This window comes from Camelina sativa, chromosome 20 (genome assembly GCF_000633955.1).
Source record: "Camelina sativa cultivar DH55 chromosome 20, Cs, whole genome shotgun sequence".
NCBI classification, from domain to species: domain Eukaryota; kingdom Viridiplantae; phylum Streptophyta; class Magnoliopsida; order Brassicales; family Brassicaceae; genus Camelina; species Camelina sativa.
Window position 1 is genome coordinate 6,745,075 of NC_025704.1, and position 52,950 is coordinate 6,798,024.

The following is a 52,950-nucleotide window of genomic DNA, read 5'->3' on the forward strand; positions in this document are numbered from 1 at the left end:
TCAATCATGGTTGAGTCCCTCTCCTTCTCCCCCACAGCCTAGTCTGAAGGGATACCTGCCTCAACAGCATCCTCAGCCTGCGGAGCAACATTCTTCTTCGCCTGATACAAAGGTTTCGGCCAAGCAGGACCACTACTCTTTCTAGGCGGATTTGCACGTGACTGATGGACCATGTAAAAACCCTGACCCTCTCGAGCCTCTGTATGTTTCCCGAAACTCCTGTTCTGACCTGTTTCTCCTTGATTTTTAGCTTGGAATCTAAAACCATTTTTTGAGCTCTCACCAGTACGTAACTGTTGTTGGTTCCTGTCTCAAACTGTCTCTGAGTTAAAGTCCAGAGCTCGCTTGGCATATTTCCTCGGCTTTTCCCAGCCACCTTCAAAGTGTTGAGCCATCGGATGAGGTAAAGGCTGATTCCACGACCCACCTCTCTTATCCACAGCATCTCCCTGACCACGACCCCCCTCACCCTTACTTAACTCAGGGCATACCTTCAGATCATGAGTGAGCCTAGAACAATGGCTACAGTAACCGAGTAGCTTCTCATATTCTTGAGAGACCACCACCTCATCTCCAGTATTAAACGGAACCACCAAATGAAAGATTAGTGGATTAAAACCATTAATAGTCACAAGAAAACTACTTGTTTCCTCATCTACATCACGAAGGATCCCTATCTTCTTACCAATGGCTTGAAGGGTTGCAATCTCCCAAAGATGCATAGGGATCCCAGTAGCCTTCACCCAGAAGTTGATGGCAGAGGGATACGTATTTGAAATGATGGGCTCCCAACGAACCAGTGCTAACATCCAATTATCAAAATGATAAGGACCGTTCCTCAACACACCTTGAATATCCTCCTCAGTTTCAAAATTAAACTGAAAAGTATCCTGACCCAAATCCGCACCTTCAACCCTATCTTCGAGCTTCCAAATCTTTGGCAGATTAGCCACCAAAGACTCCATTCGTTGAACCAACAGATTCATCAATCTCCCAATGAGGGTTAGAGAAAACTGCTGGATACGATGTACCATCACTGAGTCAGAAATTTTCACCGTTTCAGTTCGAACCAATGCAGCTTTTCCTTTGTTAAGATGCAACTGAGCCATGGTAACCCTACCAGAAACCGAAACACACTGAGAATCCTTTGATAAAACCAAACCACTATTAAGTGACAACTCGAGTAAAACGAAAGCTCTGAAAGTAAAGCTCAGAGAGACGAAGACAAACGAGATACAACAACCAAGCACCCCACCAAACCAAATAAATAACCAGCAATGAACAACGAATCCTATGTCAATTAAACATCGAATCCTTGACCCCCTCATCAAATCGCGAAGCCAGAGAAGACAAAATATCCTCTTACCCGAGACATCGTGAAACCAAATCCCAAACTTTCCTTTTTCGAACCCAAATCGCCCAAACCCATCACAATCGAATCCCAACGAAACCAGAGCATTTACCCACCACATCGGATCTTTCATAATCAGTGGTCTCCGCGACCTAGCCGATCTTGATCCCTGAAAAGCGAGATCCCTCACTCTCCAAATCTCATATTCCCGATTCACCCGATCCTGATCAATACCCACTAAAGGCAATATAGAACGAAAATCCCCAGCCCATATAACCAAAATCCAAAGAGAAGTCCACCGAATCCGCAAAAACTCCGAAAGAAACCGAGAGACCATATCTCGATCCTCTTCCAATCCCGTTGAAAAAATCAATCTCAGAAGGAAACCCTAGAAACTGAAATCGTCATCGCCATCGCCGTTATGCAATGATAATTAAGGACAACATGATTATAAGAAAGCAAAAGCAAAAGTTAAAAGGAAAAATGATTTATATGTCACTGTGAAAGTGACAAAAAGCAAAAGTTAAGGTGATTGATGTGTTCTTGCAAGAGTAGTATGATGAAATCTAAACAAAACATAGAATATACAACTAATGTGTAAGGATCAAAAGAGAATGAGAGGAAATTAATGAATTTAAGAGAACATATAACACTCTTTACATAATCTATAAAATAACCTACCGCAGAAAATCGTACAAACTCATATGAGTTTACATCAATCTCAACAATTTTTTTAACATCATTCGTGAATGACTAAATAAAAATCATTGTGAGAATCTGATGTATATATATCTTCACCCGTACGAGTAATACCTCCAAGGTCTAAAGGACGATACCGTTTAGTTGTAGAAAGACTAACAGATAAATTTACCTGGAGCCATTGCTGTTTCTTGAAATCCTCCAAGACCCACAGATCAAATGAATAGTTCGACGTTGGAGTGACAGTGGTTGCGTTCCCTTTGTAGCTGATCAAGTTTGAAGATTTAAGACAGTTTCGAACCTCCACAGGTAGTTGAGTGAGAAAATCAAAACTTTCAGATCTCACGTCAAATCTCACTTAGCTAGGTTCCATAAAATTTTGCCCATGTGAGCATAATAATACAAAACCCCATTGGTACAAAGACCTTCAGAATGAGGTCGGTGAGGAATGCTACACTCCATTTTTCTCCACGAGTTTTGATGAGATGATTCCAGTGTAAGCATTTGATATTGATAACTAGCTACAACTCGAGTACCGGTATCAAACATTGGTTCGGTCACGCACAGTACTTTATGTTGGCCATCAACAGGATCGTATCCAAAGAACCTTTTGAGAACCCTTCTTCTGGATTTGATTACTTATTGACTTGTTCTTCACCGTAAACAAAACTTAAGAAACCCTGGACGCTACAAGGTCGAGTAACGAAGTTCAGGTGCGTGGGGGAAAGCCGTACGAGATAGAATAACTGGTGAGTGATGATGATCCCTCTGATGATGAGGAGCTGAAGACCGAATTCTCATGTCCTTTCTCTTTATCTACTCCACTGTAAGCTAATAGAAGACGTTGTTGTTTCTGCTTCGAAGATCGTAACGAGAACGATCTTATGAAATCTTGACTACAGATGATAGTTGCAATTTGCAAATAGCATTGATACGCTAACGAATCTTGTCACGGACTTTACAGGCGAACTCAAGAGGATCTCGAACAGCAAGTGAGGAGAAACTGTGTCAGAGGTCATGATCACTTTAGTTTCTCGTCGATTGTTCTCCGTCTTTGTCCTTCTTCTGGTGGCTCTTTGTTTATGAAACCCTAATTTGTTTTTTTTTTTTAAATTTATAATTGTCGTCTTAAACCCTAAGTTTTACACTTTACTTGTTGGAAGCAAGGCATAGATGGGTCAAAATTGTATCAGGCCAGCCTATTAATTAAATAGCCTTTTTATACGTTTGGGTTTAGTAGTTGAATAAAACAATTGTCTTTTCAAAGCAAAACAGAGTATTAAAACAGAGCAAACAACACTATTGTACACCTAAACACTGATTTTTCTTTTATTTTGTTATGGTGTAATTTATTTGATCGTAAACTAGTTTTGAAAAAGAGCTGTTTCTTTAGTTTATTATTAACAGTGCTCATCACATTGATCATCATCACTTCTACTCTTAAAATGCTTGCAAATAATAATATACATCAAGAAGCTAATAGCACTAGTGAAAGCCAAAAGCCAATAATAGTTATCAAGTCGAGCTTCCGACATATCATCTGCAAACCAGTTGTGTTTTCCGCCACTTGAGCTCGTGTAACTCTCGATAACCGAAATCAACGCAGCACTCACAAAACTCCCCACGCCGAAAACGCTCGTGTACAAAGCAAATCCCATTGTCCTCATGCTAACGGGAACCTCGCTGTAGAAGAACTCTTGCATTCCAACAACTGTGAAAATGTCCGAGATCCCCAATAGAATGTATTGAGGTAGTAGCCACAATATGCTCATGGGATCCGGATCCGGCGAAGTCTTCATCATTTTGCTTATCCTAAGTCTTTTTCTTTCGACTAACGCGGCGATAACAATGGCAATGATGGATAGGAACATACCAATCCCCATTCTTTCCATAACAGAAATGCCCTTTTCGTTCTTCGTTAGTTTCTTGGCGATCGGTATCAAGACTTTGTCGTATAAGGGCATAAGAAGGATTATGGATAAAGTGATTGTGCTTTGTAGTGTTGCGGGTGGGATTTTGAAGTTTGGTCCTATGTTTCTCTTCATAGTCATACCTTGCTTTGTGAAAAAGGTGGCGGGTTGTTGGAATATGACCGCAAACATTAGAAGCATCGTCCATATAGGTAAAAGCCGAAGCAATAGCTTGGCGGTTCCAAGCCCTGAGAAACCGCTTTTGCAGCTTTTCTCATCATGTGAGCTCTTGGTAGTAGTAGTGTTAGCTTCAGTGTTGCTACAGTTACATAAAGGCTTCTGATCTTGCAGCCTATATATAGAACAAAGAGCAATCATCTAACAAAAGTCGTATTGTGCACATCATTGAATGTAAAAAAAAAATATATATGAGATGACTTACTCGAGCTCCATGGCATTCAAATCGTGGTTGTTTACAAGAGTGATTTTATTTTTGCCCCACACTTTTTCTCTGACAATGTGTACTATCCTTTGAAACGGTTTAGCTTTGAGGTCTTGACCTGCTGGATCAGCATAGACATAAATCCCGCAGCCACACAAGAACAAGAAGATCAACAACAACATGGAACCGGTTGGGATTGCAAAACCGAGAACCCAACCAAACGTGTCTTGGATGTAAGCCATGACGGTGACTCCTAGAAGACTACCGGCGCAGACACCAAAGTACCACCATTGGAAAAATTGAGTCTTGCGGTTCGATTTGACTTCTTTGTCCTCTGAGGATGGCTCGTGGTCAAGGTCATGGTCGAGCTGGTCAGCACCAAAGGCTTGAAGAGATGGATTTAAGACGCCAAGGCCAAGAGCGACGAGGCTAAGTGAAGTGTAGAGGAAGTAGAGAGAAATGGTTTTACTTGTGGAACGTGACCTAGCATATGCCGTAAATGTCAGTCCTACTAGGCCCTGTTTTTAATACCCAACAAAAAGGCAATAATTAGTAACTTGCGTAAGTAACAAAAACATGATAATACTAAATACAATCAAAATAACAAAAATCGGTTACAGATTACAGTAATGAGTTTCTCCCCCTTTATTTAATAAATATGCAAATAGTGTAAGATTTACTAATGGGGAATCAATGATTAAATTATTAGTGAGGAATGATTCGAGTTCCATTATTGTAGTTGCTTATACACTAGGCTTAGCTATTTCTGATAAGATCCCCAATATCATATTATGGAACCAAACTTTACCAACCATATATGTGCTCAATTCCATTAACGTCTCATACTCTAAAAGGGAAGTTTAGAAAACAGTCGGCGAGAAAGCTGGTTTTAATTTTTTATTAAGTAAATCCATCGAAATGTTCACATGCTTAGTACCGAACCACCATAATAAACGTTTTGATTAATGTCCTAAAGGTTCCATTTTTCAAGCAAATAAACCTCATAAAAGTGCACAAAGAAGAGGCCGTCACATGATCAATGAGCACATTATAAACAAACAAATTCGAGAAAAATAACTTTCAACTCTAATTCTAGGACATGAGAGTCAGAACGACTCGTTGAAAACTTGGGTTGATTTGCTTCGAATTGCTCTAAGTTTTTTTTTTTTATCAAAAAGGAAATTCTTAAAAACAAGGGTAAACTATTTTTTTTAACCGCGAAATATAAGGGAATGGAGTAAATAAGAGGAGAAGGTGTTAGAGACAAGGAAATGGATAATTTGATTAGGAGATCATATATGAACATGTTTAATGTTGGTTTCTAGTAAAACGTTGGCATACAGAGATTATTAATTACCACAAAGTAGAGAGAAGAAGAAGCGAGGATGGTGAAGAATCTGTCCCAACAAGAATCTGCGAAAGGGGCAGAGAAGAGAGGCAACATGAAAGTGAAGCCACTCCAAGTGTTGACAGTCGTGGCTGCTCTTGAATTGCTCATCTTCACCACATCAGTTAGATATGTCACTAAGTTTGATGCAACTCCTTTGAATGCATACCTCTCTATCCCAGCAATCACTATGAGAAGGGCACAAGATTTGCTAAGTCCTTTCCTTTTCTCTCCTCCAGCCATCAAAGAGAGTATATAATAAGCTTGTGTTTGTGTGTTGTGTGTGTGCGTGTCAAGGGAGAGAAAGAGAGAGAAAGGAGGAGAAGTAAGGTTATGCTTTGTGTGAGGAACTATATTTATAAAGCTTTTAATGTACACATATTTGGGTGGGTAGTGGGTACTGCACACGCCTCTCTACGTATACAAATGTATACATTTTTAGTATTTGATCTAAAATAGAATTATATTACTTGAAGACAAAAAAATGTTACTTATTATACTTAAGTTCCTAGATAACAAACTACATTTTCTTTTTTCTTTTTTTCCACAACAACAAATCAAACGACCTTTTTAAGAGTATATATATTTTTTCTTAGAATTCGTTCTATTTACGTTTCTTCTATATAAATCTTGTTTGTTAAATCTATACTATTAATTGGGAAGCACACTTAGGCTTAAAAAAAACAATAAAATCATGTATGACATGAAATACCCCTACGAAATAAAAAAGGAAAGAACAAAGAAAAAACAATTGAGGACAAAGAGGTAATCTAATAGAAACAAAAGACGCGGATCCTTCATCGTGCAGTATTATCTTATTCGGATCCTATTTAAGCTGCAATTGTTGCCAAACAAACTCTTCTAGAGAGATACCTGTGAGCAATTTCGATCATAAATAATTAGGGAGATAAATAAGGTAATTTATCATAATAAATACACTATCACGGAGAATTAGGACCTAACCATATCAACACATTCCTTATCGAATCAAAGAAAAATCTTAAACAGTTCTTGCGTTCAATCCATTGGGATATTAGAAGCATATTCCTTATAATCATCCTACTTGCTCTTCAGACATTCCGCAAATCTTAGATCTTCAAGATATTATTAGCTTGATCAACGAGATTATCTCTACTCTCACATTAAACCCTATCAACTCCCTAAACTCTATAAATACGGCTCATCACCACAGCTGATAACACCAACACCAAGAAACACAATATTAAAAGCTTAATTACCAAAAAACAGGACACGAATAGCTCAAGTTCCACTCCTCAGAGATATTACCAACTTTACTGTTAGGAATGATGGAAATTACCTAACACCAGCAAACATACACTTATCTTCTGCAAAACAGACACCATATGAAAAGGGTAAGTATCACTGGCATTACATGGTAATCTCTATTGTATAACTAAATATAATATGTTAAAAACATTATAGGATGCAAGGATGTTAATAGAAGCAGCCTCTCAAGAAGGGATTTTGGTTTTATTACACCTCCAGGAACTGAGCGATTCTTTGATGTTTTGTTCATGAGCTTATTCAAATACTTTTTCATAACTTATGTCTACAAGAGATTATTAAAATAAAACCTCACTTAACTTACTTTTTTTGGGTCTTTTTAGGTTCAAAAACCAAATCTGAGATTACTTCAATGTTCCATAACAACACTCTCTACTTCCGCTAAAGCCACCTCCTTCTGCAAATCAAGCCTCTAAACGTTAGCTTTAACTTTGAGATGATAAAATATGTTTTCATTTATATGTTAAAAACATATGTATCACCAATTAATTTATCTACTCTTTTTTCAAAGGGAAACAATGTTAGAATTCAGCTTCATGTATTAGCAAACATAAACATCGAGCTATGTTTTATAAGACAAAAAGAACTTGCATTTTGCTCACGAATTTTACAAGGTACGCTTTTAACATTTGGGAGACTCCACTTTAATGTGACAAACTTTGGAACACAACTACAATGATAGTTTAACTGACAATGAAGCAATGTAACAAACGTACTACTTTAGTTGCACTGGCGATGAAAATTCAAATTATGAACAAAAAAGTTTAGATGACGAAAGAGTTAAAACGGTGAAAAAAAAATTCATTTCCTCTCTATACTTGAGTCTTGAGGCAATTTTGAAATAGAGTTTTGGAAATTCAGCTGCAAAATCAAAATTACCTCACCCCAAGTAATCAAGACAAAGCAAAAACTTCATTTAAACTTCGTTGCACCTTCTTCAAATTGGATCTGGCTAAAAAAATAAGCAAAGTGATAAGAATCATATATCTCTTACATCTTAATCAAAACATTCACACAATGACAAATCATAGATTGAGAAATTCGATCTCACCAAAGTTATAGAAGGTAGCGACAAAGCAAGCCCAAGTGTCTCTGGAAGTCAAACTATCCCTCACGTTCTCAGATGTAAACACGCTCCCATGGCGGTAATCGTACTCGGAAAGATTCCATGGTAAGCATGAACCCGGTTTCTTCACGGGTCACAGGAGAATAGGAAGAAGATGAAGGGGGAGAGAATCAGGAAGAGATATGCATGTCGTGAATCAAGTCAATGAGATTCAGAAGAAATACAAAAGAAGGAAGGAGAAAAGAGCCTAAAGAAGAGATAAATGTCTCTGTATTTTTAATAATAAGAAAAATTGTTTATAATAATCTTCATCCTATAATTTATAATTTGGAAATTTATAATAAATGATGTGATAATAATTGACAAATTTGCCAAACAGTTTTCTGAAAAGGATCAATGTTTTATTTTTAAACTTATCTATGATCTTTTAACAAAATCAATAAAATTAATCATAGATAAACAATATATTTTTCTTGGTTCCAAATTGTTTTTATGGATCAGCTTATAAATTAATAAATTAATAACTATAAGTTAACATATTATAATTAAAACAAATTAATACTTACAATCTTATATGTAACATGTTTTTTGGATCAAATTTTATAGCCTAACAATGTTCAAAAAATAGTTAAAGGCATTAAAATTAAAATGTGTTCCAATATAGATGAATCATACATAAAATAACAAGAATAAAGAATTCAATTAATTTTGAAATATTTTTATATCATATGATATATGAATATACTATAATTTATCTTTGTGTTTTGCAAAAACACGGGACTTTGGTAATTTTTGCTTCCATCTCATCATGTTTCCAACCGGGAATAAAAGTTTGTCCTATATCGAAAATTTCTATATCAAGAATCTCTCATATTGGGATTGTGTTTTTTTTTTAACTATATTTGATTCTCAAAACCTAACTAATTTGATTAAGCGTCAACTTGGAAAATGGTGAATATCTACTTTATGATGATATCCAAACGGAAATACGAGCTTTCCGTCTGAATCTCTTATCTATTTTTTTTTTTTTTGATAAACCCTATCGTCTGAATCTCTTATCTATTCCCTTAAAATATTTTAATATGATTAGGAAAAAATAAATGGGATGACTTAAATTATCAAGTTGGGTGAAACGGGTTTTATATGGGTCAGAAAAATATTAAATCTGTTGTGAGACACACCTTGATAGATGTGTTTGTGCAGCTTGATAATTTAGGTCATTCCATTCGAGAAGTTTAATTTTTCGATGATTTTTAATGATTTTTATCTGATTTAATAGTATACCGATTTAATAAAAATCTAACAATTACTAATTTGGTTCAAATTTGATCTGTAGCATCATGTGGATTAAAATTTCAAAGTGAAATCATAAGTATTTCAAATATTCTCAAACTTACTAAAACCAAACCAATTTAAATTTGAATTATATTGATAAATATAACCCCGCATGTATGTGCGGGTCCGAACCTAGTGGATATTAATCCCTCAACTACTTTATATCTAGACTTTATTTTTGATGAGATATATTCAATATTAAAAACGACATTTTAAAAGATACCATGCATGTAGAAACTAATAACAGATACTTTGTTTCTCTCTTTTTAGGAATTTGTCTTGTACTCCTTTACTTGAAAAGAGATTGGGACAAGCATATTGCAAAAAAAGGAGTTTGTATAGTTACGTGAAAATAATAGAATACTATTGGCAAAATATATAGGCATTTTGATTTTCCATCTAATGTATTCCTCGATCTTCTTTTAGAAAATACTATACTTAGAATTGTTTAAATATTGGAAAATAAAATCACATTATTTGTTATATATGTGTTACGTTAAGAATCCAATATCTATGCATGGGAGATTAAAAAGTTCACGTTAGGAATTTGTTTTTTCAACATTATGAAATTATCTTTCCTCCAAGAGTGTTCATGTCATCCAAAAAAAATCACAATAAAATCATTAAACAAAAAATGTAAAACAAATAACTAACAAGCTGTGTGTTTCTTCAGGAAGTAATAACAGATTGTTTTTGAAAGGCTATTTTTTCTTATATAAACACAATTTTAGAGTGGATAGTTTTCAAAGTGACAAAAAAATGGCATTTAAATCTAAATATTTTGAGGAAAGTGGCATATTCAAATAATTGAAGTGAGAAATGGCAAAATCTGTAATCATCCTGTTTCTTTGAGGATTTTAGAAATTCATATTTCTATGAGTCTTTTTCATTCAAAACAGAATGGAAGTTATCTTACACTAAGTGTAATACAAGTAAGAAAGAAAAAAAAAAACTAAAACTAAAACAAAAGGGAAGATATATAGGTACATATATATTAAAGTTCACTTTAGATTTTGGCTTTGGAGAAAGGTGCAGTGAGTGCCTGAGTGGCAATATATCGACTTGCACCAACTTAAAATTGTCAGCTTACGTGCGTAACACTTCCTTCTTTTTTTTTTTTTTCCTTTTTTTCCTTTGTCTTTGTTAATTGTTTTAAATAATTTTTTCATATAAAAAGTTTACATTATTAATAGTTAGCAGAATTGTCACTCTAGAAAACGTTCTTTGATCTGTAACATCAAATCTTGATGATCGCTCATGATTATTTATAAAAATTATATATTTCTTGAAAGCTTAAGGAAAAAGAAGTTTGGTGATCACTCGTGTTCTATAGACTTAATGAGTTTGTGTGTGTGGTGCAGGTGTGTTGTGTCTTGGTTACTTTGATGATACTACGTAATTTTGTAGCACCAAAGTTATAGAGAAGTTAAAACCAAACAAAACTTATATCGAGTTGTCGTTTAACTATGGTTTTTTTTGTGGTTATGAATTAATCTTCTTTTCATAACAAAAAAAAAAAAACACTAGAATGAAACCATTACGTGGTCTCGCATTGGTCAACTATCTCACTGATTAGATATTTCTTTGTTTAACAAAAGCAATCATCTTTTAAACAACAATAACACTGATTTACTTTAAAATATGGTACTTGTGTCTAGTCCAAACGCAATGTATAAAAATATGCCTTAATTCTCATATAATTTAACCTTAAGTGTTTTTTTTTGTCCTACTAATGATGATACTAAATATTATCCTATTGCAAGAAGAAGTTAGGAATTAGTCAAATTAACTATTGTAACGATTCCATTTGATCCATTAATATTCTTTCTTATTGCTATTTTTTGCTTTTTTAAAATCTGTGGCCATGAACATTTCACGCCTAAGTTTTGCAAATAATAATATCTTATCAACGATTTTACAGACTAATCAAGATTAGTAACAGGTGACGGCACGCCGATGACACAAGCTTCGGTCCGTATATACGTAAAAAGAAAGATGTGAAATGGATGTTGGAAATACAAAGGGAAAAACAAACAATCATAATCGTTTTTTCTAACTATTAGAAACGACAAAAGTATTTAGAGATGACTCTTTTTATTTATTTTTGAGTTAAAAATATAAATTATATAACAAAATGAATATATATAGTTTTCTATTCCCTTTAAGTTAAAATGGAAAGTTTTAAAATAATATAATATTTTATTATTTTTACATAAAATATATTATTTGATGCAATCTAACTGATGAAAAAAAACTACATAGTACAAATAGTCATCGAACACAAAATTAACATAAATTAGTATATATAAACTTGTAAAATAATAAAACAAATGACAAAATCTAAAACATCTAATAAAAAAAAGGAACAAAGGAGATCTAATAAATAGTTTTTTTTTTGTTCGTTGTCTGCTACATTATCATAATAGATAGATACTTTAAAGAAATAGTTTTAAATTGAAAATGGAAGATTTATTATTGGTTTTAAAAATTGAGTGGTAGAGCACATGATTTTCTTCTTTGCTATAATTCACATACGACCATGAGTTTCGTCACCATAACGATTAGTTATAACCTTTTTCTTCTTTTTGTTTCCTTTTATATAAAGAAAGATATTTTTTGTGTGAATATAATAAACTCGTAGCTTACGTAAATCAAGTGTATATGCGATAAGCTTTTTCATGCCCAAAATCCAATCCAATTATATTAAAAAAATTAGTTCAAAAAGTTCTTAAGCTTTTTTCTTTCGTCTTTGTTGTTAAGAACGTAGTTAAGCTTCAAAAGTAAATTTGAAGTCAAGAGATAAATAAGGAATACAAGAAGAGACAGCTGAGAGTTTTCAATGAGCAAAAAATGGAACAATCCAACTGTGTATAATACTATGGTTTATACATATACACACATAACATATTAATCCCAGTCAAAATCGTAAAAACTAATTAATAATATCGCTTGTCTCAAAACAAAAACAAAAAAAAGAGCTAAGTAGTTCTACATGAACACACAGAAGCTCCTGCGTCTACACTCTTTTGACAGTTAACGTTCCCGGCAAAGCTTTTTTGAACAAGAAGCCGATTTCTGAGCTTTCAGCCTCTTAGTCAAACGATCTTGTGAGGCCATACCAGCCAATAGTCCACGATCAGCTGTAAGGTGTGTGTGTTTTTCACTTGTGAGGTCGTAGCTCAAGCTTGTAAGCTCGTATTTCCATGGGAGAGATCGAGACACGTCCTTCCCTTGGCGATGAACCATCTCGGGATGGCTCTTGATCGTCGTACCCTAGTATCTCCATGTCTTCTTGCAAGAGATTCAATGAAGTTGGTTTTACCTTTGTAGCCGCAAGATCTTTGAACATGTCGGAGAAGTTAACCGGTTCATTAGCCACGCTTGTGCAGTTTGCTCTTCTTCCTTTATGGCAATAAGCTGAGTCCCAAGCTCGTCTGTTGAGGATAAGAGCGAACCTTGGCTTGTCTTCTTCAGATTGCTGAGAGTATTTGGATGGACGCGGAACTTTGAAATTCACTATGTGGAGGTCACACGGTAATGGTTTGGCTAAAGGAGCAAAGGAACCGTATTGCGGACCACGCACAGATATGTCTTGCGGTTTCTTGGCAATGAATGTGTTTATGGGATAGTTCAAGTGAGCACCAACGAGGTGAGAGAGCAGAGAAGGGTTCCTAGGGTTAGGGTTGGAAGTATGGTCTGACTGAGAAATGTTGGATTCAGCAAGAAGGTGAAAAACCACGGTCATTGCGCGGTTATCCATCACGCCTTGTCCGAGACCACGTCCGTCATCACGAACCAACCGTCTGTCCAGCATAATCTCCAACCAACCCTCTTTGAGGCTTGCAACACCGAGAGATTGGCGAGAGTGCACAGAGAATCTCTGACCGTTTGATCCTTGGATAAATGCAAGAGATGGCATCGGATAATAGTTTCCTTGAAGAGGGATCTTATCATAAGTTTCTCTCCTGCTCATTTGGAAACCATTGAGATCTGAATAGAAGACCTTCTTGTTGTCTACATCAGTCTTGTACCGGACAATCAATTCCTGGTCATTAAAATCCTTACCTAGAAGCTCAACATGATATTCTATCTCAACCACTAGATCCTGAAGCGTATTACCTCCAGTGTAAAGACGAGTCTTGTGCGAGAGGGGTGATTTCTCATATCTGGTTTTAGGGTAAGAGAAGACTTCTTGAACCAGCAGACCCTCAGAGGTGACTATATGTCCACCAGGTTGAACAATTGGTTCAGCTTCACCATTTGGTTTGAACAAGTAAGCTCCACTTTCTGGACTCGAGTACATACCTATCTCTTCTCCCACAACAGTCTCTGATCCGTTTCTATGGACTATCTTCCGCAGTAATCCATTCTTCACATCGAACACAAGAGTCTGATGTTCATTTCGGATCTCAGTAACGTCGCTGTCCAGTTTGGAACAGGAATATGGAGCAGGACAAGGAAATGGGTCAAACTCATAAGCGTATTTAAGTTTAGACTGTGTAGCTTTCTCACATTCAACATTCCCATTAGCAATGTAATATGTTCTCAGACCAAGAGCTGGGATGGAAGCTTTCCAGTAAAGGCGATGTCTGCCTGTGAATAGTTTGGTATTGTCATGTTGCACTTCAGGAGCAATTTGGCTAGGGACACAAGTCCAGTTTGAGTCCAGAACAGAGATTTCAGCACGGTTAACAACGACAGTCACTACCTCCTCTCTCGTCTGTTCCGATGGATTGAAGAGTATAACAGTGTGTGAGTTTCCTTCCCGCGCAGCAATTGGCTTGTGAACCGGCCGAGCATCATACTTCGATCTCACTTGCTCTGCCTCGAAGAATGATGGAGACTGATCAGATTTGTCTTTCTCGTGACGGATCCCAAGAAGAACTTCTATTGCCTTAGACATAAAGATCTGAAGGTCTTGCAATGAAGTATGCATCCGTGTGCCATAATCTTGTACCACGTAATCCTTAGCAGTTCCAGTTACCCCATCATGGTGCTGGAAAAGAGCTAGATTTCGTCTTGCAGCAGTTAGCTTATACGAAAAGCTAGTTGGGAATTTCTCACACNAATGTACCTAAAATCATCTCCAAGAGGTATAAGAAGTGTATTTGTTCGATAGAGAGAGGATTTTTTCCTGTATTGATCCAGAAGCTTTAATGCCCTCTCCTGCACATTTTCTTGTGTGGTCTCCACTGGGTGCTTTCCCCATGGACAAAGTTCATACTTAAATCCCCGCATCCGAGCAAAATCAAACTGACAGCAAACTGCAGGCTCTGGTCCACAAGTGTGTGGGATATCGTATGAATAAAAAGGCATCATGTGAACAAAAATATCAGTTGTTTCCATAGCATCCCAACTTTGACGCCAAATATATTCCAGATTCTTATGCAGTGCAAGGTCTTTCTTAAGCTCGTAATGAGTTCTCTGAATCAGCATGTTCTCAAAACCCATACGGCGGAGGAGATAAGCCATGGTTGATGAATAGCCAAAGGGATCTATGGCCCAAGAATTCTTAGGAATAACCCCAATTGTGTCATTCANATCAGCTTCTTCTCGGACTGTTCTGAAATAATCCTCTAAAGTACCAAACTTTGCCTCTGCATTTAGACTAGGATTAGAGTTGATGTGATCAAACAACAGCTGGTAGTTACGAAACTGAGCTTCGGCTTCATCAATACTAATGTACCTAAAATCATCTCCAAGAGGTATAAGAAGTGTATTTGTTCGATAGAGAGAGGATTTTTTCCTGTATTGATCCAGAAGCTTTAATGCCCTCTCCTGCACATTTTCTTGTGTGGTCTCCACTGGGTGCTTTCCCCATGGACAAAGTTCATACTTAAATCCCCGCATCCGAGCAAAATCAAACTGACAGCAAACTGCAGGCTCTGGTCCACAAGTGTGTGGGATATCGTATGAATAAAAAGGCATCATGTGAACAAAAATATCAGTTGTTTCCATAGCATCCCAACTTTGACGCCAAATATATTCCAGATTCTTATGCAGTGCAAGGTCTTTCTTAAGCTCGTAATGAGTTCTCTGAATCAGCATGTTCTCAAAACCCATACGGCGGAGGAGATAAGCCATGGTTGATGAATAGCCAAAAGGATCTATGGCCCAAGAATTCTTAGGAATAACCCCAATTGTGTCATTCAGCCACATATTACCCTCTGCGATCTGCAGAAGAAGTGGTAAAAACAAAATCAGATACAAGAGCACAGGCAGTATAAGAAGAAAACATGGTTTACACTTAGAAAACCTGGATAACTACTGCAATATGTTTTACCCAAAAAAGGAACACAATGCAACAAGCATTATCTCTAGCCAATTGATATTCTAATATCACCCGTTCTTATATAGGCATAGCCAAAAAAAGAGGGTCTTCAGCTCAAAGGAGGTATCAGGTAAAGAATTATAACCTTAACCATAACTGACATAATAAATACACACTAAATGGCTAGCGGAAGCAGAAACATCAAATGAAAAATGAGGTAATCATCTATATTTCAGTTATCATCATTGTTTCAGTAAGCGTTATATATCAGTAAGCGTTATATATCAGTAAGCGTTATATATCTAAAAACAAACATGAGCAGACAAATTAACTGCATAAAACTGGAAAGTCACAAGTTGCTGTACATACCTGTTCAATTATGGCAAAATAATGAGAATTAGCCTGCAGGAAACATCAAGAAGAAACTTATTACATACGTCTCAATCAAAACAATCAGGCATAGGAATGGCATAGAACTAAACAATCCTTTCTTCTTTTTTTTAAAAAAAACCAAACAAGTCAGAAACATACCTCATCATTCATTACCCAGCCACCTCCAACGATCTCTAACTGCCCATTCTTGACCAAGTTAGTCAAAGCTTCCTGTTTATTTGGTGAAGCATCTCTCCACCATCTCTCCAGATATGACATCTCTTCCCATATAAACTTTCTTCTCGAATCCTATTACAACAGATTCAAAACAAACCCCCCACACACAAATCAGATTCTAGCTAAATGGGAAACACTTCACACCCTACTATTACATAAACTATGAACATCTGGCTGTAATACTTAAACTTATCCTTTCAATTACAAAACCCACAACTAAAAAAACTAGCTTTAGCTCGTTTTCAAAGCGAACGAGCTTAAAAATTCAACCTTTAACTCCAAAACTACAAACTTTCCAAAAAAACTCTGTTTTAACACGAAAAAAAAAAAAAAAAAACAGAATCCAGCAGAGAAGTTGGTTAAGAGTTAAATGACGTCATGAGAAATTTTAGGCACTAAAAGATCGTTCACGGGATAATCATGGGAGAGAAGAATGAATAAAATTAAAAACTTTGGTGACATTATTTACCTTAGATAAAGTCTCAACAATGGTGTCAAGGATATGCCTAGACTGTCTCTGATAATACTCTTCCACAGTTAATTTCCAACCAGGATCGTTATGAGAGTGAGGCACAACAAAGATTTTAAGCTTCTCTTTATCCCACTCATCGCCTTTATACGTAACTCTCCAACCTTGTTTCCACGGACCACCATCTACATCAAGAAACTCAATCCTATCGTACAGATCTTTAGTAGTGATATCAACTACGGCGCCTCCTCCTGAATTGGAATCGTTTAAAGGCCGTCGATATATATTCTTCCGTGGCTTCACGATCCGATTGGATCTGGAGGTTAAGAAACGTGAGGAGAACGGTCCAGGTACGCCGAAGTGGAAAAGAGTTAGGAAGAAGAAGAGGAGTGAGATGACGAGTGCGATGACGAAGAAGTTTGCGAATAAGAAATTCATTACGACTGTTCGTTTTCGTGGCTTTCGATTGATCGCTAGTTTTGACTTTGATAAGGCTGTTGGGAGGAGTGAGTGACCCCATCCGCTGTTGCTTCCGCCGCCGACTCCGGTGGTGGAGCTACGGCGGGTGTTGCCGATGTAGGAGGAGAACGGCATGATCCTTCTTCTCCTCTCCTCGTCGGGATTTCCAAAGGCTTTTCCTTTTCTGTTTTTTTTTTTCCTATCTAAACGAATGAAACTACGTCGTTTTCAAGTCGTCGGTCTTTTTTTTTCCCTGTTTGGTTGGGTCTGAGATCAATGTATATAAAGTGAGATGGTCGGTCTGTTTAGATTCGATGGACTTCTTCTGGAATCTGGATTGTGTTTGGTCTTTTGTAAATTCGAGTTATTAATCGTGGTTTTATTGTCTTTTCAACATGAGGTAAATTTCCTTTTCATATCGTTTGGTAAAAATTTGATCAGAAAATTATAACATTGTTACGTTTTTGATTTTGACGTATGTAATACAACAATTTATTTATACCATGTTATTGGATAAAATAAAGATTTGGTGATTCCACTCGCTCTAAACATCATTGGATCAAATTATCGGCCCAAAAACATCAACTGTGAAACAAACAAAAAGGTTTAGGAGGATGAATGGGTCCAAATTCTAGATTTTCTTCTCAGTTAACCTTATATTGAAACAATTTAGTCTCACCATATAACATGAAAATTTGTGTCACCATGTAAGGTCATGCAAGAAAGCCCTTGTTGCTCATGCCGAAACTTTGCAATTAGGATGTCGAAGGAAGACAGAAAATATACAAAGTTTGCATGACTAGAAAATTAATATAGAAGCAATGTATCCAATTTTATTTTTCAAACAGAAAATATACAAAATTTGCTCAATATAATCTTTACCCATTTTATCGAAGGATGGGACTGAGAGCCAAAAATCCAACATGGATTTTAGGAATACCATGGTATTCTTAGTCTAGATCTAAAATTTGAGCATTCCTCTATTATTTAATAGATAAACAGTAAAATATGTACTCTCATAAATGAAGTAACATTTAATATTTAGCTATAAATGTATTACTATTTCTAATAACACATTTTTTTTTAAACATTTTTATATCTATTAATTAGTAATAGTAATTCATCAAAATTTTAAATTCTCATTAAATGAATCTTTAAGTATACAATTTTCTATCATTAATTGATAAAAATTTACAGAAAATCAATATTTGTGATAAAAATGCTAAAAGTTTTTTTTATGATATAGATAGAGTATATTTTTACTCAACCACATGTTATTTCTTTTGTAAACAATTCTCCTCTCAATTGGTTCATCTGAACTAATCTAGTTTATTTGTAAAAAATGAAAAAAAGAGGGAGTATATTTTATAGAAACATCCTACTTACACATTAATATCAAATTTAAGTATTTACTTGATGTAGATGACCATTGAATTTTAATATGTTTACCGATGAAATTGAGAATGATATAGAAATATGAAATTCTTTTTTGCTATTTATGTATATATATATTTCGTATTTATATGAGATAGATATGCAACTAATATTGTACAATCTTAAATGGAACTAACGATAAGTATGTTTTTAAAAAAACATGAAAAGAAATACTAAAAACGAATGAATGAAAGAATTATCAACCACAAAGAAGAAACTTCGACATACCTACAATATATATGACAAAAAGCCACACAAAACGAAACTTTTTGCCATTATTAAAAATTATGATCGCATGATTTTAATCATTTAAAAAAAAATCTAATTAGGTATATACATACACGAAATTTACAAATGAAAAATATAAATGTAACATTTGTTGTATATATCGCATGCGAAATTACCTAATTTTAAAAAGGTCAAAAAGAAATTAAAAAAAAGCTTTAAAATTAGTCAATGACATTGAATACTTGTATTTGCAAAGAAGAAAAAAAAAAAGAAGAAAACATTGAACCGGTAAAAGTATTTCCTAATTTGAAAAGAACCCGCCTATAACAAAAGAAAAATAAGGGTTTTTCTAAGGTCACAACAAAGCTCAGATCCAAACACCAACTCTCTTTATCTCTCTCTCTCTCTCTCGCTTTCGCTTATTTATACTTTTGTGAGTGTCTTCTCATCCAGAAAATATATATGTTTGTTGTCTTTGTCTTGTCTCCCTCAGGAATATGGAAGCTCTCGGTTTCGGTCACCAGCCTTACAGCCGCAAGGAGAAGTCTCTCGGACTTCTTGTCTCCAAGTAATAATCTCATCTCATCTCTCTCGCTCGCTATATCTCTTGCGATTCTGATCAGATTGTTATATGTTTGTTTTTTCCCGTTTATTATTTTTCAGTTTTTTGAAACTGTACAACCGCGACGGTGTTGATTTGATTGGGCTCGATGAAGCCGCCGGGAGATTAGGTGATTTTTTTTATTTATTTATTTATTTCGTCTTCGATTGGGTTTTTGATGATACTATTATGCGTTATTCAATTGAAGAAAAGTTTAAAAATAAAATAAAATAAAAATCCCAGGGTTTGATTTCAATAGATTGATGTGTAATTGTTTTTGTTGTTGTTGTTGTTGATATATCTGGGAATTGTAGGAGTTGAACGTCGCCGTATCTATGATGTGGTCAACATATTGGAGAGTATTGGGGTAACAAACATTTGATGTTTTTTTTTATTCATTTGTTGTCTGATTGAGATTTTGATTTGAGCTGATTAGGGTTTTTGTGGTGCTACGCAGCTTGTTGCGAGAAGAGGAAAGAATCAGTACTCGTGGAGAGGTTTTGGAGAAGTTCCTCGTGCTCTCGCTGAACTCAAAGTACTTAAACGAATCAATCTCTTTGTAGGTTCATGATTGTTTTGTTTTGTTGACAAGGGTTTTTTGAGTTTTTGTCTCTACAGGAAGAAGGAATGAAAGAGAAGTTTGGGATTGTCCCTTTTGTGACCAAGTCGGAGATGGTAACTCCACATTTCTTTTTTTGTTACTTTGTTGTGCTTATGATTCTGCCAAACATCATCAATGACTTATGGATTATTATTATTATTATTATATGTGAATAGGTTTTGTATGAGGAAGAAAGACAAGAGTCTTTCAAGTTAACTCCTGAGGATCAAGATAACTCACCATTACTCAAACTTGGTATTCTTCTTATGTTTGAGCTTCATTGATTAGTCCATTCACTTAAGCATTACCCTATGCATTTTTCTATTTAGTCCATTCATTTACTTTCGATCTTGATTTCGATATGATTGAAGACATATATGTCCTTGCTAGTTATTGAAACTTTTCCAGGGTTAGGATTCGTGTTTTGAAGCTAAACTAGCCTAACCTTGTTTTTGTTTGCTATTTTTTGTAGACAGCAAGAAGGAGAGATCTCTCTGGCAACTTTCTCAGAGCTTTGTGAAGCTGTTTCTATGCTCTGATGTAAGTGAATTAAGTTTTATTGATATCTCTCTCTAAACAAATGGTTAATTACCAATTAGTTGACACCTCTCTTGTTGCTGCTTGATGTCAGGATGATCTGATCACACTCGATGGGGCTACCAAAGCATTGCTGAATGATCCACAGGATCCAACGACTATGAGAAGTAATCCTAAATTCCTTCCCTTGACCTTGTTTGATCTTTGATTATTATTACATACAGAAGCGATAACCAAACCCCATTTTTTTGTAAACTATATGCAGCTAAAGTTAGGCGCCTTTACGACATTGCAAATGTGTTTTCCTCAATGAACCTAATCGAAAAGGTACCAAATACTACAAGAGCTTGTTTCCATGCAGATTTAATATGCTCAATCTTGAATATTCTTGTTTTAAATTTATTTTCGTATGTTCATACTGTACATGCAGACTCATATTCCAGAGACTAAGAAGGCGGCATATAGGTGGTTGGGATCCATAGACATATCTGAAAACAAATCCCTTACTGCTTCTGCAAGCTCATGTGATCGTATTGAGCCTAAGAAGGTGGCATATAGGTGGTTGGGATCCATAGACATATCTAAAAACAAACTCCTTACTGCTTCTACAAGCTCATGTGATCGTATTGAGCCTAAAAAGCGGGCATTTGGGACCGAGATCACCAACTTTAGCGCAAAGAGAAACAAAGCAAATTGTTCCAAAGACCGCAAGCATAACGGGAAACAAAACACAAGCAGAGCAATCAAGCAAGAACCAGTTGATGAGAAACCTGACGTGAAGAACTTTGCCTTTGGATCATCCACTCCCGCTGGCGCTTCTGGTATGAACAATATGGGAAACAACCTTAGGCCAAGACTTGGAGTTATCGAGGCCCTTTCTTCTATGTACCAGCCGCAATACTGCAATCCTGGTAAAATAACTACTACTCTATTCTCTACTTATGTCACACAATTTTGCTTTCTATGGAAATTCCTGAGTTATATATGTTTTCCTTAATAACATAATCTTGTGGGGACTTCTTACAAATGAAAGTGTTTTGTTTCATGAACAGCGATATTTGGTCTTCTTGCGCATTACAAAACGACATTTGAGTCATGCAAAGAAGAGTTTGGTCGGAAATGACTTAATCAGGTAGATTAACTTGATTCCCTGATCAAAAGCCAAAATTTTAGTGCTCTTTTGCGTTATAAACTACAGATTAAAACTCGTACAGTGGTGATCATTTACTTGCAAATCAGAGCGTTATCTTTTGGTTTTTGTCGAATATTTATAAAATAACTTAAAAGGTAGCTGACCGTTTAGGTTTTCTATTCATTGCTAATATTAATTGTGTAATCCATTTGATACAATTTTGGTGCTTAAAAGCCTCAAAACAGTCAGTTTTCGTCTTTTCGATGCTATTCCAGTTCTATTATACTATCTATCTATGTTGGAAAGAAATTTTGAAAGTGCAAAAATACCAAACTATAAAAAAAAAAATTAAAGTTTGCACTTCTTTTTTCTTTTAGAGTTGAATGTAAAATTGTAATCAACCTAAAACCATTTTTACGACTATTGCCATCTGTGTTTTATTTAGAAAAAAAAACACAGATGGCATTAGTGTAAACCTGGTTTTAAGTTGAATACAACATTGAATTCAGAAAAAAAAACAAATGCAAACTTTATTCGCTTTTGTAGTTTTGGTATGGTTCGATTTTTATCATAAGACTACGAAACCATCATAATGGTTACTGCTGAATTGGCTTGTACAAAAGTTTTTCAAAAGGCTAACTCTTCTAAAAACTTGTAAAAAGCTAGCCAAACTGTCTCTAAATATAATTCCATTAGACAATTCTTCATTACCATGTATAAAAATATAATTAAACTTAAAAATAAAATCTTACTACTTTTGGATATTTTGTACTACTTGGTTTCAATGGGGATTCTAGAAACGTCTATTGCAGTAGTCCGTTTACAAGATGAGTGTGTCGGATCAAATATATTATTTTACTCTGACCAAAAAAACCACGAGAAAATACCAAAATCAAGGCTTAGTGGGCCTTCAGATCACTAAAACGAACGAAGCAAGATTTTTCTTAACAAAATAAATCATTTTTTATATAAAATTAAAATACTAATTACCAAAAAAAATATAAAAAGAAACAATTGAAAAAAAAAAAACAAAAAGATTCTTCCAATACCCAACGCATATCACGCAGCCACACAGCTCTCTGAGAAAAGAGAGAGAGAGACAAAAACAGAGAGCTCGAGAGACGCTCAACATTTTAATGGCGGCCGCATCAGCGCGTGCCTTCTTCATGCTCTCTCGTGTCACTGACTTATCAAAGAAGAAGCTAATCCTTCACCAACCACCACCGTCTTCCTCTTCCTCATCTCCTCGCCGGTGTTTACCTTATGCTCCGAATCGTGCGGTGTCGTCTTCCTCCTCCTCCGCTGTAATTAGCTGTCTTAGCGGTGGTGGAGTTTCATCAGACGATTCGTATGTATCTACTCGCCGGTCTAAGTTAGATCGAGGTTTCGCTGTGATCGCGAATTTGGTGAACCGGATCCAGCCGCTTGATACGTCTGTGATCTCCAAAGGCTTATCCGATTCAGCTAAGGATTCGATGAAACAGACGATTTCCTCTATGCTTGGACTCCTTCCTTCCGATCAATTTGCCGTTTCCGTTACCATCTCCGAGCAGCCTCTTTATCGTCTCCTTATCTCTTCCATCATCACCGGGTATATATATATTTTTGAATCTCTCTCTCTCTGTCTCTGGAACACTGTGGATTTAGGGATTTGTGGTTTTATTATTAGGTATACGTTGTGGAATGCGGAGTATCGTGTATCACTGAGGAGGAACTTTGATATACCGGTTGATCCTAGAAAGGAGGAGGATCAGTCTTTGGAAGACGATGTTAGATTTGGTTCGGAGAAGGGAGTTGGTGAGGATTTAGGGAGTTGTGTTGAGGAATTAGAGAGATTGAGTCCTCAGGTGGTTGGAGACTTGTCACCTGAAGCGTTGAGTTATATTCAGCATTTGCAGTCTGAGTTATCTACCGTGAAAGGGGTAATTGATTGTCAAAGCTGAGTGTGTATATGTAGACTCTAGTTCAGTTGCTGAGAATTTGATTGAGTTTTGGTTGTGTGTGTGTGTGTATTTGAATCGTCTTGTGCATTCTCAGTATCCTTGTCTACATTGGCCAAGTCTGGTTCTGTTTCTATGATCTTGGTTGTGATACTTTTAAGCACTGATAATAATTTGATTCCTAATGTATGTTTCAGGAGCTAAATTCACAAAAGAAGAAAGCTTTGCGGATAGAATGTGAGAAAGGAAACAAGAATGATTTGTTGGATTATTTGCGTTCCTTAGATCCTGAGATGGTAGTAAACGTTGAGATTTCTTTGATTCTTATTCTTTGTTTCAAGATACTCAGTTTGATGACAAGAATTAATCATATTTTACAGGTGACCGAGTTATCTCAACTGTCTTCACCAGAAGTGGAAGAGATCGTGAACCAACTTGTCCAAAATGTATTAGAGAAGATCTTTGAAGGTCAGACGACTTCAAATTTCATGGAAAATCCTGGCGTAAGGACGACAGAAGGTGATGATGGAACTGGTAGAAAAGTAGACACTTCCAGGGATTACCTTGCGAAGCTCCTTTTCTGGTAGGCCAAACTCCTCTTCTTAGGACGCAAATTGCAAATAATTAATACAGAGCTTGTTAGTCTCATCCACGGTCTGTTTCATTTTAGGTGCATGCTATTGGGACATCATTTAAGAGGTTTGGAGAATAGATTACATCTGAGCTGTGTTGTTGGGTTGCTGTAAAATCAGAGAATCAGAAAAAAAGGAGACAAAAAAAAGAAAAAAGAAACATCAATGTATATTCTTCTCCCCCCATTTTGATTTCTTTAATCTAAGCGTTAAGTTATTACCTATCAATGTCCCCTGCAATTTTCCACGTCTTTTTGAGTTCTTCTAATTAGGTTTAAATGTCCACATAGTTTTCGACCTCCTTGAGTTCTTTAAATTAGGTTTAGGTTCCACATAGTGTTAGCTAATCAAAGGAAATAAGGATCACTAGAAAAGTAGATAGATTCCATCATTCTTATTGGCTAGATAGAAGTCTTTAAATTGCTATTTGTGTATCATTGTTATTCTATTCATTAATCTATTTTTAATAGACCTATTTGACTGTTTTCATATGTTCTTCAAGTAGGTAGTTGAGTAATTTAGTTGAATTTCTCACGTGTACCAACCTCACCAAACCCATCATGATAGTGATTGACGAAAGTAAATGAATTTAATGCAGATAAGTTTGATATGAGTTCCGTTTAAATTTGATTTGATTTTTCGATCAAATATTGTTTTAAATATGAAAAGTCCAAAATATTAACTCGTTTTGTTGTGTATATGTGATATATCAACCCCGATTGTGCCATGCAGCCAAACAAACATGTTACCGGTTCTAGGTCGGTTTCTTGATTTCGTTTGGTTCATTTGGATAGAACATAAGTATGATAAAGACATGGTAGGTGAGTTTTGTTTGATTTATTAAAAAATTAGGTATAAAAATAACTCTTAGAACATAAAACAAAAAGAAGGAAATTCATATGAAGACGAAACCATCCGAAAAAGCAGCAGTAAGTTAGTAACTTAGTTTATCACACAAGAAGCATTGGACTCTTTTTATTTTGCTTCAAATATACAAATGTAACCTCTTAACGGTACTACTAGAAAAAGATGGGACTCCACCCAGTCTCAGAGGCTAATACCTCAAGCCCCTTTGGCTCTCTATCCGCTGCAGAATTCTACTCCCGCCATTCCGTCGCCCACTCCTCCGCCTACGTCACCAACCCTACCGGCCTTAAACTCTTCACCCAATGGTGGACTCCACTCAACCGTCCACCACTCGGCCTCATTGCTGTCGTCCACGGCTTCACTGGCGAATCCAGCTGGTTCCTTCAACTAACCTCCGTCCTATTTGCCAAATCCGGTTACCTCACTTGTGCCATCGACCACCAAGGCCACGGCTTCTCAGATGGTTTAACCGCTCACATCCCAAATATCAACCTAATCGTTGACGACTGCATTTCCCTCTTCGATGACTTCCGTAACCGTCACTCAACCTCCTCCTCTCTCCCTTCCTTCCTCTACTCCGAGTCTCTAGGCGGCGCTATCGCTCTCTACATTACCCTCCGTCAAAAACACCAATGGAACGGTCTTATACTCAGCGGTGGAATGTGTTCCATTAGCCACAAATTCAAACCTCCGTGGCCGTTACAACACCTCTTAACCCTAGCTGCTACACTCATCCCCACCTGGCGTGTCGTCCCCACTCGCGGCTCCATCGCTGGCGTCTCTTTCAAGGAGCCCTGGAAGCGGAAACTCGCCTTCGCTAACCCTAACAGAACCGTAGGTCGACCACGAGCCGCCACGGCCTACGAGCTCGTACGAGTCTGCGAGGAACTTCAAAGCAGGTTTGAAGAAGTTGAAGTCCCGTTAATGATCGTACACGGGGGAGACGACGTAGTCTGCGATCCGGCATCTGTGGAGGAGCTTTACCGGAGATGCAGTAGCAAAGACAAGACGATTAAGGTTTATCCAGGGATGTGGCATCAGCTGATTGGAGAGTCGGAAGAGAACGTCGACTTGGTTTTCAGAGATGTTTTGGATTGGATTAAGGAACGATCTGAAGTCTCCACCATTGAAACTGGTAGCAAAGCTTAAAATCTCCGGCTAAAATGTAGACGATCTTAGTTTTCATATATGTATACTTATAAAATAAAATAAATAATCAAAATTTTTATATTAGTAAACAAATCCGAGAGTTTTGTATTATAAGATCCTCAAGAATAGGTCAACTGAAATCTCCAATTCTTAGTTAACAAAAGATGTGAGAGTATGAATTTTGATAAGTTCAATCTCCATTGAAGAAAGATGAAAGATATAATGAAGGAAGTAGAAGGGAAAGTGAAGTTTTCAATGGCGGATTCGACAATGATGTTACTTGTCCAACAAGCTATGGACAAAGCTCATGAAAAGATCAAAACCAAACACGGTCTTCTCCTCCGTCTCAACGCCATTTCTATCTTCTACGAACTCGCTGTGTTACAGCTCGAGAGCTGTCTTAGTTTCGTCAGACAAGAGACGGATAAACTCGAGAGTAACCACGAGGAAGTGGTTCGCGATCTAAGAGAGATCAAAGACAGGCTTCACCACCGTCTCTTAGAGACAGAATTAGCTATTCTTGAGAAAGACAGACAGTTGTTGGAGAGTTCTGAGAACCAAGAGAGTCTAAGGAACGTGTTGGAGAGTAAAGAAACAGAGTTGGTTCATTTGCAAGATCTTGAGAGGAAGAGATTTCATAACAAGATTGGAGATTCTATTAAAGAAGATGAGTTTTCTGAGCTGAAGAGCTCTGTTGATCAGCAAGTGATGAATCTTAGACAAAAGCTTGAGACAGAGTACGATGCATTGGGAGGAGAAACAGTGGATCCTTCAGGGGTTGATATCGATGTTTTGAAAGGGACAATGGATCTTGCTTTCAACAAGATGCATCACGCTATATTCTTGTCCGAATTAGGTCCGATTGAGCAGAGTTGGAGATGGTCTATAGAGAGAGATTCAATGGCGTTACTGATAAAAGGTTTCATGAATGGTTTAGAGGAGAAGATGGAGAAGGTAATGATGGTTGTGAGAGATTATGAATCAGGTTTTACAGAACGAGTTAGTTCGATTCGTAGAGAGGTAGAGTGTTTAGAATCTCAGATTGAACAGATCATCATCACTAGATCTTCATCTCCTAGATCATGTGTAGCAACAGTATCATCATTATCTTCAATAGATTGTGAAATTGGTGTTGAGAAAGAACCTAAAGAGGATGAAGAAGAACAAGAACAAGATTCTAGCAATTTTCCTGTTTCTAAGTTGATAAAGAGTCATGAATCAATCATTAGGAGGAAAAGTGAAGAGCTTGCTCCTCCCAAAATCGAGTCTGTTAAACGACAGAAGAGCTCTAGCTCGAAGCGAGCTATTGATGATATTGTGGCAGGTCTTGATAGCTTGATGAGTCTTAACACTAAACTGTTGGAAAATATGTTTGATGATGATGGTGGTGGTAGGTATGATCATGAGCATGAAGTGGTAGTGGATGACAATTTGGATGATGTTTGGATGAAAATGCAGAAGAATAGATCAGTGTTTTCAGAGAATGCTATAGAGGAGAAAGAAGATGCAGAGATGAGATTGTTAATATTGGAATATACGTACTTGACTTTGCTCAAAGGTTTAATAACAGATGAGGACAGAAACAGTAGAAAAGCGAAAGAAGAAGAAGAAGAAGTAGTGATCAAGAATTGGGAGAAAGATTATGAGATTCTTTGTGAAGATGAAGGATTCAAACAAGAACTCAATTGGATTGTTGTAACAGAGTTGCTAAGAGAGGTTTCAGAGACTGTGGAGAATCATGAAAAGATTGAAGCAAACAATAAAAGAATGATTGAGGTAGAAGGAAACAGAGCCTACTTGAAGATCTCTTTATTGTATGATGATTTTGATTTGAAGATTCAAGAGAAGTTAAAGATGGTAACTTTCAGGTGAGTAGAAAAAAGGTTTCTTGGAAAAACAGTTTATGATGAAGCTTAAGTAGTGATCTTATTTTTTTGTTTGATTTTCGAGGTTGCAAAACTTGGAGACAAAGATTGATTCAACGATAGATTGTATAGCAGTGTTGAGACGAAAAGAATCAGTTTATAGAACAGCTTTTGTTCTTAGGTCTGAAAATCTAAAAAAAGCAGAAACTGAGGTAAAACAGATTGTGAATTTCATTCTTAATTGTGAGTATTTATATGAATCATATGATGAAAATGCAAAAAATTGCAGGTTGATCTTCTTGGAGATCAAGTTGATTCGCTTGTGAAGCTTCTACAGAAAACACTTTGGACATTTCATCAACATCCATTGCTTCTCTGCAACAACTCTGATGTAAGCTAACCTCTCTATTTTTTAAAAGTAGATTGTTTCACAAGTAATCTCTATATAGAAAAATCTATTAATTTTGCCTTTTTGAGTTTTCTTATTTTTAGATATTGGAGATCTCGAAGATGATCAAGAAAGAGTTATCATCTGAGGATTCATGAAACCAATTCTACTACATACAGACTGTATGATACAGTCATACACCATTCTTTTTCTTTCTCTTTTTTCTTTTCATAAATTTTTTCAATATAAAATTTATGAAAGTCAACCTCAATTAATGTGATTTCCAATAAATCTCTGAAGAAATTTTAAATTTATTACTAAAATATTTCTGTATTGAGACTTATGGTAATATATCTATTTAGCTAGTCAAACTTTAGTAAAAACAAAATATATATGACTCTCCAAAATTCTCTTATCTTTCTATAAGAACGTCCCTAAAACACAATTCCCATCTCTCAAATTCTGAGTCAAACATCACAACAAGATCTAAAAAAATATCCTGTCCAATTTCAGAAAAACTCTGAAATGGAAACGAAACAGATCAGAGTAAAGATCATGTTCTTCTTATCTGTGATCATAGCATTGCTTTGTTGTCATCAATCTGAAGCTCAGGCGCCAATACCAAGTCCAAATGGATGCTACTCATCGATAATGGAAGTTCAAGGTTGTCTCGATGCCGTGAAAGCTGCCAGTAAAGGAGACTTTAAAGGTTTGGGTAAGGACTGTTGCCACGCCCTCAATGGTCTCTCTGACGAATGTTTTTTGGATCTTTTCCCTGGAATGTTTTACATTGTTGTAGTCGTTAAGGCTATATGTAATATTTATTAATGTATTATATCCAAAAAAATTAAATAAGATTGACTGGTGAAATAATAAATTAAAATTTTTATTAAAAAATACATTTTTATATATATGATTTGTTACACTTCCAAAAACAAAACAAAAACAAAAAAAAAATCTGAATATGGAGAGGTTACAAAAAAAGAGTATAAATGGACCAGATAAAGTAAACAGGTTTAACGATTAATGGGTCAACAAAAGCAGATTTACCATTCAATTTGATATCTTATTCACAGATTTTTATTTATTTTGTATTACGTATTTAAAAATAAATTTTACTTTCACGGGTTTCATATGATGAGTTTTTGCGGATTAAAAATCTTTGAACATGTTGCTAGGCGGGTTTAGAATATAGAACCAACACTAAAACTATTAGTTTATCTCATATATACTATAGATTTGTAATCATAGTTTTGAAAATTAACTCATAAATTATTTAGTATATGTACTACAAAATATTACACATACTATAACACATTCTTAATATTCCAAAAACAAAAAATTAAATACATATAAAAATATACACTAATATAGGCATATACCTCTATTTAGTTCTAGAGAACAAAACAAATCTAAAATTTTATATTTTATCTAATAACAAATTTAATGTAATTAGGTTATAAACTTTATAAAACGTAAGAAGAAAAAAAAATTCTAAACAAAATTCTAAATTAATTAGAGAAAAAGTTAATTAATTGAAAATTTGAAAACTAAATAAATTAAAAATTATTATTTTAAAATATAATAATTTATAATTTAGTCCCGCGGTGTACCGCGGATGATATCCTAGTTAAGAAAGTCAAACCCTAAATAAATACTCACTCGATTGAAGAGCACTGTTTTGCCACTTCCGCCTAGACCAAACAACAACACAACCGTACTAGGTTTCTTATTATCTATATAGAGTATAGCATAGGGAAACAAGGATCTGACAGAAAAGGGAAGTAAAGAAAAGAGAGGAGAAAGATCCATGAACTGGACGGAGCTTCTCAGCGTCGCCATGAAGAAAGAAAATATGAGCAACAGGTAGCTGCTTCTTGGGGAGCGTCTTGTATAGCGGATCAGTAGTGCCATAAGAAAAGTTCTCATCAATATGCCACACGCTACATCAGCAGTTGCTCCAAACTTCCATTTGTAATATGCTAGTCGCATATCAAAATCCGGTACATTGGTAACATTTTCCAGAGTAATTAGCCTCAAATAGTTGATGATGAAGTAGCAAAGAGCTACTTTAACCCGATACCTAAGCTGTGGATACACTATGACGTAAAATTGGAAAACAAAATATTGTCAAAAGAGTTTCATCGTTTTAGCAAATAACCCACATAGATGATACAGCTTACCTTCATCACGTACATCATCACGTAGAAAGATCACGAATATGCATGCGTAATCCACACTTATACCCACCATTACGAGGTAAAAGAGTATTTTATTTGGACTCAACGTCATGAGAATGGAGCACTGCTGAGTATTATTAGGCAGACCAACTCCACATAAATGTTTGTTGTCAGAAAAACTGGCAAAAAAATTGGAACACGTTTTGAGCTTTTTGGTTGCAAGCATCTTTCAAAATAATTATATTAATATATTAATAACTGACAAACCAATTTTAAATACTCTTTTAAACAAGTATCTTTTAAAAATTGTACAAAACTTAGAAAAATTACCTTATTATGGTTTTATAGCTTTAGTAGTTTATTCAGTAGTTTTTCCACTAACAATAAATGTAAGAAAACTTACATATTATTTATTATATTTTTTAGATTCATCATGAAAATAAATATTATTTATTATTTATTTAGATGATTAATCGAAAACTAAAGATGTTTTCCGAAAAGATTGATAAAGTCATATATAAAAATCATATAGAAAATGATTCAATTATACCAATATAAGTGAGACCAAAACCTAACTTATATATATTTACAATTCACAATAATTTGATTTTAATATATTAATATAAACATATTATATATATATATATATACTGATAAATGATATATGATTAGAATAGTATAAATAAGGGAATAGAAATTAAAAAATAGTTACTTAGTAATTTCATGTAAATTATTTATCTTCAAATGAATAAAAAAATTAAAGCAAAATAGATGTTAACTCTTTAGGTGACAGGTGTGTCAAGTTCTAGAAGAAATTTTTTAAATAAACTATATATTAAAATATAATTTAGTTTATTATAGTTAGAATGAAATTACAAAATAAATAAATAATTATATTATGTAAATTATTTCTATTAAAGTGAAGAAATAAAACAGAAAATTATTATTAAAAAGTATGATTAAAAAGTAGAAGAAACATTGAATATCTTATAATATATTACTTTGATTCAAGTTTTTTTTTTTTTTTTTGTATGATAGCTGCGGAATATCGGTTTACGTAAACCCGATCGGTTCCGTGTACAGAAATCCGGAATTTCGAATCAATTCGACGATCGGTTCGAACCACTGCTAAATGTCGGCAAATTTCGGTTCTTTCGGTTCAACCGTAAGCCCAGGTTAAAAAAAACTATGAACAAACCTCAGCTTTATTCCACGCCACGCGCCTATCTTCGTCGCACTCTCATTCCTGATTCTTCTTCTTTTACAGTCTCTCTCTCTCTCTCTCTCTCTCTCTCTCTCTCTCTCTCTTCCCGAGCTTCAAAGCGGTGATGTTCCTATGTTTACATCATAAACCATCAATTGGGTATTGCAAAACTTAGGCTAAAGTGAAGAACTTTAGTCTGCTGCTGTTACTGTTCTTTTGTCGGCATGAGAGGAACCTTTCTGATTAGATCAAGGCTATTGATTTTTAGGGCTCCTGCTGGTAATTGTTTAAGATCTAGTCATGTCTTGCTTAATCCTAGCGATACATGTATCGCTCGACCGCATTTGTATCCTCCACCCATAGCTTGTATGCTTTCTTTGAGTCTCTGTTCTATGTTCTCTACTTCCAAAGTTGATTCAGAGCAAGTAGGATTTAATCAGAATGATGAAAGTGAAGAAGAGACCGACCTCGATCTTGGTTGTATAATAAGTGATGATGTTAAAGTGATTGTGAAGCTGTTGAAAGATTGTGGGAGTGACAGGAAGGAACTGAGGAACAAGCTTGAGGAATGTGATGTGAAGCCTTCGAATGAATCAGTGGTGGAGGTTCTTTCTCAAGTTCGTAATGATTGGGAAACTGCTTTTACTTTCTTTGTTTGGGCAGGGAAGCAACAAGGTTATGTTCGTTCTGTTCGTGAGTATCACTCTATGATCTCTATTCTTGGTAAAATGAGGAAGTTTGATACAGCTTGGACATTGATTGATGAGATGAGAAAGCTTACTCCTTCTCTTGTTAACTCACAGACGCTTTTGATCATGATTAGGAAGTATTGTGCTGTACATGATGTTGGTAAAGCCATTAACACTTTCCACGCCTACAAAAGGTTTAAACTTTATATGGGGATTGATGATTTTCAGAGTTTGCTTTCTGCTCTTTGTAGATACAAGAACGTTTCAGATGCTGAGCATTTGATCTTCTGTAATAAGAATACGTATCCGTTTGACGTTAAAAGCTTCAACATTGTTCTGAATGGATGGTGTAACGTGATTGGTAGCCCACGGGAGTCTGAACGAGTCTGGTTGGAGATGGGAAATGTTGGAGTTAAACACGATGTCGTGTCTTATTCGTGCATGATATCTTGCTACTCGAAAGGTGGAAGCTTGAATAAGGTTCTCAGACTGTTCGATCGGATGAAGAAAGAGGGTATTGAGCGAGACAGAAAAGTTTACAACGCTGTGGTTCACTCTCTTGCCAAAGCTAGGTTTGTCTCCGAGGCTAGGAGTTTGATGAAGAAAATGGAAGAGGAGAATGGGATGGAGCCAAATGTTGTTACTTACAACTCTCTCATCAAACCTCTTTGCAAGGCTAGAAAAACCGAAGAGGCTAAACAGGTTTTTGATGAGATGTTGGAGAAAGGACTCTTGCCAACAATCCGCACGTACCATGCTTTTATGCGGATTCTAAGAACAGGAGAAGAGGTTTTTGAGCTGTTAGCTAAGATGAGAAAGATGGGTTGTGAACCAACTGTGGATACGTACATAATGTTGATCCGTAAGTTATGTCGGTGGCGAGATTTCGATAGTGTGTTATTGTTGTGGGATGAGATGAAGGAGAAAGGGGTTGGTCCGGACCTTAGCTCATACATTGTGATGATACATGGACTGTTCTTGAATGGTAAAATAGAAGAAGCGTATGGGTTCTATAAAGAGATGAAGGAAAAGGGTATGAGACCAAATGAACATGTTGAAGATATGATTCAAAGCTGGTTTTCAGGAAAACAGTATGCGGAGCAGCGGGTAACAGATTCGAAAGGGAATGTATCGGTTCTTGATAAAGAAGATATTGTGAAAAAATCTGAAAGAGAAGAGAACTTTCTAAAGCAGCCTGAGGTGAGAAGGGTTGTGAGAGGACATGGATATTCGTATTGGGATGAATAGAAAGCTATAGAGAGAGAAATCTTGAAGCAGCAGTTAAGAGTCAAGAAGAATCATAGGTAGGAACCATCTTGAAGAGCTTTGACCAGATTAGCTAGTTCTGGTATGTTTTATCATAACAGGTTGATTTTGCTTTAAGGAGAACCATCTTGCTTTTGACAAAGTTAGCTAGTTCTGGTTAGGTTTGATCATAACAGGTTAATTTTGCTTTGCGAAGAGACATAGTTAGTGTTCCATGAGGAATTAATTCTGAAGAGAGGAGATTAAAGTGTTTAAAATTGTATTTATATTTTTGAAGAAGAAGAATCTCTCCTTTGAATCTGTTTATGTAGATACAAACCAAGACCGTAACAATGTATGTGGCTAGAATATTTACAACCATACATTTTTTTTCACCTAAAATCAAGATAAAAATTAGAAAATACACACTACTACTGTGCAAGGAGGATCTTCTCCATAGAACGAGAAAATATTGACACATTTTTTTCTCTGGGAAAGTTGCAGAGAGAACTTGGTCCGACTTTAACCTTCCTTGTTGTGTTGAAGTAATAGAGAAGATGAAAGTTATGCTGTTCTTGCTGTTGTTATATTGAAGCTGAGAGAAACCTGTGGAATCTTTCTATTCTATTTTGTGATGATTTATCCAGTGACAAGTTCGTGCTCTTCTTCTGTTTCTTCTTCCTGTGGAAGAAATCCTCTGTGTCCAAAACATACGAAATCTACAACACGAGATGTTGCGAATCACATAAGAGCTAGATTCTGAAAACAAGAAAACTCAGTAGTTTGGTTGAAGATCAGTATCTATTGTTACCTTATAGGAAGAGCAAGACATCTTGCACTCAAGGCCATTGATTACTTGTACACCTTCCATGGCCTTGCAAGCTACTGCAAGATCATCCAGACCGCTGTATCCACGGATGTTCCTGCACACACACAATAAAAGACTTGCATTTATTATATGTGGGTAGTGAAAGGTGTGAAAGCTACTGAAACTCAACATACCTTTGTAATACAATGTCTTGTAGCTCTTTCTTCCCTGATGAGTTGGAGAGAAACTCATTTTTCAAATAACTTGCAAAAGTGGGATCCATGGTAACTGCAGAAGCCTCGGGCTTTTCGGTTATGTTATCCATAAGCTGGATTGACAAACAAGGTGGAGAGGAAGACTGCATATATGAATACACAGGAAAAAAAACAAGTTCAGGCTCAATGAGTCAGCATTCTTCCTCAATAATGAAGGAGAAAGCTGAGAATTGGTTTAGGGTTCTTACACATTCCAACCGATATATGTTTTCCTCGTGAAGGAGGATCCTAGCGTTTTCATAATATACAGAGTCAATTACCCTACCATGTTTCCGGGAATTCTCATACTCATACAACTGAAGAAGCTTATTGTCCATATCGTCAGCTACAACAGCTTGAAGCTGCAACAGATGAAATGAAGTTAGAATTTTAGAAAGAATGTATTGTTGAAAAGTAAAAATGATCATTACCTGTTTAACCAATTTGTATATCAGTTTCTCCAGGGTGAATAAAACATATGACTGGTTTCCAATAATAGCTCGGCATTCATCCTCAAACTTGGAATTATCAGTTGAGCCATTAAGCAGACTAAACAGAGCATTCATAAACCTGCAGAACATACAAATACGAGTTTATGAGTTCTTTTTTATTGAACTGAATAAAGAACTTGCATAGTAACATAAGCAGTGGACCAATTCTATATCTAAATCCATAGGTTAAGATATCTACCTTGCATAATGATCTGGTGAATTTTTATCTTTCGTGTTTCTCAGTTTCGTTTCACCTCCTGTGCAATATCTTTTTGCAGACAAAATTCTCTCGTACAGGAACTGTGGAAATCCAAACCCAGTTAAAAATAATTACTAAACCTTTTCAAGGTAAAACATGTTTTCAGACTTCAATCTGAGAAATCATATCATAAGAAACGATTGCACTTACTCGATGAAGCCTGAAAAGAACATAAAAGTCTTCATTCGCGTAGAAAACTCTGCATTCTTTGTTTCTCTCATCAAGCAACGCCGCTGCAGCAACATGCTTTGAAAGAGGCTTAACGGATAATAGAACTCGTTCTGATGATGGAAACAACCCTTTGTCTTCTTCTATAAGATGTGACTCCATTCCCTCTGCCTCTCCTTCACTTTCAGCTTTACCATCAATCTCATCATGCTCACCCTCTTCCTCCACGCCATTATCTTCCTGTGAACATTCATCACCAATAGATTCAGTTCCCGACGCATCCTCACCAGCTTCTGAAGCATCATCACCATCCTCACCGTCAGCATCCTCATCATTTTCTTCTTCAGCTTCAACTATATGTTCTGGTTTGGCAGTAGCATTCACANACGGATAATAGAACTCGTTCTGATGATGGAAACAACCCTTTGTCTTCTTCTATAAGATGTGACTCCATTCCCTCTGCCTCTCCTTCACTTTCAGCTTTACCATCAATCTCATCATGCTCACCCTCTTCCTCCACGCCATTATCTTCCTGTGAACATTCATCACCAATAGATTCAGTTCCCGACGCATCCTCACCAGCTTCTGAAGCATCATCACCATCCTCACCGTCAGCATCCTCATCATTTTCTCCTTCAGCTTCAACTATATGTTCTGGTTTGGCAGTAGCATTCACATCATGATCTTCATAAACAACAAAGTTGTCTTCAGAATCACCAATAGGTGATAATTCACCTTCCTCCTTCTCAATTTTGGCTGGACCACCAGATTCATCATAATTACTGTTGGCTTTAGAAGCATCTGACTGCACTCCATTTGCTGAAACTATAGTTCTGCCAATAGCGTCTCCCTAGAGAAATGGCCAGGAACAAAGAGAATGGTCAGAAGAGTCCAAAACAAGCAGAATAGACAATTACGAACATATAGTACAAGTGTGAAACTGCATACAGTACCTGCGTACGTTGAATGGTATCAACTTTATCTATAGCTTCACTTGGTTTGGATAAAATGCCCTCTGAACATTGAAAATAAAAGTAAAGCGCAAGACACGTTAAGGTAGGTATGTAAAGCGCAAGACACGTTAAGGTAGGTATTGCACACAAACTGAAGAAAAAGGTTTGAAGTTCAATCCTGAAGATACCTGACGAGTCTCCGCTTCTGACTTTGCCATTATTGTTTTCTACCGCACTTGGGACAGCTGCACATGACGTCGCTACTCTTTCATCAACATCTCCAGATCCTTTATCAGCTCCATTTCCAATTTCTTGATCTTTTTGGGGGTTTTCAGCACAGGTGGCAACATCTTTATTAGCAGGATCAACATCCTTACGAATTTCTTTCCCTGAAGAATCCTTATTCAACAAACCAGTCCTGCCATTTTTGGAGACCCCAGATGAAGCATGCTCATCTCCATTAGCAGCCAAGTTTAGTTTCCTGGAAACCAAACCTATCGCGTCAGAACTCACATTAGCCGCCTTGCTTGTAAATGCACTGTGATGCTTGGTTTCTACAACTACTTCAACAGAATCTGACCCCTTGGCCCTGGATGGAACACCAAGCATCAGCTCCACGAAATTAGCCCAGAGCCTCAGAACTTTACCGATCTGCTCTTTTGAAGAACATATCTCCTCACACGAAAATTGGACTAACTTGAACAGATCTTCATGAATAGTTCTGTCGATATATTCGTACTCGAGTTGAGTAATTATTGGTTGTCTGTAACCAGCAGATATAGACAGAAGAACATCATCTTCTTTTTGAGACTTCTCTTTCAGGTCCTTGATTTCAGACACCAGCGCTGAAATTCAACCAAGGATTAAATAAAAAGTTTATGAGAACACATAAATAAATGCAGGAATAGACATGACAGATGAATGTATGCGATAAGAAGAATCGTATTGGTTACTTATATACACTGAACACGTTCCAAGAGTTTACTTGCCTTTTGCACTCAAGTTCTTGGAATCTTGCTGCTTAAAATAGAAGCTCCGGTGATCAAGTGATTTGTAATGGTTTTTCGCATACACATCCGCCCAGACAACATTAAAACCTTCCCGGCATTTTGTCCATTCATCTTGTTTCTGCTTCAATCGAGTTAGAATTACAGGAAGAGCAGAGGCTGGATTCTTACGTATCATGTCTGTCACGTCAAGACCATGGTCACCATAAAGCCTCTCTATGCACCTTAAATTAAGGGCTGTAGTAAGTCAATAAGAAAATGGCAAGTGTAAGACAAAGATATGAGGGCTCAAAGATAAGGGAAGAGAGATGGAAAGGCGAGAACTATAATTACTAAAAGTCCCAGAGAAATAAACGCCTACAGACCTGATAAGTGGTCTTCAATCCGGAAGGAGCCCTCTAAACTTATTTTCTTCTCAATGATGATATTCAACAATTCTTCTGTACTTTTGGCAGCAGATCCCACAGATTCCAACAACATATCTAACTCAAATCTGTATCAGAAAACAAGTAAACAACAATTATAACATACAAATTACTTAAGACTACAAAGCTATCATAAGAGTACTACTTCTTGTAAACATACCTATCATCTTCACATCTAAACAAGCTTTCTTCATACTGGTTTCTGCGCATGTGTTTGAAAGAGTAGTCTTCACTTCCTGAAGTGACAGAAACCCAGTGATCATTTAACACAGCAGCTCCTGATTTTTGTCTGTGGCGCACCGACGGTGTCGGATACTGCAAATGAGGTATAATAGTAAGTACATTTCAAATGCCACAGATGCAATATAGAACTCTGAAAATCTTATTACATCTGGAGGGAGAAGCCGGTAGCTAGGAGTGCAACGCTCACAATCAGATAGATCAAGCTCTTGAATAGATTTCCCCATGTACTTGTCCTTGGATCGCTCCTTTTCCTTAGCAGCCTCAAGGTCGCGTTTGTGTTCTCTTTCTTTTTCCTCCCCCTTAACTGACCTAGATACTTGTTCTTCACTGCTAAGTGATTCTGCAGCAAGTGTAACAAGCAGAGTTAGTAATCCCCTATAACGTAGAAGAGATATGCATACGTGTAGACAAGAAGACAAGACACAGTTGCATACTTTTGCTCATAACACCAGCGAGGTGCTGGAAACCATCTGCAAAAAGGATGATGATCAGAAACAGCTAGATAACCTAGTTAGTAAAAAGACAGTAGGCAATCATAAATACCAATACTCTCACAACGTTCGAAGAACTGATTGAACTCATCCATGAGATCAGGGAATTTTCCAAGTAGATCTGAAACCTAAAAAATGAAAGAGAGTGGCGTTAAGAGAAAATCAACGTCAACACCAAAGCTATTTGTAGACCTACCAAATTCTGCAGATCTTTCTTTTGGATAATTCCCTTGCTAAATATATTGAGACACCTCAAGAATGACTGGTAATCCTCTTGACTGCATAATCTCTCCTTGACTTTCTCACAAAACACAAATGCTTGGTTGCACATGCCTAACACAATGAAAGTACGTACAAAACAAATCATATTGTAAGTATCAGAAGAAAAAGAAAAGACCAGATGCACCAGAACATATCTGTTGACTAGAAAATCAACATTTTATACTATCCACATAATTTAACTCAATCCATCAACTTATATATTGGACATGATGATAGACTGATAGTTTAGAGATGTTTTAGCATGTGCATGTCATTACTTTCCTCTATAGAGCACTGAAATTTTGGAGCCTTAATAACAGAAAAGTTGTTGGTTCTACATATAACTAACAGTCGCTTACTTTTTAGATTGTTTTTCTCAGAATTCGAAGCAGGACCAGAATAAGCTTCAAAACCCTCAGCTTTTCGAGATGACTTCCTTTTCTCTGAAAAATGTTGCAAGTTATCTTGCTCTGCTTCTCCATCTTCGAAATCACGGCTTCTCCTTTCTCTATTATCCTTATCAATACGTTTCCTCTGATCTCTGTGCATTTTAACCGTTGCTTTATCATCATTAAGGTCAGAACGGTCAACACTATGATCACGGTCACCCCAAGAAGCAACAACCCTTTCTCGTCGACGATCCTGATGATGGAAAACGTATCAGCACAGAAAAGAGAGACATGAAAACAATAACAGAACCAGGAAAAAATGTAACCAATACCATACCTTGTCCATAAACATTCTACGCACAAGAGGAGGGCCAGATCTTCGGTCATCATACCGTTGGGCCTGACTCCGGAGTAACTGGGCTGCTGTATGAGGGGCCAATGAGTCTGGCAAAAACCTAGTAAACTCTTCAAGCAAATCCGAGTGGTCCTCAAAAAGAGTAGAAACCTAACAAACAGATATTAGAGCTAAAAAAATATAGAGAAAATTTAATGTGACAGTATAGGAGAGATATAGTCACTTCAGTGCGGCATTACCTCATTGTACACCTCAGTGATGTCCTTATTATCCTTCCGATACATATTTAAGATGTCCAGGAAAGACCTATAGACAAGTTCATCGTGCTGGAACCGTTTCTGCAGTGATGAGAAAGAGACAGATACAATGAGACACTAGGTGTAAGGGCACCTAAAATGATAAACAACATACGAAAAAAATTCCTCCTTTGACCTTAATTTTATTTACAAAACTGATGGCTTCTTCAAATTCAACAGTTTTCCTAGGTGGAGGCTCTTCTTCTTCTTCATCAAGTGTTATTTCAAACCCCTTGGGCAAAAACGTATTAAACCCAAAAATCAAATTGTTATGCCCCTTAAACAACTCCTTGACTCGTGCAATCACACCAGATGTATCGGTCCTGTAAAATGCAAGATGAAGAATGATTCTAGATGCATCAGACAAAAAAAAAAATTCAATCTTAATAGGAAAGAAAGATCAAACCTTTGTGCCTTAAAGTCTTTCATAACCTCAAGGAACATATCATATTTGTCCCTTTGATCTTGAAACATCTCCTTAACTTCCTTTAAGTAGGTCAAAGCATCATCGGTTGTCAATTTCTGATTGCTAACTTCGCCGTCAGCAATGCTCCCTCCTCCAGTTCCACCGTTTCCAGGTACTGGAGATTGCCCATATCTGCGCCAAAACAAGCTCTAAATCACTTGGTACATTTCATTCAAAGAACCCAGAAATCAATAAAAAGTGTTTAAGATAGTCTTGAACCAAAAACTAGACTCCCCTGATCTAAATGTCAGAAAATTGCATGGGATGAAAAATTAAGTTTCTTCTTACAGCAAGTAATAAGAAAGTTCACAAACCTCACAAATCAAGATTAGTAAACTTGATCACTTTCACCTAGAAAATTCAAAGACTTTTTTTTTTTTTTTGAAAGGGAATCAAAAAACATAATGTGTCGACTTGAATTTCAAAGTCGGTGAAAAAAAAGGGAACTCACGATTCGCCACGAGAAGAGCCCGAAGGACGTTTGAATTGAGACCCGGTTGCGTAAAGATCATCCCTAATCCGCTTCATTGCTACCTGAAAGTGAAAAAAGAAAACAAAAAAAAAATCACGAAAGATCATCAATTAGGTACAAAAAAAAACTTCGAAAATCTCAAGTGAATAAAAACAGAGAAGGTAAACCCATAAATCCCAAATTAGAAACTCCATTACTGAGAAACACAAAAAGAAAGGAGAATTCAGATGAAGTTAATGAAACCTACTTAGTCGCGCTCCAGATTTCCCCAGAGATACGACTCTATGAATCACTCAGATCTCTCAGAGCAGAATCGAGAAGAAACAGTTCCGATCAAATTCCGGCGAAACTTAAAAATTCCACAAACCCCGAAGAGGAATTCCGATGAAAATAGAGTTGAAATCAGAATTAATGAAAGAGAGAAATTTTTTTTTTTTTTTTTTTGCTGCTACGACTGAGAAAGTCGAATAAGGAGGAAGAAGGAAGAAGGAAGAAGAAGAAGAAACAACGACGGAATGAATTAGCCCTCCCCCGGCACCTTTCTTCTTTGTTTTTCTGTAAAAATCAATCAGCCGCACCAAACAAAATAATAATGTGTTATTGAGTTATTCCTTTTTTCTGGGCCTTAAATATTATAATGGGTTTAGTAAAAAGGCCCATTAACAATATTCGTTTAGGTAAATTAGGGTTTTCTTTCAGCGAACCCCAAAGAAATATATATATAAAAAGAGGAGATAAACATTACAGCTACAGACATCATCGTCGTCGATCTAAGTTCTTGTTCATACATCTTTTTTTTCTCCCTTCTGTGTTTTTATTAGTTTTTAGATTCGTGTTTTTGTTCTTTTGGTTTCGTAGTAGTGGGTGAGATCAGGTGATGAGCAAATACTGCAACAATATGAAGGAGATAATCTATATGATTCTTAGTATTTAAGTCTCTGATGATCGATCTTAACTTTTTTTTTGTTTCTCTTTATCTTTAGATTTCGTTTTTGATCTATTACAATTAGGATTAGAGATATATAGATATATAAGAGAGAAGTGATGAATAACATATTGGTCCGTGTTTCAGATTAACCGTGACCGAGACTTTTTAACCACCTCTGATCTCTCTTTTATAGTTTTGTTTTTTTTCAATCTTCAATTTTTTTGGTTTTTTTGTTTTATGGGCTCTGTGATTACTTTGCCTAATTGGCAGTATACGCTATTCTGATTAAAACTTAAGTATGAAAGATAAAATTATACTTTAATGAGAGCCAAATTGTATATAGTTTTTTTTTTAATCTATAAGCTGATTGATTGATTTACTTTGTTTTGGAAAAAAACTTACTTCTGCTATGATGATCTTTTGAATAAAATTCACATGTCAGACTTCAGAGATTATTTTTTTTTAATCTATGAGAATAAACATTCATATTCCTGAGCAGAAGTAAAAATTATTTAAACCACTGATTGATAATGTAATTCCTTCTTTACCAAAGGAGAATGAATTCATGGATAAAGAGGCATTACAGTTTAAGTTTAAACTTGAATCGACATTGAACTGAGACTAAATTTGACGTTATTGGTTATAGAGAATATTAATAATTCTGAGCCAAAAAGATTTAAGAGAGATTGGGAGCCCAACGGAGGCTGTATCACAAAGCGACTCACTTTCAGAGAGAATAGAGAGAAAGATATACGAAACTAATAACTCGGATCTTTGAAGTGAGAGCTGAATCAAGAAGAAAGAACAGTGAGAGCTGAATTAAGACAAATATTTAATATTTCAGTAAAGTTAAATATGTAATTTAAACATTAGACTAATAAAAAATTTGAAATAATTATTAGTTTAAAATTTTTTTGTAAAAGCAATCAGAATTTAAAAACTAAGATTTTATATCCAAATATACAATATGATTATTTTTAATAACTATATTTGAAAGATTTTGTCAAAATTTTAAATAATGAATATCCTATTATCTTTCTTTTATTTCATTTACATGTTGTTTTAATTTGAATTTTCATTTTATATCTAATCATACAATATGATCATTTTTAATAACTATATTTGAAAGATTTTGTTAAGATTTTATATAATGATTATCCTATAATCTTTACTTTTATTTCATTTACAAATTGTTTTGAATTATCATTTTTTATATCTAAGTATATAATATAACTATTTTTAATAACTATATTTAGAAGATTTGTTAAGATTTTAAATTATAATTCTCCTACTATCTTTCTTTTATTTTATTTACAATTTTTTTTAATTATCATATAATACATCTGATTAATAAATATGTATATTTTTTTCTGCATATGTTGTCATTTGAATTTTGAAAATGAAGATATATTACTCAATCTATGAAGAAAAAAATGTGTGTTTAATGTTCCAAATATATAAACTAATAATTATTTAAATATGTAACTAAAATATTAGACTAATAAAATCTTTGAAATAATTATTAGTTTTTAAAAAGTTACATTCTCTCACTAAATAGTTATAGACGAAAATTACTAACTAACTTTAAAAAAATGTAAACCAATCAGAATTTAAAAAAAAAAACTAAGATTTTATATCTAAGTATACAATATGATTATTTTTAATAATTATATTTGGATTTTGTTAAGAATTTGAATTATGATTCTCTTATTGTTTTTGTTTTATTTCATTTACAAATTAATTTGAATTATCATTTTATATTGAAGTATATAATATGATTATTTTTAATAACTATATTTGAAATATTTGGTTAAGGTTTTAAATTATGATTCTCCTATTATCTATCTTTTTCATTTACAAATTGTTTTAAATTATCATATAATATATATATGATTAATAAATATGTAGAATTGTATATGCATAATTTGTTTTTTTTAATGAATATATATTACTAAATCTATGAAGAAAAAATGTGTATTTAATATTCCACAACGGCAGGTTGGTAAACTAAATTTATGTGGTTGATAAATTAATAAATTTTATTTGCTCACAACTACAATATTATAATCACTACTTCAAAATATTTCACAAAATAATGATGCAAATATAATTAACAATAATTAAAACTGTAATAAGCAGCAGACAAATTAAAATATTGTAACATTCTAAAATAATTAGTATCTAAAAAAATATGTAAATTTACCAAACAATTACAATATTAAAAGTAAATACTCTCTCAAACAATAACGTTTTCAAAAATATATAACAATACTTTTATTATTATACTATAGTTTTATGAAAAAAGTTACATGGGATGTCTCTTAGTAATACTGTAATTAATGAGTTTTTTTTCAACACTGTAATTACTAATTAACTAGGATCGGACCCGCGTTACAGCGCGGGGGATTGTTTTAGTGTAGTTAGAGTAGATAAAAATATATAAGATGTTATGCTATCTGTTTAATATACAATTCTAAGAAACTGGTTAGTGAAATATGTAATGAGACGAAATATAAATAGAATGAAATAATAATATACTTACGACGTGGTTGCCGAATATTATTTTAAAAGTTTTTGTTTATAAAAATTAATATGTACATAATACTACTATGTATTTATTTTTCTAGGCATCACTATATATGCTGAATGTATACCCTGAATGTGCTGACCATATTATATATAAATGTGTTGATCATATTATATATAAGTAATTTTAAGTACAAAAGTGGTTTTTAATAGTGTATGTATATGACTTTTAATAGTGGTTTTCCAAAATATGTTATAATTTTTGAGTAACATAAATTGGGCAATATGTTTTTATTGATACACCTAAAAAATTGGGTCTCCGTTTAGTTTTCCAGAAATTTTTGATGTGGGCTACGTTGGCTTTTTAGGATAACCTTTTTCTAAAAAAAAACCTCTATCTTGATAACAGGAAAATGAATCGATTTTACAACATTTCTTCGATCAAAGAAAACATCTTTCATCGTTTCCTCTTCATTTTTCCATTCGATCAACCAAAGATCCCAAATCTAACAATCTTCCAAATCTTTTTCGTAGAGCTGTTAAATCCGACATGTTTACACAACCAATTACTCTAAAGCAATTCGGTGGGTTTATGGGGTTGATAAAAGTGTCAATCGGATTGATTCAGTTTCGCCCACATACTTTCCCGGATCAATTAATCAACTCAATTGGATTGGTAAGTTGTTTTATATTCTCAGTTGATTTTCTTTATATTTTTCGATTACATAGGACCTCTTACCCTATATGAATCCAAAAAAATCGATCTTATATTTGAAAAACATAATTGTGTAGCCAAAAAAAATACTTGTATAGTTGTATATATTTACAGTATTTTGTATATGATTACTTGACATATTTTACATTTTATGCAGTATATGTTGATGAATAGACAATCAAACCGAAGGATATATATGAAGACATCATAGTATCCATAAGATAAGTAGTGGTTTTCCTAAAACATGTTTCATTGTTTTATTTGGAAGAATCTAAACGTGTTGCTTAATTTGATTTACACAAAACTGCAGGAAATCAAATGAGATGTACTTTCATGCAGTCCAGTATATTACAATAGAGTCTATGTTTGGAAAGGAGAAACAGGAAGGTTAGTTTATAATCTACAGAGTTACAATATCTAATGGGTCACCATGGTCAAAGTATTCTGCAAAATTGAACAGTTTGAATTGATCTGGTTATATTAACTTCCCAAATTAGCATAATCAATAATGTCTTATAGTACCTGTTTTGCCATTGTGTTTTTGATTAATTCTTCCTTTAGTCGTAGCTGGTGTCTTCTCTGTTATTGAGACCTCCATTTCACATAAGTCAAATGCTTCATCATCATGAGAGATGTACGCATTCGGGATATCTTCATCGCTGCTAGTCAAATAATAAGACTGCTCCTCATCATAGATAGATTCATCTGCATTTTACAGTTTACATGATCATCAAATATGTTTACATTTTATTACTATTTTATTGTTAGGATAGTAAAACCTATACCATCAGATGAGTTACTCCAAATAGTCTCATTAAATTCCTCTTCTAAATTTCTTAGTTGCATATCGGCATTATCATCTGATGACTGAGATAATATGCTAGAAGACCGATCAAACACATATGCTGAATGATCATCATGATCTGCATAAATCCCAATATTAGTAAAAGAACACTAATCAAATAAGTATAGTTAACCAAGTAATTGGTTTTGGTGAGTTATACTCACAATTTGCTTTCTTCTTGACAGTCGTTTGTTCTTTACTGGAAACATTATCTCTTCTAAAAGCATTTAGTCTGTTTTTGGCTCTTGCGAACATGGCACCAGAAGATTGAGTATAGGGTCCGGTACAAACATTACTATTCAAATTAGATCCATTATAGACATTCTCTGAACCTGTGAAAATTCATATACAACAGTTTCAGATTTACGTTATTGAAATTCAAGCTGTTTTATTTATTTGAAAATGTTAACTCAAACACGGCTAATCATATCTTACCAGATTGTAGCACAAAAGTTTTGGAGGAAGATTGATGTTGAGTTGGCGGTGTATCAATCTGCGGACGGCTTTGTATTGGTAAGGTATGGTGTATTGGACCTTTTGATACTACAATTATATTTATAGGGAGGAATTACTTATGAACAATTAGGTAAAATATTGTTCGTATATTTTAGGGGATATTCATCAAATATCCAATTACCGTGAGTCAAGCTATTGTTTATAGGTGTAATTAATTATACTTTTTCTCTATTATTCGAATTAGGGAATATAAAAAGCAGTTATGGATAGCTTGCAAATTTGCAACCCGGATTAGTATCTTTTTAGTATATTGAAGAGATTGTTTAGCGTAATGAGTGGCTTTGTTTTTGTGATATTTTTTATATGAGATTTCTTTTTGCAAAATTTCAGGGTTATTATTCGTGATATAGAGGTAAATTATTATATGGAAACCCAACTAATGTCGTTTTTACATGTTTTTTATATTCTTTATAGATGTTTGGAGCCCATAAAAGTCTATGAAACCCAGATAAAGCCCACCTTTTGTCAAGTATATCCGATTTTGAAATTTCGGGTTTGTTTTTTAATAAAACCCGATTGAACTAACACTAAAGTCACTTTTAACCTTCTCACTGATGTTTTTAGTTGTTGGCGTCAGGGGTATTTTTGTCCGTTGTGTAAGTTGTACTTCTCTTTTACTATAATAGGGATGAGCTTTTAAAGTTAGAGTTTAGGCTATATTCCATCTGGTTAATTTCTTTTTTCTTTTTTCTTTTTTGTAAGTATCAGTTGATGAGCAAATATACTGCAACAGTGTGCCTGAAATCGTATATTGGTATATATATTTTGTGACATTTTTATTTGATAAGTTGTTGCTTCTGCTATATGATGACTTTTGTCCTTTGAATATTTTTCACATATGTTCTTCATATTTTTTTTTAAATATACAATCTTTAACAATATATATATATTTAGAGCGGAAAAGTAATATTTAATCTTGATCAACATATTTTATCACCTAAATAATATCACCTGAGCCGAAGTAGTGATATGTACTGTATCAACTCAGTTATATATGTAAGGATCAGTTAGATAATTAATTAATGATCTATTCCTATTTGTAAGGATGTTGATTAAAATCATATCTATGAGAAAAATTAAGTTAACGTTAAGACGATAGAAAAAAAAAAAATCAAACTTTAGTACAGTCAAAAGTTTCCTCATGGATTACAAAGCAACATACTCGATAAAACCATCAAGAACTGAATAGAGAGAGACTAATTTGAAGATTTTGAATGTCGCCATTTGTGCAAAAGCATGTATGCATGTGCCCTTCATGACCAGAAATTTCAATAGTGTCTTGCGGTGGACATAACTGAGCCTTCTTCTTCATTGTCATCCTCATCATCAAGAGGTATTTTATCCGCAGGTAGCAAAAATCCGTTAAGTCCGATGATTAAGTTTTTGTGTCCATTGAACACCTCCTTCACTCGAGCAACCATAGCAGGAAAATCAACCCTGTTCTCTCTCTTTCTGTAAGAAAGCTCACCATGTTTAATTAGTTTGAAATCTTTGATCCTTAACAAAATGCATTCAAATTAATTACACAGAAAGAAACAAAAAAAAAAAGATAATAATAAAAATCAAGATCTTACTCTTCTTGCCAGTCCTTCACTATCTTGAGGAAGGTTTTATATTTGTTACTTTGATCACGAAACGTCTCTTGCACTTCCAGAACGAATGACAAAGCTTCACTTAATGTTCTTGTTCTTACAGGCCTGTAGCAAACAAGCTCTAGTTAATACAACTTACTTAAACCCATATATAACCCAAAGACCAACATGTTCCGACACATGCACATCAAGAAAACCACAAGAGCCAAAAGAAGAACTCAGAGAGTGTCACTCGCATGTTCTGAGAACGTTATAAATACTCTTTAAACAAAGTAGACATCAAATTATTATTCATCATTTCGCGTCAATTACAATACACAATCCACCATCAACAACACAATTCAAGACTATAGGAAACCTAACCTAACCCCGTTGTTTTGTCAAGAACCAACTAGTTGAAGGGAAACCCATATAAACTTAAAAGACTTGAAAGAGAAATAGAACAACAAAGTTACGATGAAAATTGAAAAGCGAACTCACTGTAAGTTTGAAGCCACACTTGAATCACCAGTCCGATTCATTATGGCTGCCGGGATCAACAAAAGATTAATAATTAGAGAGAGATTACAGGGATAGGGAATGAAACAAATCAAGTCAGATCTTTAAAATGATAACAGAATCGAGACGAGAAGAAACACTTACATACGCAAGAAAAATGTAGGCAGATCCGATGAAGCGTTGTGACCTATGTGAGTGTAGAGCAGAATCTCAACGTGTATGTCGAACAAGATATAAATAAAGGCGGCTAAAGATAGTGCCATCTCTTCGTAGCGTATTTGGGCCTATAATAATATTATAAATAGGCCCAAGGTTAGGCCTTATTTAAGTATTCATCTGTCTCTTTTTATTTGTTTTAAAATTTTAAGTTTTGAGTTTTGTTCTTTTTTACAATATCAGATGGGTGGGCAAATAATAATGTACTGCAACAATATGCCGCCGCCATTCACCATTAGTCGTCGGACCACGATAAGTAACGAAATTAGCCTTAACAATCATCCGAACATTTTGAAATCTCTGAAAAAGAGTTTGATTCGCCACAAAACCAGTTAGATCCAACCGTTCCTCCGTCGAAATGAGAGCAGATCGAGAGAAACACCTCCATATCAGAGTCAGTACTATACGTACATACTCAAGATAAAAATAGGCAGAGTCCATAGCGTTGCGACTTTGGGATGAGAATAGAGCATAATCACAGAAACATAACGCATGCATGACGAACAATATATTTAAAAAAAAAAACAAGAGATCCCTAGAAAGAATCACTAGGGAAACGCTTTGGTGTTCTTTTTAGGCTTTACTTAGGTATTCATCTGGTTTTGTTGCTTTGTTTTTAATTTTTTAATTCTGGACTTCTTCTTTTTTTAACGGTATCAGTTTATGAGCAAATATACTTCAACAATATGCCATTGGAATTACACATTCGTATATATATTTTGTGACACTTTTACTGTATACTTATTTGATAAGGTTGTTGCTTCTGCTATGATGACTTTTTGAATATTTTTTCACATGTTCTTCAGATTTCAATCTTTAACAATAAAATTATTCAGAGCAGAAGTAATATTTAATCTTGATCAACATGATATTTTATCACCTACATAATTAATATCACCTGAACCGAAGTAGTTATATGTAGTACTGAATTAACTCAGTTATATACAGATCAGTTAGATAAGTAATGGTGCATTCCTATTTGTAAGGATGTTGATTAAAATCATATCTATGAGAAAATTTAAGTGAAATTTAAGAAGATGGAGAAAAAAAAATCAAACTTAAATATAGTCAAAAGAGAGAGAGAGAGAGAGAGAGAGAGAGAGAGAGAGAGAGAGAGAGAGAGAGAGAGAGAGAGAGAGAGAGAGAGAGAGAGAGAGAGAGAGAGAGAGAGAGAGAGAGAGAGAGAGAGAGAGAGAGAGAGAGAGAGAGAGAGAGAGAGAGAGAGAGAGAGAGAGAGAGAGAGAGAGAGAGAGAGAGAGAGAGAGAGAGAGAGAGAGAGAGAGAGAGAGAGAGAGAGAGAGAGAGAGAGAGAGAGAGAGAGAGAGAGAGAGAGAGAGAGAGAGAGAGAGAGAGAGAGAGAGAGAGAGAGAGAGAGAGAGAGAGAGAGAGAGAGAGAGAGAGAGAGAGAGAGAGAGAGAGAGAGAGAGAGAGAGAGAGAGAGAGAGAGAGAGAGAGAGAGAGAGAGAGAGAGAGAGAGAGAGAGAGAGAGAGAGAGAGAGAGAGAGAGAGAGAGAGAGAGAGAGAGAGAGAGAGAGAGAGAGAGAGAGAGAGAGAGAGAGTAATTTAGAGATTTTTGGTGTCACCATTTGTGAAAACACATGTATGCATATGTGCCCTTGCATGACCAGAAATTTCAATAGTCTGTTGCGGTTGACATAACTGAGCATTCTTCCTCACTGTCATTCTCATCCTCAAGAGATATTCGATGCTCACGTAGCAAAAAGGTGTTAAATCTGATGATTAAGTTATTGTGTCCATTAAACAACTGCTTCGCTCGAGCAACGAAAGTAGCATAATTAGGCATGTCTCTCCTTCTATAAGAAAGATCACCAGGTTTAATTAGTTTGAAATATTTGATTCTAAACAAAATACATTCACATCAATCACAGACAGAAAAGAAAAGAAAAAAATCATAAAAATCAAGATCTTACCCTTGTTTCCACTCTTTCACTATGTTAAGGAAGGTTTCAAATTTGTCCTTTTCATCATGAAACGTCTCTTCCACTTCCAGAACGAATAACCTAGCTTGACTATATGTGCTTGTTCTTACATGCCTGTACTGTAGCAAACAAGCTCTAGTTACCAAAACAATTTACTTAAATCCATATAATTAACCCAAATACCAACAAACATGTTCTGATAGATGCACATCAAGAAAACCACAAGAGCCAAAAGAAGGACTCATAGAGTGTCACTCGCATGTTCTGAGAACGTTATAAATACCATTTAAACAAAGTAGATATCAATTTATTATTCATCATTACGCCTCAAAACAACCCACGTACGATGAACAACAAAATATTCAAGACTAGGAAACCTAATTAACCCCGTTGTTTTGTCAAGAACCAACTAGTTGAAGGGAAACCCATATACATTTAAAAGACTTTGAAAGAGAAATAGAACAACAAAGTTACGATGAAAATTGAAAAGCGAACTCACTGCACGTTTGAAGTTACACTTAAATCACCAGTCCGATTCATGATTGCTACCGGGATAAACAAAAGATAAGTAATTAGAGAGAGATTACAGGGAAAGGGAAACAAATCAAGTCAGATCTTTGAAATGAGAGTAGAATCGAGAAGCAACACTTACATACACAAGAAAATTCTAGGCAGATCCGATGAAGCGTTGTGACCTATGTGAGGCTACGAATGTGTAGAGCAAAATCTCAACGTGTATGGCGAAGAAGATATAAATAAAGGCGGCCAAAAATGGAATGTCTATCTCTTCGTAGCTTATTTGGGCCTATAAAAATACTATAATGGGCTTCTAAAGGCCGAAGTTAGGCCTTATTTAAGTATTCCTCTGTTTTTTTTCTTTTTTTAAAATTTTTTTTGGGTTTTTGTTTTTTTTGGTTACCCTATCAGTTGATTAGCAAATATGGAATGGGAAAAATGTCAATTAAATCATGAACTTACGCAAAAATACCAATTAAACCCTGAACTTTCCCTTAGGCCATTTAAATCATTTTATTTCGTTGTCAACTCTAATTAAACATCAAATTTTACTAAAAACGCCAAAATACACATCACACAAAATTGGGTAACAGAGCAACTAACCTCCGTTTAATACCCGTTTCATCTGTTAGATTAACCGTTAGAACTCGAAATCCCCAAATTACTTCGATCTCTAATCCCTAATTTCACAAACCCAAAAAATCCCCAAATCACTTCACTCTCTAATCCATAATTCTCTAAATAAACACGAAATCCTGTTTTCCTGGGTTCTGGTTCATACTCGATGTGTAGATGGCAAAATCTAAGCTGCAATGACACTTTGACGAAAAACCACGACAATCCCATCCTCTGTTCTCACAATTTGATTGTCCAGAATTGCAACTCATATCTCAAAATCGTGAAGAAGAAGAAGAAGAATTTGAGTACAATAAAGTCGAATTTGAGAAATCGATTTCGGATTTTAGGGTTTTGTAATTTGAATTTGGGGATTAGGTTTTGCATTTGAATAAGATTCAGGAACAAAATGACGTCGTTTTATTCTAACGAGTTAATCTAACAGATGTTAACGGGTGTTAAACGAAGGTTAGTTGCTCGGTTATCCACTTTTGCGCGATGTGTATTTTGGTGTTTTTAGTAAAATTTGATGTTTAATTAGAATTGGCAACGAAATTAGATAATTTAAATGGCCTTAGGAAAAGTTCAGAGTTTAATTGGTGTTTTTGTGTAAGTTCATAATTTAATTGATATTTTTCCCGATATGAAATATGTACTGCAACAATATGCCATAGTAGTAGTTTATATATTCTGTGACATTTTTCTTATATA

General features: G+C 35.1%; 11 protein-coding genes and 1 long non-coding RNA gene across 12 annotated transcripts; 7 read left to right on the top strand and 5 right to left on the bottom strand.

Moving 5' to 3' along the window:
• Positions 3,416-6,129, bottom strand: LOC104769732 (protein NRT1/ PTR FAMILY 5.8). Its single transcript, XM_010494013.2, has 3 exons — positions 5,760-6,129; positions 4,403-4,920; positions 3,416-4,312 (listed from the first exon to the last, which is right to left on the bottom strand). The coding sequence occupies exons 1-3, from the start codon at positions 6,030-6,032 to the stop codon at positions 3,451-3,453; spliced, it is 1,653 nt and encodes a 550-aa protein (XP_010492315.1). The 5' UTR covers positions 6,033-6,129; the 3' UTR covers positions 3,416-3,450.
• LOC104769734 (alpha-mannosidase 2-like) lies at positions 12,323-17,573 on the bottom strand. The gene is given in 5 exon segments (XM_010494014.2): positions 12,323-14,661; positions 14,949-15,669; positions 16,136-16,168; positions 16,298-16,447; positions 16,845-17,573. Coding segments are annotated over 5 exon segments (3,504 nt in total). The 5' UTR covers positions 17,439-17,573; the 3' UTR covers positions 12,323-12,655.
• On the top strand, positions 19,316-22,096 carry LOC104769736 (E2F transcription factor-like E2FD). The gene is made up of 11 exons (XM_010494015.2): positions 19,316-19,533; positions 19,629-19,696; positions 19,881-19,933; positions 20,024-20,101; positions 20,185-20,241; positions 20,344-20,422; positions 20,640-20,707; positions 20,799-20,871; positions 20,970-21,031; positions 21,135-21,615; positions 21,757-22,096. The coding sequence occupies exons 1-11, from the start codon at positions 19,463-19,465 to the stop codon at positions 21,825-21,827; spliced, it is 1,161 nt and encodes a 386-aa protein (XP_010492317.1). The 5' UTR covers positions 19,316-19,462; the 3' UTR covers positions 21,828-22,096.
• Positions 22,867-24,630, top strand: LOC104769737. The gene is made up of 5 exons (XM_010494016.2): positions 22,867-23,427; positions 23,506-23,758; positions 23,974-24,072; positions 24,157-24,359; positions 24,447-24,630. Exons 1-5 carry the CDS (start codon positions 22,973-22,975, stop codon positions 24,520-24,522), a joined length of 1,086 nt encoding a protein of 361 aa, XP_010492318.1. The 5' UTR covers positions 22,867-22,972; the 3' UTR covers positions 24,523-24,630.
• On the top strand, positions 24,740-26,517 carry LOC104769738 (caffeoylshikimate esterase-like). Its single transcript, XM_010494017.2, has one exon. It carries the CDS (start codon positions 25,438-25,440, stop codon positions 26,422-26,424), a length of 987 nt encoding a protein of 328 aa, XP_010492319.1. The 5' UTR covers positions 24,740-25,437; the 3' UTR covers positions 26,425-26,517.
• On the top strand, positions 26,635-28,843 carry LOC104769739. Its single transcript, XM_010494019.1, has 4 exons — positions 26,635-28,292; positions 28,375-28,501; positions 28,579-28,680; positions 28,782-28,843. Exons 1-4 carry the CDS (start codon positions 26,635-26,637, stop codon positions 28,833-28,835), a joined length of 1,941 nt encoding a protein of 646 aa, XP_010492321.1. The 3' UTR covers positions 28,836-28,843.
• LOC104769740 lies at positions 29,113-29,538 on the top strand. Its single transcript, XM_010494020.1, has one exon. It carries the CDS (start codon positions 29,203-29,205, stop codon positions 29,503-29,505), a length of 303 nt encoding a protein of 100 aa, XP_010492322.1. The 5' UTR covers positions 29,113-29,202; the 3' UTR covers positions 29,506-29,538.
• LOC104769742 (pentatricopeptide repeat-containing protein At5g15010, mitochondrial-like) lies at positions 32,084-34,376 on the top strand. Its single transcript, XM_010494023.2, has one exon. It carries the CDS (start codon positions 32,286-32,288, stop codon positions 33,996-33,998), a length of 1,713 nt encoding a protein of 570 aa, XP_010492325.1. The 5' UTR covers positions 32,084-32,285; the 3' UTR covers positions 33,999-34,376.
• Positions 34,379-41,897, bottom strand: LOC104769741 (paired amphipathic helix protein Sin3-like 2). Its single transcript, XM_010494021.2, has 24 exons — positions 41,581-41,897; positions 41,313-41,395; positions 40,802-40,993; positions 40,532-40,718; positions 40,339-40,437; positions 40,082-40,249; positions 39,715-39,997; positions 39,291-39,427; positions 39,147-39,222; positions 39,038-39,073; positions 38,750-38,943; positions 38,521-38,675; positions 38,301-38,428; positions 37,918-38,172; positions 37,117-37,773; positions 36,929-36,990; positions 36,585-36,825; positions 35,958-36,322; positions 35,748-35,848; positions 35,489-35,627; positions 35,267-35,419; positions 34,998-35,161; positions 34,807-34,918; positions 34,379-34,714 (listed from the first exon to the last, which is right to left on the bottom strand). The coding sequence occupies exons 2-24, from the start codon at positions 41,387-41,389 to the stop codon at positions 34,580-34,582; spliced, it is 4,116 nt and encodes a 1,371-aa protein (XP_010492323.1). The 5' UTR covers positions 41,390-41,395; positions 41,581-41,897; the 3' UTR covers positions 34,379-34,579.
• Positions 45,666-47,606, top strand: LOC104769743. The gene is made up of 3 exons (XR_764427.2): positions 45,666-45,889; positions 46,785-46,864; positions 47,277-47,606. It is a non-coding gene; the product is annotated as an uncharacterized LOC104769743 (long non-coding RNA).
• Positions 47,974-49,160, bottom strand: LOC104772262 (paired amphipathic helix protein Sin3-like 1). The gene is made up of 4 exons (XM_019242181.1): positions 49,097-49,160; positions 48,935-48,980; positions 48,437-48,559; positions 47,974-48,314 (listed from the first exon to the last, which is right to left on the bottom strand). The coding sequence occupies exons 2-4, from the start codon at positions 48,973-48,975 to the stop codon at positions 48,131-48,133; spliced, it is 348 nt and encodes a 115-aa protein (XP_019097726.1). The 5' UTR covers positions 48,976-48,980; positions 49,097-49,160; the 3' UTR covers positions 47,974-48,130.
• LOC104769744 (paired amphipathic helix protein Sin3-like 1) lies at positions 50,708-51,818 on the bottom strand. Its single transcript, XM_019242198.1, has 4 exons — positions 51,761-51,818; positions 51,608-51,653; positions 51,100-51,222; positions 50,708-50,982 (listed from the first exon to the last, which is right to left on the bottom strand). The coding sequence occupies exons 2-4, from the start codon at positions 51,646-51,648 to the stop codon at positions 50,802-50,804; spliced, it is 345 nt and encodes a 114-aa protein (XP_019097743.1). The 5' UTR covers positions 51,649-51,653; positions 51,761-51,818; the 3' UTR covers positions 50,708-50,801.

Coding starts and splice junctions, on each gene's coding strand:
- LOC104769741 (XM_010494021.2), bottom strand. CDS start 41,389: ATGAAGCGGATTAGGGATGATCTTTACGCAACCGGGTCTCAATTCAAA. Junction 37,774..37,917: donor CAAGAACTTGAGTGCAAAAG/GCAAGTAAACTC, acceptor GTTGAATTTCAG/CGCTGGTGTCTGAAATCAAG. Junction 36,991..37,116: donor CAGAAGCGGAGACTCGTCAG/GTATCTTCAGGA, acceptor TTCAATGTTCAG/AGGGCATTTTATCCAAACCA.
- LOC104769737 (XM_010494016.2), top strand. CDS start 22,973: ATGGCGGCCGCATCAGCGCGTGCCTTCTTCATGCTCTCTCGTGTCACT. Junction 23,428..23,505: donor ATCTCTTCCATCATCACCGG/GTATATATATAT, acceptor TTTTATTATTAG/GTATACGTTGTGGAATGCGG. Junction 24,360..24,446: donor CTTGCGAAGCTCCTTTTCTG/GTAGGCCAAACT, acceptor GTTTCATTTTAG/GTGCATGCTATTGGGACATC.
- LOC104769740 (XM_010494020.1), top strand. CDS start 29,203: ATGGAAACGAAACAGATCAGAGTAAAGATCATGTTCTTCTTATCTGTG.
- LOC104769732 (XM_010494013.2), bottom strand. CDS start 6,032: ATGGCTGGAGGAGAGAAAAGGAAAGGACTTAGCAAATCTTGTGCCCTT. Junction 4,921..5,759: donor CTTCTTCTCTCTACTTTGTG/GTAATTAATAAT, acceptor TATTAAAAACAG/GGCCTAGTAGGACTGACATT. Junction 4,313..4,402: donor TTGAATGCCATGGAGCTCGA/GTAAGTCATCTC, acceptor TTCTATATATAG/GCTGCAAGATCAGAAGCCTT.
- LOC104769736 (XM_010494015.2), top strand. CDS start 19,463: ATGGAAGCTCTCGGTTTCGGTCACCAGCCTTACAGCCGCAAGGAGAAG. Junction 19,697..19,880: donor TGAAGCCGCCGGGAGATTAG/GTGATTTTTTTT, acceptor TGGGAATTGTAG/GAGTTGAACGTCGCCGTATC. Junction 21,616..21,756: donor GCCGCAATACTGCAATCCTG/GTAAAATAACTA, acceptor TTTCATGAACAG/CGATATTTGGTCTTCTTGCG.
- LOC104769744 (XM_019242198.1), bottom strand. CDS start 51,648: ATGAATCGGACTGGTGATTTAAGTGTAACTTCAAACGTGCA. Junction 51,223..51,607: donor AGTGTAACTTCAAACGTGCA/GTGAGTTCGCTT, acceptor GCTACAGTACAG/GCATGTAAGAACAAGCACAT. Junction 50,983..51,099: donor GTGAAAGAGTGGAAACAAGG/GTAAGATCTTGA, acceptor TCTTTCTTATAG/AAGGAGAGACATGCCTAATT.
- LOC104769739 (XM_010494019.1), top strand. CDS start 26,635: ATGAAAGATATAATGAAGGAAGTAGAAGGGAAAGTGAAGTTTTCAATG. Junction 28,293..28,374: donor TTAAAGATGGTAACTTTCAG/GTGAGTAGAAAA, acceptor TTGATTTTCGAG/GTTGCAAAACTTGGAGACAA. Junction 28,502..28,578: donor TAAAAAAAGCAGAAACTGAG/GTAAAACAGATT, acceptor AAAAAATTGCAG/GTTGATCTTCTTGGAGATCA.
- LOC104772262 (XM_019242181.1), bottom strand. CDS start 48,975: ATGAATCGGACTGGTGATTCAAGTGTGGCTTCAAACTTACA. Junction 48,560..48,934: donor AGTGTGGCTTCAAACTTACA/GTGAGTTCGCTT, acceptor TGTTTGCTACAG/GCCTGTAAGAACAAGAACAT. Junction 48,315..48,436: donor GTGAAGGACTGGCAAGAAGA/GTAAGATCTTGA, acceptor GCTTTCTTACAG/AAAGAGAGAGAACAGGGTTG.
- LOC104769738 (XM_010494017.2), top strand. CDS start 25,438: ATGGGACTCCACCCAGTCTCAGAGGCTAATACCTCAAGCCCCTTTGGC.
- LOC104769742 (XM_010494023.2), top strand. CDS start 32,286: ATGAGAGGAACCTTTCTGATTAGATCAAGGCTATTGATTTTTAGGGCT.